The sequence below is a fragment of the Melospiza melodia genome, unplaced genomic scaffold (genome assembly GCF_035770615.1).
Source record: "Melospiza melodia melodia isolate bMelMel2 unplaced genomic scaffold, bMelMel2.pri scaffold_51, whole genome shotgun sequence".
NCBI lineage: Eukaryota > Metazoa > Chordata > Aves > Passeriformes > Passerellidae > Melospiza > Melospiza melodia.
Genome location: NW_026948797.1, coordinates 2,867,044 through 2,938,316, shown reverse-complemented (window position 1 = coordinate 2,938,316; position 71,273 = coordinate 2,867,044). Strand labels below are relative to the sequence as shown.

Genomic DNA, 71,273 nt, shown 5'->3' with positions numbered 1-71,273 from the left:
AATCAACCATCTAATTGGAGTAGGACAACACAGCCAACTAGATGATCAAGCAGCAGGTATGTCCAGAGAAGTCTTGGATGATAGCAAAGAGATGGCTTTGAAAGCTTTAATCCAGGTATCAGATGTTAGCACCCCCAATTTGGACTACCTTGGGTGGCTGCAGCTAAAGCTTTAGGACAATTAGACCATATTGGGTGCCTGTTAAGTAAGCAAACCAATGCTACCTCCCTCGCATTGAGTGGCCTGCTCTCAGACATAGAGACCATCAGACAGGCCACCTTGCAAAACAGCAATAGAGTTTTTACTCTGAGTATATGGGCATGGCTGTGTAGACTCTGAGAGCATGTGTTGCATGAACCTCTCCAGCCACAGTGAGTCAATCCACAAGAGCATTTAGGTACTGAAGGAAGGGTTCAAGAAGCTTCAAGTCAAAAACAAAGACTGGGTTGAAAAACTCTTCCAGTCCAAGGGACTAAAGGGTTGGATGATGTATAGCTAAAACAGGACTATTCATTCTCATAGTGGTTATTGTTGTATTGTTAATTGTCCCATGTTTGTTTAGATGCTTTTAGAAAATCTTAGAAAATTCTTTCAGTTCCATCTTTCTTGTAAAATAGAAAGGGGGAAGATACCCAACACAGGCTCCTCATGGACTCCTTGGAGGAGAGAATTGGCAACCAGGATGGCACAAAAACCTCTCAGAGACTCAATGTGGGAAGGAAAATACTTAAAAGTACCTAAAACTATTCTTAAATCCATGAAGTACCTTAAAAACCTTGAGTATCTCAAGGCATTAATGGGCACCACTGAGTGTAAGTACAAAGCTCTCAAGGGACTCCTTAAAGCAGAGAATTGGGGCTGTGATTGTACAAACCTCACACAGAGTCTGTATCAAAACGGAAACACCAAGAACCTTAAAATAACCTAAGTACCTTGAGTAGTAATGAGCTCCACTGAGTGTTGTTACTGACAAAGCGTCTCCAGGGACTAATTACAGCAGAGAGCTGGAAGCCATGATTGCACAAACCTCTCAGAGACTCCAAGGCAAAAGCAGAGCACAAAGTCCTGGGAAAAACCTGCAGTCCCTGCAGGGAGCATTAAGGAGTCCCCAGTGCCATTCCTGAGCAAGGCTCCCCAAGGATTCCTTCCAGCAATCCTTGAGGTCACTGGGATGTGGGCTAGGGGGGATGCTGAGGGCAGGACAAGGGGCTGACAATGCCCAGCCTGGCTGGGGCTGTGCCAGGAGGCCCCAGGGCCTCAGGATAAGGTGTCTCATCAAGCCCTTTGTGGCACAGACCCTGCTGTGCCCCAGGGAACCAAGACTTGTCTTCTCTTTGTCCTCACTTGTCATCACTGCCTCCAGTTCTCTGCTCTGCCTGGGGCCTGGGGACACTTTCTCAGTGGTGTCCCTCAGTGGGACCCATTAAAGGTCCAAGAAACTTGGAGTGTGATTCTGCCTTGGAGTTCTTGAGAGGTTTCTTCAGCTCCCTCTCAGGGACTGATGTTCAGGGCCTGAGCACAAAGCCCCAGAGGCTCATTAAATTCCTGGTGCTGTGTCTGTGCTGTTGAGCTGGGCTGGGCTCCTGACACAAAGGCAGCTCCTGGTAACCAAGAAGAGTTTCAAAAGCACATTTCTCTTGATGAGCACCTCTTCTGCCAGCCCAGCAGGGCTGGGGCACTGCCTGCAGCCACCCTGGGCACAGCACAGAAGCACAGAGATCTTCAATCAGTCAGGGCTGGGAAGGTACTGAGAAGTGCCTGGAGCAGAATCACTGCCAGCCCTTGGCACAGGAACCTCTGGCTGCAGGACAATGCAGCTGCGGCTCCTGGACCCATCTCCTAAAGCTGGAACATCCCAATGCCTACAGACACTGTGAGTACATTCTCTAATTGTCTCTTGAGCAGAGCAGCCAGGGGTGCCCAGGGCTGTCCTGCAGAGCAGGGTCCTGCAGCCCAGGGCGCTGTGCTGGGCAGGGACTCTGCTGCCTGCCAGGGACAGCTCTCAGCCAGCCCTGGCAGCTGCTCCCAGCGCTGGAGAGAAGCTGTGGGGGGGAGGAGCCACCTTGAGCAGGGCAGGGGCTGCTGATGAGAGGGGCTGGGTGGGGCAGGGCTGCTCCCAGCTCCAGACCAGCCTGGGCACAGCTCCAGAGGACACTTCCCAAAGAGGGTAAGCCTGGGATTGCTGTAAAGATCAGGAGCTTTCCTGAGAGTGTTTTCAATTTCAAGATCAGGAGCTTTCCTGAGAGTGTTTTCAATTTCCTGCTTGGAGAAGGATGGGAACGTTGGGGTGATGAAAAATAGATTTTTTCATTTTATACATTTTTCATATAATTGTAGCACTATAAATTACTATTACATAGTTATAAATCTATAATCCTTATTTCAGTCTGGTAAACTTTTAATGAACTCTATTACTATTATATACTTGTATAACTATAATCCTGTATTAACTCTATTTTTTTCCCTAAGCTTTTTCTTTGATTTTAGAAAAATAAGCTGATGTCTAAATGCATTCCGGAAATACATATAGTATACAATACATATAGTATCCTGTACAGTCTTATTATCAGGAAGAGGACCTAGAAGAGCATTTTGTTTTTTGACCAGAATGTGAGCAGTCATAACAAAAACTTGAAAGCAAAGAAGCCCTTGGACTTACTCCAATGGATTGAGCCAGGGGTGTGTAACTGGGGTAAGTGAATCTCCTATTGGATGTTCCTGTTAAATTTTCTTAATTAATCAACTTTAATAAATTGTGTAAATCAGTCCCCAGGTGTGCCCCATCCCCACTGGGACACCTGGAAGCTTCCAATAAGTGTCTGGTTTTTACTTTACTGTTTTAACACTGTTGCAAGGGTTGTTGTTTTTTTTTTCTCTCTCTTTTGATTATAGACAACAGGGGGATGAGAGAAGAAGAACAGGAATTGTAATCCCAGAATCCCAGGACATGCTGAGTTGAAAGGGACACACAGGATCATACAACTAATGTTTGAACTTTTACAGGAACTGCAGAACTGTAAATTAAGCTGGTCAGTCTCTCTGCTGGGAGCCTCCCAAGGGGCCCTCAGTCACTCCTCAGGCCTGGACAGCAGCAGGGCCCAGCAGGGCTCTCCTGAGCTGCCCTTGCCCAGCTGCACACAAAGCCCTCCCCAGCCAGGGCCCTGCACACAGGCAGGTTTCTGTAGGGCCCCGGCCAGGGCACACAGGCTGGGATGGGCTCTGTGAGCGCTGGCAGGGACAAGGCTCCTCTCAGGAGGGAATGTCCAGGCCCAGGGAGATGCTCAGGGAAGGAGAGGGGGCTGAAGAGAGCAGTGCTGGGGGCAGGATGAGGGCAGTGCTGGTGTGTGGGAGGTGCTGGGCACAACTGGGCATGGGAACAGTGTCCTCAGTGCCCGGCTGTCTCTGCCCTGCCCTCTCAGGAACAGCACCACAACATCTTCTCTTGGTTCTGCCCTGCCCTGATATTGTCACTGTTATCTGCTGCTCTCAGGGAGGCTCTGGCATTTGCAGCAGCTGAGTCAGGCACTGCCCTTGACATTCCTGCCAGGCAGGGGTGTCCATGGGAATGGGGTATCCAAGCTTCCTTGGCACCTGTGGTGCTGTGGGCAAAGCAGCCCATGGGAAAGGGGAATGAGCTGAGCCCCCTCCCTGAGATCCCATCATGGACACAGTCAGGGATCTCCTTGCTGTGCCCTTCCAAGCACTGAGCTGCCCTCCTGGGTGCAAATCTGTGCCAGAGACTCTGGGATTTGCCTGAATGTCCCACGGGGAAGGGCAGAGCTGCCAGAGCTGAGGAAATGCTGTTGGGTTTGCCCAGGGAGCCGTGAGTGTCCTTGGCACAAGGGGGTGCTGAGACATTGCCCAGAGACCTTTAGAGAGGGAGAGACATTCAGGGATTCCTCTGCTCTGGGCAGGGTCTGGTTTATCCCAGGCTGACCCAGGAGTGTGATTGTGCTCTGATTGCAGCCTAAGGTACAAAGCCAGGGCAGTTGGGCACAACCCCATCCAGCCCCTCACCTTCCCTAAGCCACAGGGAATACTTTGCCTCTCCCATCTCTCAGTGGCAAACTCTGAGTGCAGAAGAAATGCTGGGGATTTCTGCCCTCAGAGAGCCAGGAGTGATGTGTGGATAGGAAAACAATTCCTAAAACCAACTCCTGCCATCATTTGGTCTAGAGAGTGCAGATGCTACCAAGCCTATCTCCATTAGTAGTGATTCCCCTGACAAATCCTGACTATCCAGGCTTGTCCTTCTGCCCCATGGCCACAAACCCAGAGCAGCGGGGTAGGGATGGCTCCTCAAGGGCCTCCATGCACAGGCCTGGCTGCTCCTGGCACACTCAGCCAGCACAACTGGAGCTCAGGCAGGGACCTGGGTGAAGGTTTTCCCAGAGCAGGAACAAGGGTGGGTGAGTCACAGTGCGACAGTCTACAGGGAATGGCCCAGGTTTGGCTCCAAGCAGCCTCTTCTGACTTGTCACTGTCCTTTCTCCATGAACAGGTCCCCATGTGCAGCCCCAGCAAATGTCCAACAGCAGCTCCATCAGCCACTTCCTCCTGCTGGCATTGGCAGACACGCGGCAGCTGCAGCTCCTGCACTTCTGCCTCTTGCTGGGCATCTCCCTGGCTGCCCTCCTGGGCAACGGCCTCATCATCAGCGCCGTAGCCTGTGGCCACCACCTGCACACGCCCATGTTCTTCTTCCTGCTCAACCTGGCCCTCAGCGACCTGGGCTCCATCTGCACCACTGTCCCCAAAGCCATGCACAATTCCCTCTGGGACACCAGGGACATCTCCTACACTGGATGTGCTGTACAGCTGTTTTTCTTTGTGTTCTTTATCTCAGCAGAGTATTTCCTCCTGACCATCATGTGCTATGACCGCTACGTGTCCATCTGTAAACCCCTGCACCACGGGACCCTCCTGGGCAGCAGAGCTTGTGCCCACATGCCAGCAGCTGCCTGGGCCAGTGCCTTTCTCCATGCTCTGCTACTCATAGCCAATACATTTTCCCTGCCCCTGTGCCAGGGCAATGCCCTGGGCCAGTTCTTCTGTGAGGTGCCCCAGATCCTCAAGCTCTCCTGCTCACACTCAAACCTCAGGAAACTTGGGCTCATTGCTGTTAGTGCCTGTTTAGGACTCGAATGCTTTGTATTCATTGTTTTCTCCTATGTGCAGATCTTCAGGGCTGTGCTGACAATCTGCTCTGAGCAGAGACAGCACAAAGCCTTTTCCACCTGCCTCCCTCACCTGGCTGTGGTCTCCCTGTTCACCAGCACTGTCACAATTTTGTACTTGAAGCCCCCCTCCATGGCCTCCCCATCTCTGGATCTGGCTCTGTCAGTTCTGTACTCAGTGGTGCCTCCAGCCCTGAACCCCCTCATCTACAGCCTGAGGAACCAGGAGCTCAAGGCTGCAGTGTGGAGACTGATGATTGGATGCTTTCAGGAATATTAAACTGCTGGCCGGTTTCTGCAAATCACTTGTAATAAAAGTCATGTTTGATACTTGTGAGTTCCATTTTGGAGGTTCTTTTTCTTTGTTTTAACTTTTAAATATTGTCCACAAAGAAATGTCATTGTTTGTGCCATTTCTCCTTTTAGTTCTCTGCACCTTCCCCACGGCCACAGACTGTGTCAATAAGGGCTGCGCTCTCACGGCTTTAAAGGAACTAAAGGAACTCCCAGCAGAGTTTTCTGCAGAGATGCCCTTTTGTTGCCTTCTCTGGAGCTGCAGCAGCAATGTCTGTGTGCAGAGCTGGGGCAGATCAGGGCTGGCCCAGCAGCTGTGCCCAGCAGCAGTAGCACTTGGTGGTGCCAGTGCTGCTGCCATGGCCCTGCCCCGCTGCCCTGGTGGCCCTGGTGTTACTGCAGGGCCTGAGTGCTCTCAGGGCTGGGCACAGCCCTGGTGGTGGCAGTGCCAGGGCTGCAGCAGGGACAGGCCATGGGCACTGCTGGGGCAGTGCTGACGCCTCAGGCCAGGCCCTGGGGGCTCCAGGCTTCTTGCCCAGGCTCTCTCAAGAACATGCCCAGGCCAATGCTCAGCACAGAAAAGTCCCGTGAGCAGCCCCAGGCTGGCCGTGGGCAGACTGGGGGCAAACAGCATGGCTGGGGCTCTGCAAGGGCCCTGGGGGAGATGGGAAGGAGCAGCAGAGAAGGGGTTGATCTATCCACAGTGCGTTGGACAGCCCAGGGCAGTGTCCCAGAGTGTCCTCATGGAGCTGCCAACAACATCCCCCCTCTGCAGCCCTGGCCTCTCCCCCAGCTCACACAGGTGCCCCATCCTTGCAGGCACAGACACGGCAGCACTGGCTCAGGAGCCCCTGTTTGCATTGCACACAGCAGGCGGGAGCACCCCCATGCTGTTGGTGTGGGGACATGAACCTGAGGGAGCACAAATGCCATCAGCCCCTGGGGCCAGCAAGGGCTTGGGGACACCAGGGAAACCACTCAGCTTTGTCCTGGCCTCTGCACTCAGCCAGAAAGTTTGATCTCATCAGCTGGGAGTTTCCTGTCCCACTGCAGACGCTGTTGCTCAGAGCCAGGGCTGCCTGGCAGCCACCCCTAAACTGCCCTGAGCATTTCATCTGCTTCACCTTTGCTTTCTTCACTCTTCCTGAAACAAATGTCTTCCAGTTACTCATCCCTTTTCCCTCCCCTGAAAACAGCCCCTCCCTTTTTGCCCTTTCCTCTCTGGCCCCACTCCCCATTGCAGTTCCTGACTTGGCATCATGGGAACATCCCTTGGGCAGCAAGACCATCCTACAAGTGGTGCAGGAATTGTCTGCAGGCTCCTGCAGTGCCTGGTGCTGCTCCCTTGCCAGAGGCACCCCAGGCCAGGGGGGCACATCTGGGCTGCTGTGTCTGGCTCTGGGGCTCCCTGTTCTGGGCAGTGAGGAGGAGCTGCAGAGGCTCTGCAGGACTGACAGGATGGGCTCTGGGGCTGGCAGGAGAAGCTGAGGGACCTGGGCTGCTGGAGCTTCTGCAGAGGAGGCCCAGGGCTCATCCTGCAAGTGCTCCAAGGGTGCTTTCACAGAATCCCAGAATCAGGAAGGTTGGAAAAGACCTTGGAGATCATCAAGTCCAACCTGTGAAAGCACCCAATTCTGTGAAAGCACCCTTGGAGCTTCTGCAGAGGAGGCCCAGGGCTCATCCTGCAAGTGCTCCAAGGGTGCTTTCACAGAATCCCAGAATCAGGAAGGTTGGAAAAGACCTTGGAGATCATCAAGTCCAACCTGTGCCCTCACACCGCCTTGTCTCCCCTGGACCTCCTCTTCTCCAGGATAAACAACCCCAGCTCCCTCAGCCACTCCTCACAGGACTTGTGCTCCTGTAGGAGAGTCTGTAGGAGTGACGAGGGTCACACACGGTTGGGACGGACTGAGACGAGTTCTCTTTGAAGCCAAGTCGTATAACTTGCTGTTTATTGCAAAGGGCGTGGGTGCAGGGCCTTGCTGAGAGCTCCCAGCCGCAGCTCGGAGCACGCCCGAGAGAAGAGAGGGGTAGAGAGGATGAGCAGTAAGAACGTAAAAGCATAAGAGGGTAAATGGAAAGTAAGTAGGTGAGTGAGTGAGAAAGTAAGAAGAAGAAGAAGTAGAAGTAAGATAAGAGATTGCGAAAAGAGAACGAAGTTCCTGTTACAATACAATAAATCATTTTCAGTGTTGAATATTCAGATTCTCATCAACCAATCTACTACAGCATGCATATCCTATAACATTTCCATACAACCTATAAGAATCACATTACCATACTGTTTTACATTTTAAACCCTAAATCTTACTCTTTGGGCACTATCTGCCAAGCTGCAGGGTCTGCTCTTACCCTTGGACCTGCCTGCCTGCAGAGGGTATTGTTTCATCAAGAGGGGATTACCTTCAGCTCGCCACACCATTGTTTTCCAGTTGTTCAGTAACTAAGGGATCTCAAAACTTGCTTTCATTTCAATCTCACTTATAGTTTCTATATTCTCAAAATCTTTTGCCAGGCAATCATATTTATAAGGCTTTCCTGTTCCATCCTCCCCAACATGCTCCAGACCCCTCACCAGCCTTGTTGCCCTTCTCTGGACACTCTCCAGCCCCTCCATTTCCTTCCTTAATTTGTGGCCCAGAACTGGACGCAGCTTTCGAGGGGCTGCCCTACCAGTGCTGAGCACAGGGGAAGAATCACTGCCCTGCTCCTGCTGGCTGCACCATTCCTGATCCAGGCCAGGAGCCATTGGCTTTCTTGGCCACCTGGGCACACTGCTGCCTCATGTCCAGCCTGCTGTCCATCTTTCCTTGCAGGTCCCTTTCTGCCTGGCTGCTGTCCAGCCCCTCTGTCCCCAGCCTGTAGAGCTGCAGGGGTTGTTGTGGCCAAAGTGCAGGACCCAGTACTTGGACTTGTTAAACCTCACTTGCTTGATTTGGGCCCTGAATCCAGCCTGTCCAGGGCCCTGTGCAGAGCTCTCCTACCCTCCAGCAGATCCACACTCCCAGCCAACTTGATGTCACCACAGTTCCATGAGGCCCCAGAGTGTCCTAATGGTCTCCATGATTCCATGAGGCCTCTCAGTGTCACAATGTCCCTTTGGTTCCATGGGACCTCTTCGTGTCACAATATCCTTTGGATTCTTGGGCCCTGCAGTGTCACAATGTCACCATGGTCCCCCAAGGCCCTGCAGTGTCACAATGGATCCTTGGTTCCATGAGGTCGGGCAGTGCAGCAATGCTCTCCTTAGTTCCACAGGGTCACAATGGCCTCTTATTCCCAAGGGCCACCATGCTGTCAAGCATGTTTCCTTCATTCCAGGAGTCCCTGAGGAGCACCACTGGCCCCTTGGTTCCATGGGGCCCTGCAGTGTCACAATGGCCCCATCATGACACCAGGTCCTGCTCTGTCACAATGATCTGCGTGGTCCCTCAAGGCCCTGCAGTGTCACAATCATCAGAGAATCAGCCAGGCTGCAAAAGACCTTGGAGAGCATCAAATCCAACCTGGGACCCAACACCACCTTGTCATCCAGACCATGGCATTCAGTCCCATGTCCAGGCTTTCCTTAAACACTTCCAGGGACGGTGACTCACCCACCGCCCTAGGCAGCCCATTCGAGTGCCCAATCACCCTTACTGTGAGGAATATTTCTTAATGTCCAGCATAAATATCCCATGGTGCAGCTGAAGGCTGTACCCTCTTTTCCTGTCACTATTGCCTGGGAAAAGAGCCTGACCCCCACCTGGCTGCACCCTCCTGTCAGGGAGTTGTAGAGAGTGATGAGGTCTCCCCTGAACCTCCTCTTCTCCAGGATAAACAATCCCAGCTCCCTCAGACACTCCTCACAGGACTTGTGTTCTAAACCCCTCCCCAGCTTTGTTGTGCTTCTCTGGATACGCTCCAGCCCCTCCATGTCCCTCCAAAACTGGGGGGCCCAGTACTGGACACAGCACTCGAGGTGCTGCCCAATCAGTGGTCAGCACAGGGGAAGAATCACTGCCCTGGTCCTGTGTCATTGTGTTCATAGGGGTCCCAGGACAATGGAACAGATGAGAATCTTGACTCCATGTTTAAGAAGACTGATTTTTTATTTTATGATATATAAGAAATTAAAAGAAAATTATATATTAAAACCATACTAAAATAATAGAAGAAAGGATATAATCCGAAGGCTAGAAAGTAAAGGAATGGAATGATAATAAAATCTTGTGTCTGACCAAAGTCCCAACAGGGCTGGACCTGTGATAGGTCATCATGTAGGAACAATTTCACCTGCTGGGTAAACAACTCTCTAAATGACATTTCAAAGCAGCAAAACATCGAAAAGCTGAAGCTTCCCAGCTTCTCAGGAGAAAAGATCCTAGCGTGACGGTCCTGCTGGCCACACCATTCCTGATGCAGAGAAGTGCCAGGGGTGGGATGAGGAAAAAGGTGGGGAAGGGGTGAGGAAAAAATCTGAATGATTGTCAGCCATGAAGGGTCTTGATCTTCATATTTATTCAGACTACATTAGAAGTTGCTGGGGGTCAATATCAATTGAACATTGCTGAAACCAAACTATAATAGGGGAAAAAAAAACAGGAGAAAAAAGTCTGGAGAAATAAAATTCATCATCAACCTCCAAGTGGCTGAGGATCCACCCCCATCAGAGTAGCAATAAACAGAAATGGGCACAGCTTTGTGGCTGCCCCAGCTTCAGCATGGGCCCTGGGCCTGGAGCAGGAGCAGCTCTGGAGGGCCCCAAGGCCACGGCTCTTGTGCTGTCCTGGGCAGATGGGATGGCAGCAGGGGCTGCAGAGCTCTCAGCACCTCAGCCCCAGGGGAGCAGGGCAGCCAGGGAGTCTCCTTTGGCCTTGGCCCAGCACCTTCCCCCATGGCTGGGGCTGAGTCCTGTGGCAGCTGCAGCTGCTGCTGTGCCCTTGCCAGGGGCTGAGGCCGTGGGGCAGTGCCCAGAGCAGCCTGGCCTGAGCAGAGCTGTGGGGCCAGAGCCGGCTGGGCTGGGCTGGGGAGAGGCCCTTGGTGCTGCCCAGAGCTCAGAGCAGCTGGCAGAGCTTGCAGAGAGCTGGGCTGGGCTCTGAAAGCCTGGCCCAGAAACCATCAGTGTCCATCTCAGCCTGGCTGAGCGTGCTGGGGCAGGACTCAGGCCAGGCCTTGTGGGGCAGGGCCAGCGCCTGTGCAAGGCATTGCAAACAGGCAAGTGGCCCAGAGAGGAGGCTGCTTTGTGCCCTGTGTGGCATGGACAGAGCAGGGAGGGGGCCCAGGACATTTGTCAGCACCAGCCTCTGTGCCCAGCCCTTGGCAGCCGTGGCTGCTGAGCCCAGCTTTGGCCTGGGCTGAGTTTGGCTGTGGCCCAGCTCCATCCTCCTGCACGGCTCAGGGCTTGTTCCTGGTCATGGCCAGCCCTGGCTGCCTCTCTGCTGGCCCAGAGGCTGGCAGAGCCCAGGGCAGGGCTGTCTGTGCAGGCCCACAGGTGCCACGGGCTCTGCAGGAGCTGGCAGAGGCTGCCCAGCAGGGAGGCCATGGGGCACAGAGCCCCAAGGCTGCTGTGGGCACCATGGCACAGGGGCCATTCCCAGCCGCAATGCTCCTGGCCTGGCCTGGGCCTGCACAGGGGCTGGGCCACCATGGCTGGGCCAGCACAGGGCCACAAAGGGGCCTCGCAGCCGCTGCCGGGGCTGACAGCAAGGCCAGGCACACACAAGCAATTGCTGAGCATGGCCTGCGCTGGCCAGGCCTGACTGTCGCAGACATTTCTTCACAGAAATCCTTTCTTTGGGATTTCTGCATCTTCTGGAGGGTAGAAGCCTCAGAAGACAAGGTAAACAATTATTATCAGCTGCTGTGGAATGTAACAGGGGTTTCTTGATTGGCTCATTTTCTATGTTTATAATTAAGGGCCAATTACCAGTGCAAGCTAGGGGACTGAGTCCCTGGAGATAACTTTGTTGTGGATTCTTTCTATCTATTCTTAGCCTAGCCTAGCAGCTCTGCAAACTTCTCTCTATATTCTATTTAGTATAGTAGTAATGTATTATATCTAATATATCAATAAATAAGCCTTCTGATCAAGAAACAAGATCCACCGTCTCTCTCTCACCAGCAGCGACCCACTCAGGCGCTGTGCCAAAGGCAGAGCTCAGCGGCCCTTGGGGACTGCAGGAACGGTCCAGAGCCCAAAGAGCCTCCATGGCTGGGCTGGAGACCAAGGCTGCAGGAGGGAAATGCAGGGCTGCTGTGGGATGGGGACGGCATTGAATTCCGGCACACACCTCAGCTCTCTGATGATCCTGGTACCATGCTGGGCCCTGTTTCAGACTGGAGCAGAGCAGATGTTGATGGGACAGGAGCTCTGCGGGGCTGTCAGGGACCTGCAATTGGCAAGGTGCTCTGCTCTCCCTCAGGTGCTCTCAGAGAGATCCAATCCCAGCTGGGAACCTCAGGGCACATGTGGCACCGCCTGTTCATTGGCACACAACTGATGTTTGCCTGGAAAGGGGCACAGGTTTTAATACATGTTAGTTTCATTATATACAAGCAAATCTTTATTATCTGCGTCATTTGAGTACTCTTAAGGAATGGCAACGTTTTCCCACCAGAAACGGGGATTTCCTGGAAGCATACTGATGGCAGGAGAAGAAATACTGATCTTCCTATCTACTTGTGTCACCAATAATCAGTGTATTATTTAATCTCTCTTTTTTCCATCAAGTGCTTCCATCTCTCCTGGTTAAATGGCATGTCCAAGGACATCTCTTCACTAGACCAGCTGGATATTTGTTCTTCCCATTGGTCCCAGATTTCCTCCACCAGATGCTCTCTGGTCATTCAAGTGCCTCTCAACTGACTGGCTTCATGCTTTGAGCTTCAGGGAGTTGCCCAAAGTACACAAACCTGATGAGTTGTGGTTCCCACTGCAGGGGCACTTGGACCTTGGCTCTGCACTAGAGAGCTCTTCATCTCCTTTCTGTCTTTTCCTCCCTCTGGCCATGGAGGGAGCTCCTGACTTCAGTGTGTGACTCGTGTGCAAAGAGCTAATCTGGGCAGAATTGGGGCAGGGAGGGTTTGGGGGGACCTTGGGATCGGTGCTGGGCACAGTAGGTGATTTCCATTGCTCTGAGACTGCTGTGGAAAATGGATTTAATATCCAGCAGAGGAATGACTTTTGCATTTGATAGAGCCGTGCCTTCCCCTGGGTTTGTTGGCTGAAAAGAAATGAACATCCCTCTGTGTCTTGGGCAGCTCCTTCTCCAAGGAAAGCAGGTGGGAGTTGGAGCCAAGGAGCTGAAAGCTGCAGGTGCAGCCTGGGCTGGAGGGAGCTCAGATTTGCACAAGGCTGCTCTGAGTGCCAGGGCTTGGATGGGGGAAATGGTGGGATGGGGGTAGGGACAGAGTCTGATTGATTGTCAGCCATGGAGGGTCTTGATTTTCATATCTATTCAAACTGAATGAGGAGCTACTTGGATTCAATGTCAGTTCGAGACTACACATATTGATTTATGAACAGGAAAAAAACCTAAGCAGGACCTAAAAACCTTTTCTCATTATCTTTTTATATAGAATATATTCCGTTTGAACACAGTACTAAATGTGTCAAATTAACCACAGATGATTTGAAAACTGAAATCACATTATTCCCAGAGGCTTGGCTTGTTAAGGTGTTCTGAATGTTAATGAGCCCTGGGCCATTGAATTCCTGAACTGAAGAGCTGAAGGCTGAACAAGCCTCTGGAGCAGGAAAATTCAGCAGCAGCCTCCAAGGTGCTGAGGATGTCAGCAGCCCCCACTGAGGCCATCCCTGCCCAGAGACCGTGGGGAAATGGGCAGACAAGGAGAGCGTCCCTGGGGCTGGGGCAGCACAACTCAGAGGCACCAGGGGCTGCAGCTGGGAAATGGAGTGTGGAATGTGGCTGGGAAAGCCTTGCCTGGGCTGGGCCAAGCAGGACAGACAAGCCCTGACTGCCATCCCCCAAACGACTCTCCCAAGGAGACATTTAAAAGGAATTGCAATTCTTTCCATGCTCTGAGTTGGACTCACTGGAGAAATACCAACAAAAGATTCTCAGGAGCTTAAAACAACAAAACAGCTTTTACTGGTAACTTTAGAAAATCAGAGAAACTTTGGCAAAAGGTTTAATATGACATTCAATCAACACAAAACACTTCTCAAAGCATTAACTTGTCCCCTTCACCTTCACAAACTCTAAGCCTGTTCAATTTGAAGTTACTCCAAATTGGCAAGAAGGAGGAATTAGAAGAAGAAAAAGAAAACACAGAAGGAGAGAAAGAAATAAAAGAAAATACAGAGGAGCACACAAACAGCTACCAAGTTCTGTTGATTCCAGAACTGTTCAGATGGAAATTCCAAGAGGAGGTATGGTCAAGATGTGTGCTTGCCTTGTGGTCAGCCCTCAGTTCCATTTGGTCTTCCTGGGCCCTTCCCCCAGGTGGGCCTTGGGCTCATTTGGTCCCTCAGGAGCTGGGCTGGGGGCTGCAGAAGTGGCTGTGGAGCATTGGCTGTGCTGTGCCAGGGACTGGCAGACACTGCTGGGCTGGGATGGAGGCTCTGGGGGTGTTAGCGTTCAAAAACACATAATCACGGGGTATTGTATGCGATGCTTTTTATTAAGAGCTCTGGGAATCAGGGTATATTCAACCCAAATCTCACTCCAACCATACATCCGAAATGATCATGTTTTATACTTTATCGTTACATAACTTTCATGTTAATTATTAAACTTATATTGTTCTATTGTATACATAAATTTAGCCCCTCTCTGAATTTCCAACATAGTTTCTCGTTATTCTTCTTATGGTTATATAATAATTTTATTTAATTACTAAACAATCATTCCATCTGACAATTATATAATTTATCATTCTGCTTATGCAGGTGCAGTTGATCTGGGAAATCACAAAGTCTAACATTTTAGATTCTATCTTTAACTTTTTCCAGGTCTCCACTATCAGGGGGATTGGGGTTCCAGGGCAGGGCAAGGCTGGACCTGCCCCTTCCTCCCCCACACATGAAATGTTTTGAGCCAACAATCTCCTCCAGTCTGTCACAACAAACAGTTTTGGAGGTGGAACACAATTGTGTCCATGGGCACCTGGATGAGAAGGACAGTTGTTTTCCATAGCAAGGAAAGGACAGATCCACAGTGTTTGGAAGGCAGGTGAGAGCCTCACTGGGCCAAGGCCAGCCAGACTTGTCAGGAATGGCAGATTTTGTCTGGGAATAGTCTTTGGATATAGGGCATTTTGGAGGTGTAAACCCAGTCTTGGCCAGGGGCACCTGGACCAATTGGGAGTGACTGAGTCTACACTGGGGGCAACTGGGATTGACTGGGACCATGCTGGGGGAGACTGGGATCAGAGTGGATTCATACTGGGATAATACTTGGAGTGACTGGGTCTGTGCTAGAGGCCACTGAGAGGAACTGGGATCAGATTGGCAGCAACTGGCACCATGCTGGGAGCAACTGGGATCATCATGGCATCAGAGTAGGATCATACTGGGAGTGACTGGGTGGGTCCTAGAGGCAACTGGGTGTGACTGGGATCACACTGGGAGAAAATGGGACCATGCTGGGGACAAATGGGATCATACTGGGAGCAACTGGAATCACACTGAGGGTGACTGGGATCCTTCTGGAATCATACTGGAAGTGACTGGGAGCAGGCTGAGGGCAACTGGGACCATGTTGGGGCAATTGGGATATACAGGAAGTGACTGGAATTGTGCTGGAGGTGATTGGGAGTGACTATGGGCAACTGGAATCATGCTGGAAGCTACTGGGAGCAACTGGGAGTGAGTGGAAGCACACTGGGGGTAACTGGGATATACTGGGAGAGACCAGGAGTGACTGGGATCCGAGAGGAGCCATAAAGGAAGTTGCTGGAATACTACTGGGAGTATCTGGGAGTGACTGGAATCCTACTGGGAGTGACTGGAATCATATTGGGTGATTTGAAGTGACTGGAACCATATTGGGGGCAAGTGGCACCGTACTGAGAGTGATGGGGTTCATACTGGAATCATAGTGGGAAGGACTGGAGCCATACTGGCAGTGCCTGGAACTATAGTAGAGGTGAATGGGAACACTTGGGATCATACCAGGATCACACTGGGAGTGACCAGGATGATACTGGGATCATACTGAGTGTAACTGGAAGTGACTGGGACCATCCTGGGGGTGACTGGGAGCCACAGGGCCCATGCTGGGAGTGACCTGGGGAGAACTGGGGGAACCGGCTCAGCTGGGGCTCAGGGTTGTTCTCCCCCAGGGCTGCCTTGGGTCCTGCTGCCACCCCTGGCCCCACAGAGCCAAGGGACAGGGGACAGGGACAGGGAGCAGCTGAGGGACAGGGACAGGGGACAGCTGAGGGACAGGGACAGCTGAGGGACACTGAGCTCCAGCACTTTGGGGCTGTTGCCCTTGGGCTCCCAGCACAGGCCCAGGGGCAGAATCCCCTCCAGGAACTGTTGTTTGCTTTGAGCTTTGCTCTGGAACATTCCCCAGGAGCCCCTGCAGTGGCTGCAGCCCGGCCGGGTGCCCGGGGCCACCAAAGCCACTCCAGCAGTGCCCTCCTGCCCCGGGCAGGGCCAGAAAAGCCAAGCAAAGGCTCATGCTGGGCTCAGGGCAGGGACAGGGCACTCCCCTGGCGTTGCCATAGGCACAGCAGAGCCAGTCTGGGCAAAGGATTAGGATTGATGTCCCATGGAATCCCAGCAGGGATTACTTCTCATTGCACTGCTGGCATTGCTTTGGTCATCCATTCAAATCATTTCCCCATGGAATTCCCATGGCAGTGGGTTAGGGGGGGATCCATCCATGGAATTCTCACCTGACTGGAATGAGAGTGAGATCTGGCCATGGAAATTCCATGGCAATTCCTGCATTCCCAAGTCCCCCATTCCTGAATCCCCCATTCCCATAGGAATTTCCCTTCCCCTCCCACACCCACCTTTGTGCTCCTGAGCCACCCAACCCCATCTGACGTATTTCCACCCAGGTGTGTCCCAGGTAATGCTTCCTCTGCTCCACCATGATCCCTTTGGATTACCAGCACCTCTGGCTGATCCAGGTGGCACCATCGGACACTGCAAAGCTCCTGGATCCCAGCTGGAAGGAGATGAAATCCCAGCCCTTGTAGCCATACCGGTGGGATCCATAGATGCTCCATTGGACAGGAGGTCACAGCTGGAAACCACTTGCAGCATGTGGAGACTTGGGAAGGAGGATAGAACAGATCCATGGAGTTGTGTCCCAGCCTCAGGGAGCCCCTTGGATTCCCATCCCAGCCCCACATATCCCCCCCATCCCCAGAGATCCCATACCAGCCCCTCAGAGCCCTCCATTCTCACAGATCCCAGCCCAGACCAGGCTCCCTCCACTCCCCCCACTCTGGTTGTACCCGCCCCGTCTCCAGGGAACTGTCAGCCACGGGCCGGGTCCTGTCCTTGAGCCAGTGCTGGATATCCCAATATCCCAGCCCTGGCTATCCCAACATCCTGGCCCTGCCTATCACAATATCCCAGCTCTGGCTATCCCCAAATCCCAGCCCTGGCTATCCCAATATCCCAGCTCTGGCCATCCCAGTATCCCAGCTCTGGCCATCCCAGTATCCCAGCCCTGGCTATCCCAGTATCCCAGCCCTGGCTATCCCAACATCCCGGCCCTGGCCATCCCAATATCCCAGCCCTGGCCATCCCAATCTCCCAGCCCTGGCCACCCCAATATCCCGGCTCTGGCTATCCCAATATCCCAGCCCTGGCTACCCCAATATCCCAGCCCTGGCCATCCCAATATCCCAGCCCTGGCCATCCCAATATCCCAGCCCTGGCCATCCCAATCTCCCAGCCCTGGCCACCCCAATATCCCGGCTCTGGCTATCCCAATATCCCAGCCCTGGCTACCCCAATATCCCAGCCCTGGCCATCCTAATATCCCAGCTCTGGCCATCCCAGTATCCCAGCCCTGGCTATCCCAGTATCCCAGCCCTGGCTATCCCAACATCCCAGCCCTGCCTATCCCAATATCCCGGCTCAGGCTATCCCAGTCTTCCAGCCCTGGCTATCCCAATATCCCAGCTCTGGCCATCCCAATATCCCAGCCCTGGCCATCCCAATCTCCCAGCCCTGGCCACCCCAATATCCCGGCTCTGACTATCCCAATATCCCAGCCCTGGCTACCCCAATATCCCAGCCCTGGCCATCCCAACATCCCAGCTCTGGCCATCCCAATATCCCAGCTCTGTCTGTGCCAATATCCCAGCCCTGGCCATCCCAATATCCCAGCTCTGGGTATTCCAACAGCTCAGCTCAACTCCTCCCACCATCCCTGCTTTCTGTGGCTCCATCCAGCCCTGCTCGCTGCCCCAGTGCTCCCAGGGGGTCCCTCCCATCCACATCCCCCACAATCAAGGACAGGGGACCCCCGGGCCAGGCTCCGACAGCACCACTTCCTGGTACTGCAGGGAGGGGAGAACGGGGGGACATGGAGATTTGGGAGAGCTGGGGGGCTGAAAGTGAGAGTTTGGGATCCAGGGCGTTCCACAGGCCAAGAAAAAGGGGGACATGATAGGGGCCTGAGTAAATATATGTATTGCAGTAAAAGATCTCTATTGTATAAGTGACCCTGCCCTGATTCGAGTTATTGTAAATGGGCTGCAGCTGTGATGCCCTTAATTGGGCAGCAGCTGTAGCCCGCGGAGGTAGCTGGGATAAAAGGGGGTGGGGCAGTCAGGGAGAGCTGGAGAGGAGCCCTAATGAAGAAGCTGGAGCAACACTGCTGTGAACAGCTGTATGTGAGAAAACCCCAAGAGAATGTGTGAGACTCTAGAAATATGAAATACAACAATATGAATACAACAGGACATGAAGAGCTGGCAGAGCTGGGAAGGAGGTTCAGGGGCTCAGAGTCAAGGAAAGGGGTGAAGGGACTGGGAGAGCTGGGACTGGGAAAACAAAAGAGGCTACAAAACCCCAACCAGAAAAAACCTAGTCACAGATATTAAAATCTTACCACCATGTCCCCTCCCCCCTAACACAACTAAAACCAAAAACTCCTACATCCTACAACTCATACAAATTAACCCTACAACTAAACACAAAAAAACTCAAAAACCAACCATAAAACCAATCCTTACACAACCCAACCACAACTTCCACCACAAGTTACTGGCGGGTCAGATGTTAACCCTTTCAATACTTCAATCATCCCTCAAGTAAAAGAAAAAAAACAAAATAGAAACATTAAAAAAAACCCATAAAACCGTCAAAGTCAGAAAGGAAGAAATAAATATCCCATAAAAAAGAAGAAAAAACACCTTAATCTTGAAACTAAATCCTCTTATAATCTATAAAGAAAAAACTCTTTTTCTTTATAACACATAAAACTATAAAAAAATTTAAATATTCAAAACAATATCAAAAAACCCCTCCATATTAAAATAAATTATAAAATAACTGCAATTTCATATAAAGTTCAGGCAGAAAAAAAAGTAATCTAGTACCCACAAGAGAAGATCTCTATTTCCAGAGATAAAAATATTTTAAAAAGTAGATAATAAAAACATTTACCTTTAAAAAACTCACCTTTAAAACAATACCTCATAAGTTGACATGACCCATCAATAAGCTGTAAAAAAGCTTATAGCAATAAAAGAACTTCACAATAACTAAGTTCCTCATACAACTGTTATCCATGACAAAATTAAGAATCAAAAAAAAAAAATTTTCCTCCTGTAAAAAAAACTCCATAAACTTAACAAGAAAAACTTCTCTCCCTAAAACTATAAAAACACAATTCTAGAAATAGTAAACTACTAGAAATTTTTAGTTTAGTTTCTTTACATTGTCAGGTTAAAAAAAAATTGTAAGAAAAAAAAAGTGTTCTAAAGAATTTAATTCTTACTACTTTTTTTTTTCATTTGCTTTTAATAAAATTTTCTTATACTCTTTTAAAATTTTAAGCCTTCTTTACCTTTCTCATAATCCTATCTCACAACAAAATAAATACATAAATAATTAACCGACACTAAAACCAACCACACTCAAAAATACATTAATTAAGAGATCTCAAGATTGGAAAAAATCTTAAATTAACAAACCAAAACCACTACAATGTCATGATAAACCATTTGCCAAAGTTTCTCTGATTTTCTAAAGTTGACAGTAAAGGTTGTTTGGTTGTTTGGAGCTCCTGTGAATCTCTTGCTGGTATTTCTCCAGTGAGTTCAACCAGAGGATGCAAACAATTGTAATACCTTTTAAATGTCTCATTGAGAGAGTTGTTTGGGGGATGGGATTCAGGGCTTGTCTGTCCTGCTTGGCCCAGCCCAGGCAGGGCTTTCCCAGCCACATTCCACACTCCATTTCCCAGCTGGAGCCGCTGGTGCCTCTGAGTTGTGCTGCCCCAGCCCCAGGGATGCTCTCCTTGTCTGCCCATTCCCCCACGGTCTCTGGGCAGGGATGGCCTCAGTGGGGGCTGCTGACATCCTCAGCAACTTGGAGGCTGCTGCTGAATTTTCCTGCTCCAGAGGCTTGTTCAGCCTTCATCTCTTCAGTGCAGGAATTCAGTGTCCCAGGGCTCATTGACATTCAGAACACCTGAACAAGCGAAGCCTCTGGAAATAATTTGATTTAATTTCCAAATCTTTTGTGGTTAAGTAGATCTCAGTAGTGTATTCAAAGTGAATACAAGATATTTAAAAAGACAGTGAGAATAGATTTTTAGGTCTTGTTTAGTTTTGTTTTCCTGTTCATAAATTGATATGTGCAATCTCCAGTTGATACTGAATCCAAGTACCTCCTCTTGCAGTTTGCATGGATATGAAAATCAAGGCCCTTCATGGCTGACAATCAATCAGACTCTGTCCCTACCCCCATCCCACCATTTCCCCCATCCAAGCCCTGGCACTCAGAGCAGCCTTGTGCAAATCTGAGCTCCCTCCAGCCCAGGCTGCACCTGCAGCTTTCAGCTCCTTGGCTCCAACTCCCACCTGCTTTCCTTGGAGAAGGAGCTGCCCGAGACACAGAGGGATGTTCATTTATTGTCAGCCAGCAAAGCCAAGGGAAGGCACGGCTCCATCAAATGCAAAAGTCATTCCTCTGCTGGGTATTAAATCCACTTTGCACAGCAGACAGTCTCAGATCAATGGAAAACACCTTCTGTGCCCAGCACAGAACCCAAGGTCCACCCAAACCCTCCCTGCCCCAATTCTGCCCAGATTTGCTCTTTGCACACATGAATCACAGGTTGAAGTCAGGAGCTCCCTCCATGCCAGAGGGAGGAAAAGACAGAAAGAGGATGAAGAGCTCTCCTGTGCACAGTCAAGGTCCAAGTGCAGCCCCTGCAGTGGGAACCACAACTCATCAGGTTTGTGTCCTTTGGGGTCAGGAACTGGTGAGACTCAGAGGCACGGAAAGGTTTCTTGCCAACAAACACAAGTTGAACATTGGAACAGTTAAATAATCACAGCTTTCCCTCAGCTCTCTGTGATGTCTCAGCAGCTTCTGACATGCCCACCGTCCCCCAGGGATTTCTGTACAGGAAGAGTTTTAGACAAAACATAGGAAAAGGTAATTCTAGGATAGTTATAAATGTAATTAGGATCTTAAGTAATGTGATATTTATTTCAATTTCGGAAAAATTGAGGAATGTCCTGAAGTTCAAAGCATGAGCCCAGTCAGTTGAGAGGCACTCAAATGTCCAGAAAGCATCTGGAGGAGGAAATCTGGGAGAAATGGAAGGGAAATGGATCCAGCTGGTTAAGTGCAGAGATGTCCTTAGACATGGTCATTTATCCAGGAGACCTGGAAACATCTGAAGGAAGGATTGTCATGAAATATTAGACTGAATATTGATGGCAAAGGCAGAGGGGAAGATCAGTATTTCTTCTCCTGCCATCACTAAAAGGATTCAGTAGATCCAGGAAATTCCTGTTCCTGGCGGGAACAATTTGCCATTTCTTAAAAGTATTTAAATGACCTAGATAACAAAAATATGCTTGTATGTTATGAAACCAATGGTGTTAAAACCTGTGCCCCTTTCCAGGCAGACATCAGATTTGTGCCCGTGAACAGGCAGTGCCACTTGTGCCCTGAGGTGTGTTCCATGGCCTCTCTGCTGGGCAGCCTCTGCCAGCTGCTGCAGAGCCCGTGGCACCTGTGGGGCTGCACAGACAGCCCTGCCCCGGGCTCTGCCGACCTCTGGGTTGGCAGAGAGGCAGCCAGGGCTGGCCATGGCTGAGAACTGGCCCTGAGCCCCGCAGGAGGATGGAGCTGGACCACAGCCAAACTCAGCCCAGGCCAAAGCTGGGCTCAGCAGCAGGGCTGCCAACACATGGGCACAGAGGCTGGTGCTGACAAATGTCCTGGGCCCCCTCCCTGCTCTGTCCATGAACCAAATGGCACCGAGCAGCCTCCTCTCTGGGCCACTTGCCTGTTTTCAATCTCTTGCACAGGCGCTGGCCCTGCCCCACAAGGCCTGGCCTGAGTCCTGCCCCAGCACGCTCAGCCAGGCTGAGATGGACACTGATGGTTTCTGGGCCAGGCTCTCTGAGCCCAGCCCAGCTCCCTGCAAGCTCTGCCAGCTGCTCTGAGCTCTGGGCAGCACCAAGGGCCTCTCCCCAGCCCAGCCCAGCTGGCTCTGGCCCCACAGCTCTGCTCAGGCCAGGCTGCTCTGGGCACTGCCCCACGGCCTCAGCCCCTGGCAAGGGCACAGCAGCAGCTGCAGCTGCCACAGGACTCAGCCCCAGCCATGGGGGAAGGTGCTTGGCCAAGGCCAAAGGAGGCTCCCTGTCTGCCCTGCTCCCCTCGGGCTGAGGTGCTGAGAGCTCTGCAGCCCCTGCTGCCATCCCATCTGCCCAGGTCAGCACAAGAGCCCCGGCCTTGGGGCCCTCAAGAGCTGCTCCTGCTCCAGGCCCAGGGCCCATGCCAAAGCTGGGGCAGCCACAAAGCTGTGCCCATTTCTGTTCATTGCTGCTCTGATTGGGATGGATTCTAAGCCACTTGGAGGTTGCTGATGAATGTTATTACTCCAGAGGCCTCTTCTTTCTTTAGCTCTTCAGTTCAGGAATTCGGTGAAAAAGGTTCATGAACATTTGTTCAAAACAACTGAACAAGAAAAGCTCATGGGAATAATTGAAATTTTCAATTATTCTGTAGTTATTTAGACAACATTCAGAAGTGTCATCAAAGTGAATGTACTTTACAGAAAACAATGCAGAGAGAATAGTTTTGTCCTATTTTGTTTTCGTTTTGTAGTTTGTTTTCACCAATGTCCAGTTGATATTGACGTCCAGCACCTTCTAATGCAGTCTGATTAGATACGAAAATCTAGACCATCCATGGCTGACAATAAAACACTTTGTCCCCACTCCCTCCCCACCATTTCCCTCATCCAACCCCTGGCAATCCTATGGATCAGGGATGGCGTGTCCAGCAGGAGCAGGGCAGGGATTCCTCCCCTGTGCTCAGCACTGCTTGGGCAGCACCTTGAGTGCTGTTTCCAGTTCTGGGCCCCCCAGTTTAGGAAGGACATGGAGGGGCTGTAGAATGTTCAGAGAAGGGCAACAAGGCTGGGGAGGGGTCTGGAACACAAGTCCTGTGAGGAGCAGCTGAGGGAACTGGGGTTGTTTATCCTGGAGAAGAGGAGGCTCAGAGAAGACCCTATCACTCTCTACAACTCCCTGACAGGAGGGTGCAGTCAGGTTGGGGCTTGGGCTCTTTTCCCAGGGAACACTGACAGAACAAGAGGACACAGCCTTCAGGTCCATCAGGGAACATTTAGGCTGGTCATTAGGAAATATGCTCCACAGGAAGGGTGATTGGGCATTGGAATGGGCTGCCCAGGGAGATGGGTGAGTCACCATCCCTGGAAATGTTTAAGGAAAGACTGAGTGTGGCACTCACTGCCATGGCCTGTGTGACAAGGTGGTGTTGGGTCCCAGGTTGGACTTGATGCTCTCCAAGGTCTTTTCCAGCCTGGTGGATTCTCTGATGATTGTGATACTGCAGTGCCCTGGGGAAGCAAAGGGCCATTGTGACACTGCAGGGCCTGGTGGCATTAAGAGGACCATGGTGACACTGTGTATGACATGGCAGCACAGAGCCAAGGGGCCATTGTGACACTGTGGGGCTGAATGGAAGCAAGGAGTTCATTGTGACAGTCTGGGTCCTGGAGGAGCCACAGAGGCCACTGTGACACTGCAGGGCCTTGTGGAACCAAGGGTCCATTGTGCCACTACAGAACCAAGGAGACCTTGGGAGAGCCTGGGGACCATGGAATCAAGGGGGCATTGCTCCATTGCAAGGACTCTGGCAACTAAAGGAAAAATTTTGACATTGTGGTGCCCCATGGAAACAAGGGTCGCTGGTAACAGTGCAGGAACTTGGGCTCCACTGTGACAGTGCAGCACCCTTGGAGTATTTGAAGGATGAGCACTGGGCCTCATCTTCAGAACTTCCAGAAGCCCAGGTCCCTCAGCTTCTCCTGCCAGCCCCAAAGCCCATCCTGTCAGTCCTGCAGAGCCTCTGCAGCTCCTCCTCACTGCCCAGAACAGGGAGCCCCAGAGCCAGACACAGCAGCCCAGATGTGCCCCCCTGGCCTGGGGTGCCTCTGGCAAGGGAGCAGCACCAGGCACTGCAGGAGCCTGCAGACAATTCCTGCAGCACTTGTAGGATGATCCTGCTGCCCAAGGGACGTTCCCATGATGCCAAGCCAGGACCTTCAATGGGGTGTGGGGCCAGAGAGGAAAGGGCAACCAGGGGATGGGCTGTTTGCAGGGCAGGGAACAGAGGTGGGCAAAAGGAAGAAATCTGAACAGGGAAGAGTAAAGAAAGAAAAGGTAAAGGAAAGGAAATGCTTAGGGCAGTTTGGGGATGGTTGCCAGGCAGCCCTGGCTCTGAACAACGGCGTCTGCAGTGGGACAGGAAACTCCCAGCTGATGGGAACAAACTTTCTGGCTGACTGCAGAGGCCGGGACAAAGGTGAGTGGATTCCCTGGTGTCCCCCAGCCCTTGCTGGCCCCAGGGGCTGATGGCATTTGTGCTCCCTCATGTTCATGTCCTCACAGCAACAGCATGGGGGTGCTCCCCCTGCTCTGTGCAATACAAACAGGGGCTGCTGAGGCAGTGCTGCCGTGTCTGTGCCTGCAAGGATGGGGCACCTGTGTGAGCTGGGGGAGAGGCCAGGGCTGCAGAGGGGGGATGTTGTTGGCAGCTCCATGAGGACGCTCTGGGACGCTGCCCTGGGCTGTCCAGCGCACTGGGGATGGATCATCCCTCTGCTGCCCCTTCCCATCTCCCCCAGGGCCCTTGCAGAGCCCCAGCCATGCTGTTTGCCCCCAGCCTGCCCACAGCCAGCCTGGGTCTGCTCACGGGACTTTTCTGTACTGAGCATTGGCCTGGCCGTGTTCTTGAGAGAGCCTGGGCAAGGAGCCTGGAGCCCCCTGGCCCTGGCCTGAGGCGTCAGCGCTGCCCCAGCCGTGCCCATGGCCTGTCCCTGCTGCAGCCCTGGCACTGCCACCCCCAGGGCTGTGCCCGGCCCCGAGAGCACTCAGGCCCTACAGCAACACCAGGGCCACCAGGGCAGCGGGGCAGGGCCATGGCAGCTGTGGGAACTCAGCACATCAGTCCTGATGTGCAGAGTCACCGAGATAACCCTTGGGGGGCTCGGAGGTCCTGGAATGTTGCCAGAAGTGTCTGGTGGCTGGACTTTGATCCTGCACAGGAGACGACACCTCTATGAGGATGGGAGGATCTCACGGGGATAAATGGTGAAGGGATAGGTTAATTATAGTGTGAAACACAGGTTTTAGAATTTCGGTACAGGGGGGTCTAGAGAAGTAAGATGGAGGAATTGGGGTGTGTCCTGTCCTTCTTCTCCTTCTTCTTGTCCTCCATCTTCTGTGGTGGTGGTGGCACTTTGGGATTGGTTCTTACTAAAAGTTCACTTATCAATAAGGATAAAAGGCATTGGGGAAAAGAGGTAAATATCTTATATGTAGTTTTGGGTATAAAGATAAGTGACCGCCCCGAGGGCTCTCAGTGTGCTCATGGCGGGCGTGCTGTGCGGACCTCTGTCGGGCCGAGAGAAAATCTTGTAGATAAAAACTAATAAACACTGAAGACCGAGAAAAAACCTGAAGACTCTTTTCGTCCTTTGGAGCGCGGGCTGTCCCAAGGCCATCCCGAGCCTTTCCAGGCCATCAAAAACAGCCAAGAACGGGATAGGCAGCAGCACTGGCAACACCAACTGCTGCTGCTGCTGGGCACAGCTGCTGGGCCAACACTGTTCGTCCCAGCTCTGCACACAGACATTGCTGCTGCAGCTCCAGAGAAGGCAACAAAAGGGGGATCCCTGCAGAGAACTTTGCTGGGAGTCCCTTTAGTTCCTTTAAAGCCACCAAGGTTGCAGCCACTCATTGACACAATCTGTGGCCAAACAGAAGATGGTGAGAAACAAAATGAAACATGGCACAAATAATGACATTTCTTTTTGGACAACAAGAAAAAGCTAAAGCAAATTAAAAGAACTTCCAAAATGAAACCAATGAGAAGTGTCAAAGTTTACTTTTATTACAAATGATTGATTTTAACTGGCCAACAGTTTAACGTTTCTGATACCATCCAATCATCAGTCTCCTCACTGCAGCCTTGAGCTCCTGGTTTCTCAGGCTGTAGATGAGGGGGTTCAGGGCTGGAGGCACCACTGAGTACAGAACTGACAGGACCAGATCCAGGGATGGGGACGAGATGGAGGGGGGGCTTCAGGTAGGCGAAAAAAGCGGCGCTTACAAAGAGGGAGACCACAGCCAGGTGAGGGAGGCAGGTGGAAAAGGCTTTGTGCCGTCCCTGCTCAGAAGGGATCCTCAGCACTGCCCTGAAGATCTGCACATAGGAGAAAACAATGAACACAGAACAACCAAACACCAAAAAGGCACTAACACTGAGAAGCCCCAGTTCCCTGAGGTGGGATGTGGAGCAGGATAGCTTGAGGATCTGTGGGATTTCACAGAAGAACTGGCCCAGGGCATTGCCATGGCACAGGGACAGGGAAAATGTATTGACTGTGTGCAGCGCTGAATAGAGAAGACCACTGGCCCAGGCAGCTGCTGCCATGTGGACAGAAGCTCTGCTGCCCAGGAGGGTCCCATAGTGCAGGGGTTTGCAGATGGACACGTAGCGGTCGTAGCACATGATGGTCAGGAGAGAAAGTTCTGCTACCATGAAGAAGATAAGCAGAAATACTTGGGTAGCACATCCAGTACAGGAGATTCTCCTGGTGTCCCAGAGGGAATTGTGCATGGCTTTGGGGACAGTGGTGCAGATAAAGCCCAGGTCAGTGAGGGCCAGGTTGAGCAGGAAGAAGAACATGGGCATGTGCAGGTTGTGGCCGCAGGCTACGGCGCTGATGATGAGGCCGTTGCCCAGGATGGCAGCCAGGGAGATGCCCAGCAAGAGGCAGAAGTGCAGGAGCTGCAGCTGCCGCGTGTCTGCCAATGCCAGCAGGAGGAAGTGCCTGATGGAGCTGCTGTTGGACATTTGCTGGTGCCTTGGCATGGGGATCTGTGAAAAAACTAATCATGGAATAGTTGGGCTTGGATAGTACTTTAAATATCCCAGCACAGCCTGGAGGCACTTTCCCCCCACTGCCTGCCCAGGGCTCTGCTGCCTGGAGATGTCCCTGCCAGCACAGGGTGCCCATGGCTGGGCCCTGCCAGTGCTGCCAGAGCCCAGCCCAGCCCTAGGGGCTCAGCTCTGCCCTGCAGACCCCTGCCAGCTCTGCCCTGCAGACCCCTCCCATCTCAAGCACTGCTCAGGGGCAGCTCTGGCTCTGCAGGCTCTGATAGCAACATCAGAGCAACCCTAAGGAGGTTGGCAAAGCGACACTGATGCTGCCTCTAAGGGCCCTGTGCTGATATCTGTAATTTCCTGATTTAGTAAGATCTGAGAAAAATTTCTTTTTTCTCATCCTGGAGAGATGATTATCTATGTGCAATTTCCCATCCAGGAAACCCAGAGCAGTAGAGTAATAAAACAAGAATTCCCCTTTTATGCAGCCTCTGCCTTGCTCTATTCCCTGTATAATCTACTTGGAAACATTCTGCAGTTAAATGCCATGCTGGGAGCAGTCCTGAACAATGCAGCATCATCCCCAGACAAGGAGAACACTTCCAAGCCTTACCAGCTGTCTCCTCCCACCCAGACCTTGTCCCACAGTGCTGGGAGCAGCTGCCAGGGCTGGCTGAGAGCTGTCCCTGGCAGGCAGCAGAGTCTCTGCCCCAGCACAGCACCCTGGGCTGCAGGACCCTGCTCTGCAGGACAGCCCTGGGCACCCCTGGCTGCTCTGCACAAGAGACAATCAGAGAATGTACTCACAGGGTCTGTAGACATTGGGATGTTCCATCTTTAGGAGATGGCTCCAGGAGCTGCAGCTGCATTGTCCTGCAGCCAGAGGTTCCTGTGCCAAGGGCTGGCATTGATTCTGCCCCAGGCACTTCTCAGCACCTTCCCAGCCCTGACTGATTGAAGCTCTCTGTGCCTCTGTGCTGTGCCCAGGGTGGCTGCAGGCAATGCCCCAGCCCTGCTGGGCTGGCAGAAGAGGTGCTCATCAAGAGAAATATGCTTTTGAAGCTCTTCTTGTTTACCAGGAGCTGCCTCTGTGCAAGGAGCCCAGCCCAGCTCAGCAGCAAGGACATTAATGAGCCTCTGGGGCTTTGTGCTCAGGCCGTGAACATCAGTCCCTGAGAGGGAGCTGAAGAAACCTCTCCAGAACTCCAAATCAGAATCCAGCTCCAAAGTTTCTTGGACTTTTAATGGGTCCCACTGAGGGACACCACTGAGAAAGTATCCCCAGGCCCCAGGCAGAGCAGAGAACTGAAGGCAGTGATGACAGGTGGGGACAAAGAGAAGCCAAGTCTTGGTGCCCTGGGGCACAGCAGAGTCTGTGCCACCAAGGGCTGTGAGGAGACACCTTGTCCTGAGGCATTGGGGCCTCCTGTCACAGGCCCAGCCAGGCTGGGCACTGTCACCCCCTTGTCCTGCCCTCAGCATCCCCCCCCTAGCCCACATCCCAGTGGCCTCAAGGATCTGCTCGAAGGAGTCCCTGGGGAGCCTTGCTCAGGAATGGCCCTGGGGACTCCTTAATGCTCACAGAGTTTTTCAAAGGACTTTGGGTTTTGCTTTTGCCTTGAAGTCTCTGAGATGTTTGTGCAATCATGTCCTCCAATTATCTGCTGTAATCAATCCCTGGAGAGGCTTTGTCAGTAGCAACACTCAGTGGGGCTCATTAATACTTCAAGGTACTTCAGTTTTTTTAAGGTACTTGGTGTTTCCATTTTGATACAGACTCTGTGAGAGCTTTGTGCAATCACGGCACCAATTATCTGCTTTAACAAGTCCATTGAGAGCTTTGTACAGACACTACTTGGGGCTCATTAATACTTTGTGGTACTCAAAGTTTTTAAGGTACTTTGAAATTTCTGTTCTACACTGAGTCTCTGAGAGGTTTTTGTGCCATCCTGACCTCAAAATCTCTCCTGCAAGGAATCTATGTGGGGTCTGTGGTGCAGATGGACCACAGTCGAACCCATTCCTGCTTCGAGACACTTCGGGTGTTTCCTCTGACTTTGACTCCTGGAAAGGTTTGTGCAATCTCCTCTCAGGCCCTGAGGTTCCAGGGCTGTGCTCTAAATGCACCACAGGGCTCATCAGGATCAAGCAAGTCCTGACAAACCATGGCTCTGCCTTGATTTTCCTCTGGTCTGGAGCAGTTCATCAGGAAGATTTCCTTTTACAGTTATGGAAAAATATTTCAAAGAGCTTCTTAGCAATATGTATTCCTATCTTAAAGGGTGCCTTTATTGCTGTTCCTATTGTACAAGAGGTGATTGCAGCATTCTGTGGTTGATATTGGTCCAGGGTCTCTCCTAAGGAAGTCTGGCCAGGTCAGTGAAGTTTTACCCCAAGCACTGACCCAGTGTGGACAACCTTGCCCCACATTCCCTAACCCCATGTGAGAAATGATTTTTACTTTCAAAAATGTAAATGGTTTATTAAGACCTTATCAAAATACAACAGAAGACTGAATAAAGAAAAGAACACAGCACCAGGAGCAAAGGATTCCGTCACTATGTGCTCATCTACAAAACGGATGCTCTGTCTTTTATACCTCTAGCCCCTCCCAAAGTCTTGTCAATCGACTCCTTCTTCACTGTCCAGTGGTGGAGATCACTGTCTAACACCTCGATTGGAGGTCAAGTGCTGCCACAGTAAAACGCTGACCCTCTCAAATGCCCCGACTACTGAGGCCATCCTGTGATAACAATGCAAAAGGGAGGGGAAGGATGACTATACATCTACAAAACTTGTCTTAACTTATATTTAATGTTCACCCCTTAATTGTGATAGTCCGCCATAGGATTACTCATCTATAACAAGCTGCCCTTTTCTTTTTCTAGAAGTAATTTTACTTGAACAATTAAGTAAAAAATTTTATCCATTTCTTGAATGAGTCATTCCAGCATCTGTTGATGTGGGCAAGGGAACAGTGGAAACAGGAGAAAAAATCTCAGGTTTTCCTTAGACACACTTATTTGGAATGGACAAAAGGGCATCACAGAGGTCCAGTATGGTTTTTGTTCCCACCTACTGTGCCTATGTGGCTGCTACCCATAGTCAGTGTATCTTAGGGGTGAATACAGAGGCCAACTTGGTCCTGCCCTCAAGTCCCTGTTGAATTAAAAGACAGTTGAGGAACTATAGAGGTCAGGTATGGCCTTTTGTCCCTACCTTACCATGGCTATGGGGTTGCTACCCACAACAGGGCTATGGATCCTTCTTGGTAGCAAACAAAGGGGCCAACACACTCTTGCCCTCCTTCCTTTGTCTTATTTTCTTAGAGAATCTGTCCCATTACCTTTTAGAGTCCCTTGTGTTCTTCTCATCAACAGAGGCTGGTAATTCTAACCCATTAAAACAGGAAGACAGTTCTCGAGCTGGTTGGTGGAAGCTTGATCCACTTTTTGGCTGTCTTGGTGTTTTTCTGGTTGTCTTTCAGTCTTTGGCTAGTACTCCATGCGCTACCCCTTTTTCTATATCCACAAACACATAGAACGGTTTGTCTAAGGCAAGAAGACTCAGTGCTGGTGCACTGACTAATTTTTGTTTTAAAAGCTTCAAACATTTTTCATTGTCTTTTTCCCACCTAATCTCTTCTTCAACTAACTTTTCATACAAGAACTTGATGGCCTTCATGTATCCTTCAATCCATAGCCTACAATACCCCAACAGACCTAAAACCTTCTGACTTCTCTCTTAGTTTTTGGCTATGGGAGTGAGACTATTCCCGTAATTCTCTCAGGGTTCAGCCACCGGCTCCCTTGACAAATCACATGTTCTAGGTAATTTACTTCTCTCTCTACAAATTTGAGTATCCCTTTTGATACCAAAAGTCCTTGGTCCCCCAGAAAATTTAACAACACTATGGTGGATTTCCAAACTTCTTTTTCTTCTTGCTATGAAGAAGCAAATAATTTACATATTTGATGAACTTTATCTCAGGTTTAATGGAGAAGAGCTGTATTACTTCTGCTAGGGTTTGACCAAACAGGTTTGGGGATTCAGAAAACCCTTGGGGTAACCTAGTCCACCAAGTTCCTTCCTCCCAGAATCAGGGTCCTCCCATTCAAATGCAAATACATCCCACTTTCCCCTGGCAGTGGGCACACCCAAAAAGCATCTTTTAGGTCTGTCATGCTAAACCACTGGTGTGCTGGGGGGATATTACTCAGTAGTGTTTAGGGGTTAGGCACTACTGAGTATCAATTCACTGTTCTTTTGTTCACTTCTCTTAATCTTGGACAAGCCTGTAAGTCCCATCTGACTTCTTTACTGGAAATATGGGTGTATTATGGGGGGACATACATGGTCCTAAGGTCCTGTCCTCAAGTAGGTCCTAGATCAGCAGCAGTAGTCCTTGTCTCCCCCTCCAGGGAGAGTGGGTATTGTATATACCCAGACAGGATGGTTCTCATCAACTATTTTTATTACTATAGGTTACATGTTCTGTTTACCTCGGTTTTTTGGTTTTGCCCACACCATCTCATGAATTTTGCCCTCATCCTCTGCCCTTTATTAGAGCAGTTTAACTACCATTTTCCCTTCCTCTGGGAGCACTCATATGTCAAACTGTGTCAAACTGCATCTGTAAATCCCATCATAACAAATTTCACCCTGCTTCTGGAACTAATAGAACATCCCTAATTCCTATTTATTTGTTTCTTCAAACTTTATTTGCTTTATAACTGAGGCTTTTAACCCTTCCCCTTTAGCACCTACTATTTGCACAGTATCTTGACCCTTTTTGCACGCCTTTGGGATTCTACCAACACAAGTTCTTTTAGACCCCCTGTCTACTAAGAACTCAAATTCTTCCTTCTGGGGATCTATTTTTAAAGATATCAAGGGCTCCTGATGGTATTCTGTCCCCAGGAGGTAGAGCCCCTGACGCCCCTAGTCTTCCACTTCTCCTTTTGGCTCAGTCTCACAGACCCTCAGCTCCTTTTCCCTCTGGGAGAAATGCTTTCTGACATGCTCACTCTCTTCACAGTAAAAGCAAACTGGTCATAGGTCCCCCTGTTTCCCAAACTCTCCTTTTTGTGCCCAGTCCCAAGGACCTGCATCCCCCCTCCATCTATCTTCCTGCACTCGGAATCCTCCTGCCTTACCAGGGTTGTTCTTTGCATGCTGGTTTCCTTCCCTAATGGCAGTTACCATTACCTTGGGTTTTTTCTTGGTCTTCTCTTAGTCCATTTTTACATACACCTTCTGTGGTTCTCTTAAAAGATCCTCTAATCTCCTTTCTTGACAACCATCTAACTTTTCTAACTTTCTTCGTATATCTGGCCAGGTATGAGTGATGAAATTTATCTTTAGTAAGATCTGTCCAGCCACTGTATCAGGGTCAACTCCTGAATATTGCCTCATATTCCTTCTCAGTCTTTCTAGCCACTCTGTCACGGTTTCTTCCTTACTTTGCTGCACATTGTAAGCTTTATGAGCATTTTAATTACATGGAGCTGCCTCTTTGCTACCTCTTATAATCAATGTTCCATATTCCTCCATGTCTTGCCTACCCCCGGTGCTGTTGTGGTCCCAGGTGGAGTGAATTATGGGCATTTTCAGATTCCCAGGAGGTATTTGCATATGCTCCCTTTCCCATATCCATATCTCAGCCACTCAGATCATCTGTCTTTCTTCTGTTGTGAATAGCATGGTCATTATTGATTGCATCTCTTCCCATGTGTAAATATTGGGCCCCAGAAACTGGTCTAACTGTTCCACTAATCCAGTGAGGTGCTCTAGTAATCTTTTCAATTATTTCTTGAACATTCTCATGTCAGAAGAACCAAGAGGCACAGTTACAAATCTAATTTCTCCCTGCACCCCACACAGGGGTACACATTCCCTCAGGGGATATAATCCGGCTGCTTGGTTCCCATCCCCTGATCTGCTTTCCTCTCATTGTGCCACCCTGTTTCTGGTGTTTTGACTAGGCCCATCAGGGGGGAGGGGAGGTGCATCTGGGGCTATTGGAGGTGGGGGGACTAAGTGTTCTAACGGCTCCCATTCTTTATTTTCTGATACCTTAAACATGCTCACCTTTGCGGGTGAGGTGTCCCCCTCCCAGGAGGCAGGGTAGTCACTCTCTTCCTGATTGAATGGTTTCCTAGGTCTTACATTGATATTTAATGCCTGACACATCCATCCTTTGTCTGACCCATATCTCGGCCAGTATACATTTCCCTCTGGTCCATTCTACCATGCAATACCAGAGATAAGGATGAGCTCAAAGTGAGCTCATTTTTAGCTCATCCTTATCTGTGGTATTTGGGTCATATTTCCACCGGGATAGTTTCCTTCCCAGTGGGCCATCTGGGAGTAAACCTATTGTTACCTCTTCAATTTCTACTCCTTCCCTCGGGGATTCCCTATTTGCCCATAGTCTCATCCTGACCTGCCCATCAAAGGCCCTCCTCTGTCAGAGCCCACCTTTCCAACCACAGGCCCTCTGGACAGAGCCTGCCTCTCCCAGAAGGGAAAAGGAAAGGGGGAGTGGGAAGAAAAGAAACAAGGAAAAGAGGAAAGAGAAGGAAAAGGAAGAGAGAGAAAAAACCCAAAAAACTGTACTTCTCTTTTTACAAGTAAAAAAAACCAATTCTTACGATCCAGGGGCTTCCGTATTACCAGATTGTTTCCTGCCCTTCCTCTCCTTCTTGGTTCAATGCTCTGGTCCCACGGTCGTACTCTGCTCCCTGTTCTGCCTGGCTCAGCTCAGCTATGGCCTGCCCCTGGCCCAATTCACCTCGGTAGCTGCAGTTCCACCCCTGGCTCAGCTTTGGTGGCTCTGCCTGCCTTGATTTGACTCAGCAGCTTCCATCCTGCTTCTCACCAGCTTGGTTTGGCTTTGGTTGCTCTGCCCACCCTAATTCAACTTGGAGGCTCAGCTCGTCCCAGTTTGGCTCAATGACTGCGGTCCTGCCTGTGGCCTGACTTGGCTCAGCCTCAGCCGCTCTGCCTGCCCCAGTTTGGCTCAGCTCAGCAGCCGGACCAGCCTGACCCCCTCAGGTTGGCAGCTCCGCCCTGAGGTGACTTGCCTTGGCTCTGCTGGACTGTCCCGACTCCCTTGGCTTGGCAGCACATGAACTGCTGCACCAGCTCCTGGGCGACCCCCTGCAGCAAACCCCTTGGCGGTCACCCCGCTTCCAGCCCGGCTTCGGCTGGCCCTGGAAATTACAGCACTGGCTGCACCCCAGAGGCTGCTCCCGTTCTGAGCACTGCACAAGCTGCCGCGCCATTTGGAGCTCACTGGCTCCCATGCTGTGTGCTGGATGGGAATCCCGCTGTGGGTCCCCACCCCGGCACAAACAACGTTTCCCCGATGGGTGAATCCAGTTCCCAAGTCCCCACAAACCCTTCAATCCTACATGTCCCTCCAGTCATGGGGTCCTTGTCTATGGGATCCTCACTTTCCTCCCTCCCATGCGTCCCACTGTTCCTTTTTCCTTTCTACCGTCCAATATCCTGATGCTTCAAGGGACCAGGATGGTACCAGTATATTACTAGGGTGAAGCTCACTTTCATATACTGGAATTACAGAGTCACAATCTGGCCAGAAATAGTAATGTGGATGGTACTCACCGCTCTTCCCCTCTTTTCTTTATCCAGTCTCCTGGTGTCTCTGGGCTTCCAACCTGCAACCACTGGTGGAACAGGGAGAGTCCGACCAACTCTGCCCAATCTATGGCAGGGGGCACCCCTTTTGAAAACTCCTAAGGTCACCAGGTGTATTGGTCTCCATTTGTGAAAAATGATGCTCACTTCCAAAAATTCAAAAGGATTATTAAAACCTTATCAAAAAAGACAACAGAAGACTGAATAGAGAAAATATTACGGCACCGGGAGCAAAGGATTTTTTCCCACCATGTGCTCGTTCCACACAATGGATGTTTCACCTTTTAACGCTTTAGCCCCTCTAAAAATCTTGTTAATCAACTCTTTATTCGCTGTCCAGTGGTGGAGGTCACTTCCTTACATCTTGATTGGAGGTCAGGTGTTGCTATAGTACCAAGCCAACCCTCCCAAAAACCCCAACTACCAGGTAACCCTGTGATAACAACATGAGGGGGCGTAAAACATAACCATAAATCTATAAAACTTCTCTTAACATATCTATTACATCTGCCTTTTAATTGTGAGACTCAAACATGGCTTTACTCATCTATCACACAATTATTTCAAAACTGCTTCCTGTTTCACCCTGACTGTCCCTGCAGAGGAACAGGGCATCTTTCAGGCACTTCCACAAGCTCAGGCTTCTCATTTAATGAGGAACCTGGGAAGGAAATGTCCGTATTCAGAAGGAGAAAAGCAGAGGAAATGGATTAGAAATTCTTAGAAAAAATTACCCCTCTTACAGACAAGGTTCACCAAGTAATTCCCTGCATTTCTCCTTTTCAGATTCTTTCAGTCTTCTGCTCTGGGAGATGCAGCTTCTTCTGCTGCTTATCATGAACTGTTAGCTCTCTTGATTTATACCAGCAGGAAAGATGTAGAATCATCTCAAGTGAAAACAGAAAGAAACTGCCTCTGACAACCTGAATGATTATCACACAACTCTCCATTTCTGACTGCAGGTTCTGGAAATTCTTTCTCTGAATTCAGTCAGGGTTGCCTTCTCCAACAAGTCCTGGTACCACCTCCTGTTTTCCAAGTTTGGAACAGCCACAATGAAAACATCACCAATGGCACAGCTCCCCAGTCCACCAGCAAAAGAAAGGACAAGCTGTCAAGTTCTCCAAACCTTTGTCTGCTTTGCTGCAAGAGTCCTGCTGCATGCACAGTGTGGAAAGCCAAGAGAAGCTGCAGTAGGTGCCACATCTTGTGACAGGAGCTCGACCTCGTTTTCCAGGAAAGGTTTCTGAGAAGAGCAGACAGGACTGTGGAGAAGATTCCTGGAAAACTGAACCAGCTTTCCAGAAGTGAAATGAAAATGGAAAGAAACCATCTGAAATGTTTTCCTCTATTTATTTATATGCTCCCCTTTTCAATCTTGCACTACTTCTCCATGCCATGAGTTCCAAATGCATCTCACCTCTAAGATCAACGATTTAGTGAGTTTTAGACACTCTAAAATACCATGAGCTGAACACAGTTTGCCTTCCCCTCTTTTTACTGGAAAGCAATGCTGGAGCCATCAGTGCAGTGCTTGGGTCAGGCCCGAATCCTGCAGGCAGGGAATGTGCCCCGGCAGTGTGTGACCCTCAGCAGGGACAATGCTCAGCAATCCTGCAGCCAGGGAATGTGCCCCGGCAGTGTGTGACCCTCAGCAGGGACAATGCTCAGCAATCCTGCAGGCAGGGAATGTGCCCCGGCAGTGTGTGACCCTCAGCAGGGACAGTGCTCAGCAATCCTGCAGGCAGGGAATGTGCCCCGGCAGTGTGTGACCCTCAGCAGGGACAATGCTCAGCAGCGTTGCTGTGCTCGGTCCCCATGGAACCATGCCAGGAGCAGCTGCTGAGCTCAGAAGCCATCGCAGCCCCTGCCCTGCCCAGAGCCCCCTGGCAGGGTGGGCTCCTGCCCTGGCTCTGTGTGCCAGGAGCCGGCAGCGCTGGGTGCAGGGAGCCCAGGGAGGGCACAGAAACGCTGGGTGAGAAATGCTGGGGCACAGCGAGATGGGCGAGTGCAGCCGGCCAGGGCAGAGGAGCAGCACGCACAGGGGGCACAGCCTGCAGGACAGATGGCCAAGGGGGGAAAACAACAAACTGCTCAGGAGTGTGGAGAACAACATTTTAGTTGCAAACTTCAGAGAATGAGGTATTTGGGAAATCTGAAATCACTTGACTGTCCTGGGGTGACCTTATGATGCTTGTATCCCCATTCATCTGTTCTGTACCTTTAAGACTTTCTGTGAGGAGTGAAAGTTTTGTTTGGGTTTCTCTTATCAGGAACACAGAGACGGGCAGTACATAGGACTGCTTTTGCTTTTTGCTTTTTGCTTTTGGCTTTTCTGCTTTGGTTGCTGTCTCTCTGCTCTCGCTTTTGCTTCTGCTCATTAGCTAAACAGTCCACATTCCTTCCTGGACTGTTTCTCCTCTCCTGTTTCTGTGACCATCTTGAACCTGCTCTGGACTGGGACCTGGGAACACCGAGGGTTTGCACCATTTGGCTGCAGCAGCTGCCCCAGCACCGGAGGGACTGAGAACAGAGCAACCACCACCGAAAGAGACTTTCTGACATTGCCATCTTTCTCAGAGAGGTGTCATCTGGTATTGCACATTTTGTGTGCTGGGGGTGCTGTGTCTGTCAATAAAAAGGTTCTTTCCACTTCTCTCCGAGGAATTCTTCCCGAACCAGTTGTGGGGAGGGGCTGTGTAGGTTTGCTTTCTGGAGGGGCCCTCCTTTGAAGATTCTTTAACAAATTTGCCCTAAACCAGGACAAAATATTGGCGCCCATCATGGTGGCTCGAGAGAGTGGAAAAACCCTGTTTTGACTGCATTTTGGTTGCTATTACTCTGTGTTCCATGTTTTTTGAATTCATAATGTCTATTGGGATGAAGGTTTGCGTGCATTTCTGGTCCCTAGGGTTTTTTGAGATTTTAATACCTCTATGGTCCCTAGGTTTATTTTCTTATCCAGAAATTGCTTTAGTATTGTCCCTAATACGTAGTTTTTACATCAGAGGGGCAGTGACCACAGTAGCTATCCTGCTGGGCTTGGTGGCAATGATGTGCAAGAAGTTTATAAACATGCTAGGGTCTGCTCCGGATATGAATGGTTCATGGCTATGGTTATGTATCCAGTTTGTTGGAGGAGGAGCAGGAGGGAATGAGGTTTTTCAGCCTCTGCTTTCCTTCTTCTGCTATGAATCGGTTGCATCACTAGTGAAGGGTGTTCAGTTTCCCCTCAATGTTAGAGAAACCATCTTTCTGGTATTCAATCTGGTAACCTTCCTCTATACAGCCTGCTGCTTCTCTAGAATGAGGGCTGAGATTTCTAGACAGGCTGATGAGACCCCTGACTCAGGAGTAGTCCCCAGTGTGGAAAATCCTGAGTGGTGTGGAAAATGGGAGGATATGGGGCAGATCCTGAAGGAATTCTCTGACCCTATAGTCTGGGACTTTCCCCATGAACAAATTCAGAACCCAGCTGAGGTGGGGAAATATCTGAAAGAGAAGTACCAGGATGAGCCTAAGGAGAGGAAGGTCATTGCAGTGAGCTGGGCCCTGGCTTATGCTTATCGCACACTGCTAGATACTGTCGGGCAGCAGACAGAGGCAGGGGGCAGGGAGATAAATCAGCAACTGTCCCGGTGACTCAGGCTGCAGCTAACACCCCAGGCTCGAAGCCAGCAGCCAAACCAGATAGCGAGCCTAAGCCAGCAGCTAAATCGATGGCTGTTGCTACCAGCACTAGAAGTGGGAAATGCATGGACAAGACCAATCAACCAGTGGATGATGAAGGAGAAGGAACCTCAATGCCTCCTGACATAAAATCAGGAGTCAAATCAGCAGGTGCAAGATCAGATACAAATATTGAGTCCTTTTCCCTTTGTGGCTTACGGAAGGATTACACCTGATGACCTGATGAATCCATAATTAGTTGGCTGGTCTGTCTCTGGGATGCTGCAGGTGAGGCTACAATTCTGGACGGCACTGAAGCCAGGCATTTGGGATCCCTGTCACAGGATCCTGTTATCGACCCAGGAATGATTAGGGGGGCTAATCCACACAGCCTCTGGGCACAGGTCTTAGACAGTGTTGCACGAAGATACCTGTGTGCAGATGATCTTTATATGCAACAAACTCAGTGGAAGACCATAGAGCAGGGGATCCAACGCCTGAGAGAAATGGCAGTGGCAGAGATTATCTTCTCAGATGATGTAACAACTAGGAACCCAGACTTGGTACCATGCACATCTGTGATGTGGCGAAAACTTGTACGACTTGGGCCACATGAATATGCTTCTGCCTTTAGCCATAATGAAGAGAGATTAGAGGGATGAGACTGTGCTTGACATGGCAAGGAAGCTCTGAGCATATGCAGATGCTGTACATGGCCCAACACATGCCAGAATCGCAGCGGTAGAAACATGTCTGGAGAACTTAGAGGATAAGATAGAGGAGAATCATAAGAAGCTTAGAGAGGAGATTAAAGAAGACCTTCTCCAAATCTCGGCAGTACAGATCAGAGGTTCTGATATCCAAGGAAGATGTTTCCCAGATGGTGAAAGAAGGTACACCCCACGAGCTGAGCTGTGATTCTACCCGTGTGATTGTGGAGAAAACATGAGAAGGTGGGATAGAAAACCTACTGCTGTTCTGGCATGACGGGTGCATGAACTGAAGGAAGCTGCCAGAAGGAAAGCAGCTCCAGTTGCCCGTAGCCAAACGGCCAGGTATGATGATGACATGTCTGATCCCCTTGAAGGACCATCCAAAACATATGCCCAGGGAAAGAAGGATAACCAGGCTTAGAGGGACCCTGCCTCTAGCCAGGTAGAGGCTAGGGAAAATCGTGTCTTCTGGTCTGTGTGGATTTGTTGGCCTGGCACATCAGAACCACAAGAGTACAAAGCTTTTGTTGACACTGGTGCGCAATGCACATTAATCCCATCAAGACATGTGGGGACAGAGTCTGTTTCTATTGCTCTTGTGACAGGGGGATCCCAGGATTTCACTTTGGTGGTAGCTGATGTAAGCCTAACGGGAAATGAGTGGAAGAAGCATCCTATTGTGACAGGCCCAGAGGCCCTATGTATTTTGGGCATAGACTACCTTCGAAGCGCGTATTTCAAAGACCCAAAAGGACTCAAGTGGGCATTTGGGATAGCAGCTGTAGTGACAGAGGGCATCCAGCAATTGAACACCTTGCCTGGACTGTCTGAGAATCCATCTGCAGTAGGATGCCTGACAGGAGAAGAGCAACAGGCGCCAATTGACACTTCCATAGTGCATTGACGACAGTATAGATCCACTCGAGATGCTGTGATCCCCATCCATAAGATGATCCGAGAGCTGGAGAGCCAAGGGGTGGTTAGCAAGACCCACTCACCCTTCAACAGCCCCATTTGGCCTGTGCAAAAATCTGAAGGAGAATGAAGATTGACTGTGGACTACCGTGCATTGAATGAAGTGACTCCACCACTGAGTGCTGCCGTGCCAGACATTTTAGAGCTCCAGTACGAGCTTGAGTCCAAGGCAGCAAGGTGGTACGCCACTATAGACATTGCCAATGCATTTTTCTCTATTCCTCTGGCAGCAGAATGCAGGCCTCAGTTTGCTTTCACAAGGAGGGGAGTGCAGTATACCTGGAACCGACTGCCCCAGGGGTGGAAGCACAGCCCCACCATCTGCTATGGACTGATCCAGACTGCACTAGAAAGGGGTGAGGCTACAGAACATCTGCCGTATATTGATGACATCATTGTGTGGGGGAACACAGCTGCGGAAGTGTTTGAGAAAGGGAAAGAAATCATCCAGATCCTCCTGGGAGCTTGTTTCACCATTAAAAAGAGCAAAATAAAGAGACCAGCTCGTGCGATTCAGTTCCTGGGAGTGAAGTGGCAAGATGGACGGCATCAGATTCCTACAGACGTCATCAACAATATCACAGCAATGTCTCCACCCACCAATAAGGAAGAGACACAAGCTTTCCTAGGCGCCATAGGTTTTTGGAGGATGCATATTCCTGAGTACAGTCAGATCGTGAGCTCTCTTTACCTGGTCACCCGCAAGAAGAACAATTTCCAGTGGGGCCCTGAGCAGCAACAAGCCTTTGTCCAGATTAAGCAAGAGATTGCTCATGCAGGAGCCCTTGGCCCAGTCAGGAGAGGACCAGAGGTAAAGAACATGCTCTACTCTGCAGCCGGGAACCATGGCTTTTCCTGGAGCCTTTGGCAGAAGGTGCCTGAGGAGACTTGGGGTCAACCACTGGGATTTTGGAGTCGAAGCTACAGAGGCTCTGAAGCCAACTACACTCCAACAGAGAAGGAGATCTTGGCTGTCTATGAAGGAGTCCAAGCTGCCTCAGAGGTGATTGGCACTGAAGCACAACTCCTCCTGGAACCCCAACCACCAGTGCTGGGGTGGATGTTGAAAGGCAAGGTTTCTTCCACTCACCATGCCACCAATGCTACATGGAGCAAGTGGATTACTCTTATCACTCAGCGCATCCGTATAGGTAAACTGAATTGCCCTGGGATTTTGGAGGTAATTACAAATTGGCCCGAAGTTGAGAATTTTGATGTCACAGATGAAGAGGAACAAGAATCAGTTACATGGGCTGAAGAGGCTCCTCCCTATAACCAACTGCCACCAGAGGAAACATGCTGCACTCTTTTCCCTGACAGTTCCTGTCGCATCGTAGGGATGAACCGGAAGTGGAAAGCAGCCGTATGGAGCCCCACAAGACAGGTTGCACAGGCTACTGAAGGAGAAGGTGAATCAAGCCAACTTGCTGAACTCAAAGCTGTTCAACTGGCCCTAGACATTGCCAAAAGAGAGAAATGGCCAAAGCTCTACCTCTACACTGATTCATGGATGGTAGCCAGTGCTCTGTGGGGATGGCTGGAGAGGTGGAGAAAGGCCAACTGGCAACGTAGAGGGAAACCAATTTGGGCTGCTGATGAGTGGAAAGACATTGCTACCAGGGTAGGGAGGCTACCTGTGAAAGTCCGCCATGTAGATGCCCATGTACCCAAGAGTAGAGGCAATGAGGAGCACCAAAACAATGAGCAGGTAGACCAAGCTGCAAAGATAGGGGTGTCCAAAATAGACCTAGATTGGGAACATAAGGGAGAGTTATTCCTAGCTCGATGGGCCCACGATGCCTCAGGCCATCAGGGTAGAGATGCCACCTATAAGTGGGCACGAGACTGAGGGGTGGATCTAACCATGGACAGTATTTCTCAGGTCATCCATGACTGCGAGATGTGTGCTGCCATCAAGCAGGCCAAGCGAGTGAAGCCCCTGTGGTATGGTGGGCAGTGGTCCAAGTATAAGTATGGGGAGGCCTGGCAGATTGACTACATCACACTGCCCCAGACACGCCAGGGCAAGCGCTACGTGCTGACCATGGTGGAAGCCACCACTGGATGGCTGGAAACCTACCCTGTGTCTCATGCTACAGCCTGGAACACCATCCTGGGCCTTGAAAAGCAAGTTTGTGGAGACATGGCACTCCTGAGAGGATCGAGTCAGACAACGGGACTCATTTCAAGAACAGCCCTATCAACACCTGGGCTAGGGAACATGGCATTAAGTGGGTGTACCACATCCCCTACCATGCACCAGCTGCAGGAAAAGTAGAGAGGTACAATGGACTACTAAAAACCCAGGTGAAAGCTTTGGGTGGGGGATCTTTCAAAAATTGGGAGCAGCATCTGGCAAAAGCCACCTGGTTAGTTAACACCCGAGGTTCCACCAACCGAGCACGTCCTGCCCAGTCAGAGTCCCTGAATATAATAGAAGGAGACCAAGTCCCAGTGGTACATATCAGAGGTTTGTTAGGGAAGACTGTGTGCATCAATTCTGCCTCGAGTACAGACAAGCCCATTCGTGGGGTTGTCTTTACTCAGGGACCAGGTTGCACGTGGTGGATAATGCAAAGAGATGGAACAACATGATGTGTACCTCAGGGAGATCTGATTGTGGGGTAAGAATGATGTGCAATATCACTGTTCATTGGATGTTACTGCCATTGTCTGTACATTAAACCATACAGACATGAGATAGAAGGAAATGTGTAAGTGTTGAAGGTCTGGGCAAGTGGAAGATGGAGAAGGAAATGTGTAAGTGTCGAAGGTCTTAGCAAGTAATAGATGGAGCTTTAAGTGACTAAAGTGAAAAGGGGGAATCCTGCAGCTCTGTAATATAGGGCCTGGATTCAGTGGTCCAGTGTGGGGATGTGATGAAGGCATGATGGGTATTGCTTGTAATTTTGGGGGAACAGATGGAAATTTTGTATGAATAATGCATGATGTGTTGTAGTATGTGGATGATATGGGGATAAGGGGTGGAACGTCCTGGGGTGACGTTATGATGCTTGTATCCCCATTCATATGTTCTGTGCCTTTAAGACCGGCTCTGAAGAGTGGAATTTTTTTTTGGGTTTGGGTTTCTCTTATCAGGGACACAGAGACGGGCAGTACATAGGGCTGTTTTGGCTTCTTGCTTTCAGCTTGCTTCTTTGCTTGCTCTCTTTTCTGCGCTTGCTTCTGCTCTCCCTTTTGCTTCTGCTCATTAGCTAGTTTAGCTAAACAGTTCAAATTCCTTCCTGGACTGTTTCTCCTCTTCTGTTTCTGTGACCATCTCAAACCTGCTCTGGACTGGGACCTGGGAACACCGAGAGTTTACACCGTTCGGCTGCAGCAGCTGCCCCAGCACCGGAGGGACTGAGAACAGAGCAACCACTCCCGAAAGAGACTTTCTGATTTTGTCATCTTTCTCAGAGCGGTGTCATCTGGTATTGTTCATTTTGTGTGCTGGGGGTACTGTATCTGTCAATAAACAGGTTCTTTCCACCTCTCTCCAAGGAATTCTTCCCGAACCAGTTGGGGGCAGAGGGGCCGTGTGTGTTTGCTTTCTGGAGGGGCCCTCCTTTGAAGATTCTTTAACAAATTTGCCCTAAACCAGGACACATGGGGACGGGGTCCGGGGCCATGGGGGTGGCACAGGGGGACAGGGACCTCCCGGCAGCGTCCCTGTGTCCCCAGGGCCAGAGACTGGGCCAGGGCTCCTTCACCCTGTTATGAACGAGGCCTTGAGAGTGCTGAAAAAATCCCCAGCAAGGGATCAGCCAAAACCAGATTTAATATTAAGGGACAGCAGCACAAATTTCCTTGGCAAGAGTCACTCTGCTCCTGATTGAACACTTCAGGCACACCAAGGAAACAAAGCAACAGCTAAACCAAACCAAATCCAGGCAATCAAACCAGAAATGAACTGAGAACTGTCCCTGTGTGTGTATGTGACACAAGGACAGTGAGGGCAAGGGTAAAAGGAATACAGCCTAAAAGCTTGACAGAGCTCAAACTTTACAGGACTGAACGTATACCTTAACCTTAACAGATACCTTAAAAGAAGAGCACTTAACAGTATTTGGTTAACCTATAACCCATGACTTACTAATTTGACAGAAGAATAACACCTAACAGTATTTACTTACTTAATAGCTTATATTAAAAGTAATAACTCCACAAAAGAACAACTCTTAGAAACATTTAACTTAGACTTTGTGATTTAACTTCACTTACAGGCCTGACTGACTCAGCTATCCAAGGCACTCCAGCCCCTGAGAGAGCAGCATTTCTGCCACATCTCCCCAGCATAGGCACTCCTGTGTGCACACAGACACAAAGAGTCAGTGCAAGGCACCTGTGAGAAATTCCCCTAAGGGCAGGAAATGCTCCCCGTGGATCCTTTGGCATCTCCCCAGCAGGCAAAGGGTTGAGTGTGGGACCTCAGTGGTCCATTTTAACACTGTGGAGTCAAAGGAGACCATTGTGACACCACAAACCCCCAGGGTCCAAAGGTCTATTGTGACATTGCAGGGCTCATGGAACAGAGGAGTCAGGTGACATTGTGGGGCTTGGGGAAGCACGGAGACCGTTGTGACACTGCAGGGCCTCATGGAATCATTAGGACCATTGTGACACTTGGAGCCTTTTAGAACCTGGGGGCCACTTTGACATTGTGCGACTCCACTGAACCAAGGGTCCATTATGACACTGCTGGACCCCATGGAATTAAGGCACCATTGTGACATTATGGGGCCTCTTAAAACCAAGGGGACACAGAGCATGTCTGACTGGTTTGGCCTCCCATGGACTGCTGTTGGAGAGTTTTGTTCAGACATGGCTTATAGAAAAAGGCCATGATCATATACAGCTGGTTAAGCAGTAAAAAGCAACTGTAAGTAGTAAGTTCTCAGCCTTCTTCCTTACGAGAAAAACAATAAACACTGTGTCCTTGGTTAAGTGATGAGAAAAACATGGTGGAAAACATGGAGTCCTTGAGGATGGTCAATAACAAGTCAACAGCAGGATGAGGAAAACAAGTATTAGCCTCAACAAGAAACCACAGGTATTAGCAACAAAGGAGGGGTTGGCATGTAATCTGTAACCAATGATGAGCTCAGTTTTTGCAATATGTATGAGCTTAATTAACACAACTATAAAGTATGTTAGCTGGATCAATAAATCTGAGACTGATGATCATTGATCAGACGTGTAAGTCTCCCTTCACTTTCCTCAGACTGCCTGACTGGTCCAACTGACCTTGGCATGTTGAGGGTTGCTTTTCATCTGCTAATGAAACACTGGGGCTCTGTGCTTTCCTTCCTATGGAAAAGAACTGTCCTCCTCCTCCAGGCACCCATGGCCAGAATTGTGATTTCACCACCAAATTCCCTTGCATCCAGGGATTGTTCCCATAGGAATATTGCCAGGACAAGTCAGGCTGGCAGTGGTTTCACAAGGGTCACGTCTCATCTGTCCCCAGAACCCTGGCAAAGGCTTTGTGGTTTCTTTCCTATGGAAAGGAATTGTCCTTCTCAGCCAGGTGCCCATGGCCAAATTTGGGTTCCACCTCCAACATTGCTTATTGTGAAAAACTGGAGGAGATTGTTGGCTCAAAATATTTTGTGTGGGGGAAGAAGGGGCAGGTCCAGCCTTGCCCTGCCCTGGAACCCCAGCCCTGCCCTGCTCTGTTACCCCAATCCCCCCAGAGCCTCTATCCCAGCCCAGCAGTGGCTGCCAGTCCCTGGCACAGCACAGCCAATGCTCCACAGCCACCTCTGCAGCCCCCAGCCCAGCTCCTGAGGGACCAAATGAGCCCAAGTTCCACCTGGGGGAAGGGGCCAGGAAGACCAAGGGGTATTAAAGGCTGACCACAAGGCAAGCACACATCTCGACGCTACCTCCTCCTGGAATTTCCATCTGAACAGCACTGGAATCCAGGTGTGGGTGCTTCTCTGTATCTTATTTGTCCTTTTCTCTGTCTACTTCTTCTATTTCTGTCTCCTTGCAAATTTTGATTAACTTAAAATAGAATTGGCATAAATTTGTGAAGTTGAATGGGCCAAGTTAATGCTTTGAGAAGTGTGTTTTGTTGATTGACTGTCATTTTAAACCATATGCCAAAGATTCTCTGATTTTCTAAAGTTCCCAGTAAAAGCTGTTTGGTTGTTTTGAGCTCCTGAGAATCTCTTGTCAGTATTTCTCCAGTACATCCAACTCAGAGGACACAAACAATTGTAATTCCTTTCAAACGTCTCACTGAAAGAGTTCTTTGGGGGATGAGAGTCAGGGCTTTTGTGTCCTGCTTGGCACAGCCCAGGCTGGGCTTTCCCAGCCACATTCCACACTCCATTTCCCAGCTGGAGCCGCTGGTGCCTCTGAGTTGTGCTGCCCCAGCCCTAGGGGCGCTCTCCTTGTCTGCCCATTTCCCCACGGTCTCTAGGCAGGGATGGCCTCAGTGGGGGCTGCTGACATCCTCCGCAACTTGGAGGCTGCTGCTGAATTTTCCTGCTCCAGAGGCTTGTTCAGCCTTCAGCTCTTCAGTGCAGGAATTCAGTGTCCCAGGGCTCATTAACATTCAGAACACCTTAACAAGTCAAGCCTCTGGGAATAATTTGATTTCAGTTTTCAAATCATCTGTGATTAATTTGACCCATTTCAGTAGTGTGTTCAAACAGAATATATTCTATTTACAAAGATAATGAGGAAACTTTTTTTAGATCCTGCTTAGGTTTTTTTCCTGTTCATAAAGCAGTATGTGTAGTCTCCAATTGACATTGAATCCAAGTACCTCCTCATGTAATTTGAATAAAGATGAAAATCAAGACCCTTCATGGCTGACAATCAATCACACTCTGTCCCTACCCCCACCCCACCATTTCCCCCATCCAAGCCCTGGCACTCAGAGCAGCCTTGTGCAAATCTGAGCTCCCTCCAACCTGGGCTGCACCTGCAGCTTTCAGCTCCTTGGCTCCAACTCCCACTTGCTTTCCTTGGAGAAGGAGCTGCCCGAGACACAGAGGGATGTTCATTTCTTGTCAGCCAAAAAAGCCAGGGGAAGGCAGAGCTCCATCAAATGCAAAAGTCATTCCTCAGGTGGATATTAAATTTACTTTTCACAGCAGACAGTCTCAGAGCAATGGAAAACACCTTCTGTGCCCAGCACAGATCCCAAGGTCTCCCCCAACCCTCCCTGCCCTGATTCTGCCTAGATTAGCTCTTTGCACACACGAGTCACACGCTGAAGTCAGGAGCTCCCTCCATGGCCAGAGGGAGGAAAAGACAGAAAGGAGATGAAGAGCTCTCTAGTGCATTGCCAAGGTCCAAGTGCCCCTGCAGTGGGAACCACAACTCATCAGGTTTGTGTACTTTGGGCTCAGGGCCTGGTGACAATCAGAGGCACAGAAAGGTTTCTTGCCAACAAACACAAGTTGAACATTTCAACAGTTGAATAACCATCACAGCTCTTCCCTCAGCTCTCCGGAATGTCCCAGCAGCATCTGATATGTCCACCATCCCCAAAGGATTACTATGCAGGAACAGTTTTACACATAGATATAAGAAAAGGTAATTCTGTGATAGATATAAAGACAATTAAGATGTCGCCTTATGTGATATTTATTTAAACTTCAGAAAGTTTGGGCAACTCCCTGAAGCTCAAAGCATGAAGCCAGTCAGTTGAGAGGCACTTGAATGACCAGAGAGCATCTGGTGGAGGAAATCTGGGACCAATGGAAAGAACAAATATCCAGCTGGTCTAGTGAAGAGATGTCCTTAGACATGGCTATTTCATCAGGAGAGATGGAAGCACTTGATGAAAAAGAGAGAGATTAAATAATAGACTGATTATAGGTGACACAAGTAGATAGGAAGATCAGTATTTCTTCTCCTGCCATCAGTATGCTTCCAGGAAATCCCCGTTTCTGGTGGGAAAACGTTGCCATTCCTTAAGAGTACTCAAATGACTCAGAAAATAAATATTTTCTTGTATTGTATGAAACTAACAGGTATTGAAACCTGTGTCCTTTTCCAGGCAGATATCAGCTGTGTGCCCATGAACAGGCAGTGCCACTTGTGCCCTGAGGTTCCCAGCTGGGATTGGATCTCTCCGAGAGCACCTGAGGGAGAGCAGAGCACCTTGCAAGCTGCAGGTCCCTGACAGTCCCACAGGGCTCCTGTCCCATCAACATCGGCCCTGCTCCAGTCTGAAACAGGGCCCATCATGGTGCCGGGATCATCAGAGAGCTGAGGTGTGTGCTGGAATTCAATGTCCTCCACATCCTGCAGCAGCCTTGCATTTCCCTGCTGGAGCCTTGGTCTCCAGCCCAGCCATGGAGGCTCTTTGGTCTCTGGACTGTTCCTGCAGCCCCCAAGGGCAGCTGAGCTGTACCTTTGGCATAGACAGGCCTGGCCAGCGCAGGCCATGCTCAGCAATTGCTTGTGTGTGCCTGGCCTTGCTGTCAGCCCCGGCAGCAGCTGCGTGGCCCCTTTGTGGCCCTGTGCTGGCCCAGCCATGGTGGCCCAGCCCCTGTGCAGGCCCAGCCCAGGCCAGGAGCATTGCGGCTGGGAATGGCCCCTGTGCTGCGGTGCCCACATCAGCCGTGGGGCTCTGTGCCTCATGGCCTCCCTGCTGGGCAGTCTCTGCCAGCTGCTGCAGAGGCCCTGGCACCTGTGGGCCTGCACAGACAGCCCTGCGCCAGGCTCTGCGGCCTCTGGGCCAGCAGAGAGGCCGACCAGGGCTGGCCATGGCTGGGAACAGGCCCTGAGCCGTGCAGGAGGATGGAGCTGGGCCACAGCCAAACTCAGCCCAGGCCAAAGCTGGGCTCAGCAGCCAGGGCTGCCAACACATGGGCACAGAGGCTGGTGCTGACAAATGTCCTGGGCCCCCTCCCTGCTCTGTCCATGCCACACAGGACACAGAGCAGCCTCCTCTCTGGGCCATTTGCCTGTTTGCAATGCCTGGCACAGGCACTGGCCCTGCCCCACAAGACCTGGCCTGAGTCCTGCCCCAGCACGCTCAGCCAGGCTGAGATGGACACTGATGGTTTCTGGGACAGGCTCTCGGAGCCCAGCCCAGCTCCCTGCAAGCTCTGCCAGCTTCCCTGAGCTCTGGGCAGCACCAAGGGCCTCTCCCTAGCCCAGCCCAGCCCAGCCAGCTCTGGCCCCACAGCTCTGCTCAGGCCAGGCTGCTCTGGGCTCTGGCCCCACGGCCTCAGCCCCTGGCAAGGGCACAGCAGCAGCTGCAGCTGCCACAGGACTCAGCCCCAGCCATGGGGGAAGGTGCTTGGCCAAGGCCAAAGGAGGCTCCCTGGCTGCCCTGCTCCCCTTGGGCTGAGGTGCTGAGAGCTCTGCAGCCCCTGCTGCCATCCCATCTGCCCAGGGCAGCACAAGAGCTGTGGCCTTGGGGCCCTCCAGAGCTGCTCCTGCTCCAGGCCCAGGGCCCATGCCAAAGCTGGGGCAGCCACAAAGCTGTACCCATTTCTGTTCATTGCTGCTCTGATTGGGATGGATTCTAAGCCACTTGGAGGTTGCTGATGAATTTACTTACTCCAGAGGTTTCTTCTTTCTGGATCTCTTCATTCAGTTCAGGAATTCAGTGAGAAAAGCTCATAAATATTAGTGCAAAAACACCCAAACAAGAAAAGTCCCTGGGAATAATTCTAAGTTTTATATTCTTCTGTGGTTAATTAGACAGATTTCTGATGTTTAATGAAAGTGAATATACTACATTAAAAAAATGAATAAACAATTGGTTTGTCCTGTTTTCTTTTCTGGTTTATAGATTGATACAAGCAATGTAAAACTGATGTTGATCCTCTGAACCTTCTAATGCAGCCTGAATAAATATGAAAATCAAGACCCTTCATGGCTGAAAATCAATCAGACTTTTTCCCTACCCCCTCCCCACCAGTTCCCTCATCCATCCCCTGGCACTCAGAGCAGCTGATAAATGGAGTCACATCCAGAGGTGTCCCCAGGGCTCAGGACTGGCGCCAGGTCAGTTAAATCTCTTTATTGCTGATCTGGATGAGGCCATTGAGGGCACCCTCAGTCAGTTCCCAGGTGAGCCCAAGCTGGGTGGGAGTGTGGCTGTGCTGGAGGGCAGGAAGCTCAGAGTGATCTGAACAGGCTGGAGCCATGGGCTCAGGACAATTGGATGAGGTTCACCAAGGCCAAGGGCAAGGTCCTACCCTGGGCTCACAACCATCCCAAATCCCTGGCTATGCCCTGCCCCTGATCCCCACAGCCTGTCCTGTTTCCTTCATCCCTGCATTGCCAGGGACTCTCTCGGACACGGGAGCTCTGCTCTGGCTATGGAGGGAGGAGCAACACATCAGTTTTGTATCCTTTGGGGGTCAGGAACTGGTGAGACTCAGAGGCACAGGAAGTTTCTTTTCATGGCCCACAGACCATAGTTGAACAGGACACAATTTAATAACAATCACACTCTTCCCTGAGCCATGTCCAAAGTCCCAGCAGCATCTAATGAGTTGGACATCCACAAGTGATTTCCATACTAAAATTAATTTCCAAGAAACGTGGTTCTGTGATAGATATAAACACAATTAAGTTCTTGTATCATCATGCTTGTCCTGGTGTGGGAGCAAAAGTGCTCAGAACAATTCCTGATTTGCAAATCTGTCAGAGATGGATGGAGAAGGGCCTCAGGCTGCTTTTGGTGGTGAGGAAATGCTGAAACCAGCCTGACTCATTTCATCTCCTCCTGTCCTGGCTGGTCTACCCTCTTTCTCCTTCCACCAATTGGCTTTTCTCTCCCACCAGGCCCCCCGGTGAAGAGCCTGGCTCTGTGTTCTCCATCCCCTCCTCGCTGGCACTGCCAGGCTGGGATGAGGAGCCCCTCAGCTCTCCCTGCTCCAGGCTGGACAAGCCCAGCTCCCTCAGCCTCTGCTCACAGCCCAAGGGCTCCAGCCCCACCTTGGAGGCCCTTCCCAGACCCTGCTCCAGCTGCCAGACATCTTTCCTGCCCTGGGCAACCCAAACCAGGCCACAGTGACCTGGATAATCTCTGTCCTTGATGTCCTGGTCACACAGCCCTGGCCCCTTGTCCCCTGTCAGGCTCTGGGATGGATCCTGTGGAACATCCTTTGGTGGAGGCTGTGGCTCCAGGTGGGCCAGGGGGATCCCGGGGGACAGGGAACCCTGCTGGGCATTAACAGCATTGGACTTGTTGGGAGAAACTGTGAGGGGGAGCTGGGGCAGAGTGACCAACCCAGTGACCTGACACAGCCCTGCTGGGATGTCACACAGCCCCTCTGTGATGTCACAACCAACTCTGTTATGTCAGTCTGCTCTGGAATGTCAGATACCTGCCCTGTGATGTCACAGAGGCAGTCTATAATGGCTTTGTGATGACCTCACATAACCCACTCTGTGATGTCACAGCTCATTCTTTGACCTCATGTTAGCAGATGAGAAATTGTCTCCACTGGGTGAGCTGACACCTGGGGCTTGTTCTCCACAACCCCAGGCCTGTGGAAACCACACAATGCCCATTGTGTGGGAAGGGAACTGGAAGTTCACCATCCTGAGTGTCCTGCCAGCTCAGCCAGGCCCACTGGAACATTGGGGTTAATGAGCACCAGGGACCACCAGAGACCCCCAGGACAGAAGAATACATGGGTAAAGGGGAGAGGATGATTTTGGAGAAATGATTATCGTATGTGTGTTTAGTCCAGGGCAATCAATGAATATGTGTGCAAAATACAGAATATAAACAGAAACTTTCTTGTACTCAGCATGCACGGCTTTGGAAGAAGTTATCCCCATGCATCCAGATGAATAAAGAATGCTGCTTCTTTATGCTACATTGGTGTTAAGGAGTTTTCTGGTTCACTGAATTTTTGGTAACACTCCCACTTCCAAGGAAAGCTCTGTCTGCTGCTGTTCACAAACAGAGAAGGGCTGGTGGCAGATGTGGGGCTCGGAGGCTGCTTGGGGCACAGTGACCATGAAATATTCAAGTTTTCAATGTTCTGTGAAAGAAGGAGGGGCAGCAACAAAACTTCTGCACTGGAATTAGGAAGGGCAGACTTTGGCCTATTTAGGATGCTGATCTGGGGAGTACCAAATAATTTTTCCTGATTTTTTAAGTGATTCAGCCCTTAAAAACAAAGGGATCCAGGAAGGATGGACACATTTCTAGAAAGTAATCTTAAGCAGGAAGGAGCAGCCTGTCCCAGTGTGGCAAAAGATGAGCTAGTGAGGAAAATTACTGGCCTGGCTGCCCATGGAGCTTTTGTGGGAACTCAGGGGCAAAAAGGACTGGCACGGCAGGAAGTTTTAAGGATGTCTTTAGGTTATCAGAAAGAACATTAGAGTGGTGAAAGCTCAATCAAAACTAAACCTGACCCCTACTTTAAAGAAAAAAAAAAAGTTTGTATAAAAATTTTTTAGCAAAAGGAGGGCGAAGGAGAACCTCTACTCTTTATTGGATGCAGTGGAGAAGATAGTAAGTAAAGATAAGGAAATGGCTGAACTGCTTAACACCTTGTTTGTCTCAATTTTCAATATTAGGACAGGCTGTCCTCAGGACAAGTGTTCTCCTGAGCTGGTAGATGGGCACAGGGAGCAGAACAGCCCCCTCTGTAATCCAGGAGGAATCAGTTGGTGACCTGCTTAGCCACTCAGATGGTCACAGGTGTATGGGATCAGATGGGATCCATCCCAGGGGGATGAGGGAGGTGGTGGATGAGCTCCCCAAGCTGCTCTCCATCATTTACCATCAGTGCTGGCTCAGCAGGGAGGTCCCAGAGCACTGGAGGTGCCAGTGTGAGCCCATCCCCAAGAATGGCTGGAAGGAGGATCTGGGGAACTCCAGGCCTGTCAGCCTGACCTGGGTGCCTAGCAAGGTTATGAAACAGATCACCTTGAGTGCCATCACAGGGCACCCACAGGATGGCCGAGGGGTCAGAGCCAGCCAGCGTGGATTTAGGGGTGGCAGGTCCTACCTGACCAACCTGGTCTCCCTTTATGACCAGGTGACCCACCTATGGATGCAGGAAAGGCTGTGGATGTTGTGTACCTGGACTTCAGCAAAGCCTTTGACTCTGTCTCTAACAGCATTGCCTGGAAAAGCTGCAGCCCATGGCTTGGGCAGGTTCCCTCCTTGCTGGGAGATTAAAGGGCTGGCTGGAGGCTGGGCCCAGAGAGTGGTGGGGATGGCGCTGCACCCAGCTGGTGTCCAGGCACTGGTGGTGTCCCCCAGGGATCTGTGTTGGGCCCAGTCCTGTTTAACATCTTCACTGATCATCTGGGTGAGGGGATCAAGTCCACCATTCACAAATTGCAGATGGCACCAAGCTGGGTGTGAGTGTGGATCTGCTGGAGGGCAGGACAAGAAGACACAGCCTTAAGCTGCACCAGGGGAGGTTTAGGCTGGACAATAGGAAGAAGTTCTTCACAGAAAGGATGAGTGGGCATTGGAATGGGGTGGCCAGGGAGGAGATGGCAGAGTCACTGTCCCTCTCCAGTGTCACTTAGTGGCATGGTCTGTGTTACAAGTCAGTATTAGGGCATTGGTTGGACATGATGATCCCAAAGGTCTTTTCCAGCCTATTTGATTCTGTCATTCTGTGATGACTGGGACACTCTGGGGCCATTGGGGCACTGCAGGGCCTCATGAAACTAAGAGGACCATGGTGACACCATGCAGCACCACAGAACCAGGGGTCCATTGTGGTGCTCTGGGGCCAAATGGACCCAGGGAGTGCACCATGACACTCTGGGTCCTTGTGGTCCCACAGAGGCCATTGTGACACTGCAGGGCCTTGTGTAACCAAAGGGTTTCATCATTTTGACACTGCAAAATCAAAGAGACCATTGGGAGACTCGGGGCCCAGTGGATCCAAGGGGCCGTTCTGACACTGCGGGGCCTCATGGAACCAAGGGGACATTGTGACACTGCAGGATCCTGTGTAACCAAAGGACCACTGTGACGTTATGAGGCCTCAAGGGATCGGGAAGAACATTGTGACACTGTGGGGCCTTGTGGAAACAAGGAGTCCATTGTGATACTGAGGGGACTTGTGGAACCACAGACACCACGGTGACAGTGTAGGACCTCATAAGACCATGTGGCCATTGTGACAGTCTGGGGCCCCATGGAACCAAGAGGCCACTGTGAAAAAGCAGCACCAATGAGAACACTGTGACACTGTGAAGCCCCATGGAACCAAGGAGACCATTGTCACATTTGTGGGCCCCATGGAACAAAGGAGACCAGTGTGACAGTACAGGGCCTGGTGTAACCAAGAGGCCATTGTGACACTGAGGGGCTCCATGGAACCAAGGACATCTTGGCAGATGACACCAAGCTGGGTTTGAGTGTGGATCTGCTGGAGGGTAGGGGCGCCCTGCACAGGGCCCTGGACAGGCTGCATCCAGGGCCCAAATCCAACAAGGTGAGGTTTAACAAATCCAAGTGCTGGGTCCTGCACTTTGGCCAGAGCAACCCTTGCAGCATTACAGGCTGGGGACAGAGTGGCTGGACAGCAGTCAGGCAGAGAGGGACATGCAGGGACTGATGGACAGCAGGCTGGACATGAGCCAGCCATGTGCCCAGGTGGGCAAGAAGGCCAATGGCTCCTGGCCTGGATCAGGAATGGTGTGGCCAGCAGGAGCAGAGCTGCTGTGCCACCACTGATCTACCCCCAGCTCTGCACACAGACATTACTGCTGCAGCTCCAGAGAAGGCAACAAAAGGGCATCTCTGCAGAAAATTCTGCTGGGAGATCCTTTAGTTCCTTTAAAGCCGCCAAGTGCGCAGCCCCTCTTTGACACAGTCTGTGGCCACAGGGAAGCGGAGAGAAACAAAATGAGAAATGGCACAAGAAATGACATTTCTTTGTGGACAATATGAAAAAACTAAAACAAAGGAAAATAATCTCCAAAATGAAACCAACAAGAAGTATCAAAAACTAGTTTTCTTACAAGTGTTTTGCAGACATTGCGCAGCATTTTAATGTTCCTGAAAGCATCCAGTCATTAGTCTCCTCACTGCAGCCTTGAGCTCCTGGTTCCTCAGGCTGTAGATGAGGGGGTTCAGGGCTGGAGTAACCACCGAGTACAGAACTGACATTGCCAGATCCAGGGATGGGGAGGACAGGGAAGGGAGCTTCAGGTTTGCAAACACTGCAGTGCTGATGAACAGGGAGACCACAGCCAGGTGAGGGAGGCAGGTGGAAAAGGCTTTGTGCTGTCCCTGCTCAGAGGGGACCCTCAGCACAACACTGAAGATCTGCACATAGGAGAAAACAATGAACACAAAACAACCAAACACCAAATAGACACTAACTGCAATGAGCCCAAGTTCCCTGAGGTAAGATAATGAGCAGGAGAGCTTGAGGATCTGGGGGATTTCACAGAAGAACTGGCCCAGGGCATTGCCCTGGCACAGGGGCAGGGAAAAGGTACTGGCCGTGTGTAGCAGTGAATAGAGAAAGGCACTGGCCCAGGCAGTTGCTGCCATGTGGGCACAAGCTCTCGTGCCCATGAGGGTTCCGTAGTGCAGGGGTTTGCAAATGGACACGTAGCGGTCATAGCACATGATGGTCAGGAGGAAATACTCTGCTGAGATGAAGAAAACAAAAAAAAAGAGCTGTGCAGCACATCCTGAGTAGGAGATGTCTCTGGTGTTCCAGAGGGAATTGTGCATGGCTTTGGGGACAGTGGTGCAAATCATGCCTAGGTCAGTGAGGGCCAGGTTGAGCAGGAAGAAGAACATGGGTGTGTGCAGGTGGTGGCCACAGGCTACGGCGCTGATGACGAGGCCGTTGCCCAGGAGGGCAGCCAGGGAGATGCCCAGCAAGAGGCAGAAGTGCAGGAACTGCAGCTGCCGCGTGTCTGCCAATGCCAGCAGGAGGAAGTGCCTGATGGAGCTGCTGTTGGACATTTGCTGGGGCTGCACATGGGGACCTCTTCTTGGAGAAAAGGAAAGTGAAGTGTTAGAGGATATTTGTATCCAAAATCAAAGCCATTTCCCAATTACCATTCTCTGTAACATTCATGGACATGGTTTTGTGTTTAAGAGTTTTGAAGTTTTCTTTATAAGCTCCCCCCATGTCTCTCCTGGTATTCTTGGATATCTGAAACCGTCAGCATTATTTCTGCCCTCCAGTAGATGAGAGTGAGTTCCATAAGGCAAGATGATGAGTGGAGAGTTAGAGGAGATGGTCTGTCCCTTCATTCTGTTTGGAGTTTCTGTGAACTTTCCGTTTTCTCAAATGTAGGGTGTTCACACTCCCACATTTCTCTTAAAAACCCCCAGGTACTGCTGAGAGCAGATGGATCCACCACAGCCCAGCTCCACATTTGTAGCCAAGGACTCACATTGCTCATTTCACCAACCCAATAGCAGCATTTTCAGTGTCAGAACACCTCTGATTTCCCCATCAATTATACAACTCAGAGATGCTCTGGGACAGGTTTGCACCCTGGATTGGAGCTCCCAGCTTGGACTGAAATCTCAGGGAGACCACCAAGTGTCCTTATGATGGCATTGGACGAAGGGAGATGCAGCTCCTTCCCTGACTGCACTAACAGCATTGCCCAGAGCCGGGCACTGGGGACAGCATCACTCTGAGCCAGCTGTGCCCCCCTGCCAGAGCCCCCAGTGCTGGGCAGCTGCTCCCAGCTCTGTGCTCTACAGAGGGAACTGGGCCTGGGGCTGCAGAGCTGCCCCACGGCTCTGCTGCAGCTCTGCCTGCACAGGAGGGGCTGCATGCCTTGGAGCCCTGGCCCTGAGGGCACAGGCTTGGCTGGGGCACAGGAGGGAGGGGGCTTGTTCAGAGGGAGGGGGCTGCACTGGAGGGGATCCTGTGAAGATATCTAAACTCTCCCTGCCACAGCAATTCTGGGTTTTGTTTTCTCTCCTTGCCTGATCTTCTCTCTGCTTCCTGCAGATTTCCCTCCCGCAGGTGTTTCCCTGTGCCTGATCTCTCCCTGCCATCACTCACAGACCCCAAATCTCTGTGCACTCTCCTTGGCCTGACAGAACCCTGGCTGCTTGCAGGGCACTGGCTGGGGCAGGTTCTGTGTGCAGGTGGGAGAAAGGACAGCTCAGCCTGAGCCTGATGGGTCCAGCAAAGGTGATGTTGGTGCTGTCCATGGGCAGAGTGGCTGAAAGCACTTTAGGGATCTCCTGTGAATCTACTGATAGCTAAAACCAACAGTTCGGATATCTCAGGGACTTGAAGAACATAATGATTAGCAATTCATACTATCTTTAATATTTAACCCTCCCTTCCTGACATTCTCCAATATTAGGAAACTGAATACTTGAACTCTTTGTAAATTTCCTCGCTTTTATTAAAAAGCTTGTCTTGGAAATATTCTATGACTTATTAGAACCCCTCTGCATGTCAGAGCTTCATGAGCATTTCACCTCCCCTGCACAAGAAACACCCAGAGTTGTACTCACAGAGTCTGTAGGCATTGGGATGTTCCAGCTTTAGGAGATCACTCCAGGAGCTGCAGCTGCATTGTCCTGCAGCCAGAGGTTCCTGTGCCAAGGGCTGGCAGTGATTCTGCCCCTGGCACTTCTCAGCACCTTCCCAGCCCTGATTGATTGAAGCTCTCTGTGCCTCTCTGCTGTGCCCGGGGTGGCTGCAGGCAGTGCCCCAGCCCTGCTGGGCTGGCAGGAGAAAAGCTGCTCATCAAGAGAAATGTGCTTTTGAAGCTCTTCTTGGTTACCAGGAGCTGCCTCTGTGCCAGCAGTCCGGCCCAGCTCAACAGCACAGACACAGCACAAGGACATTAATGAGCCTCTGGGGCTTTGTGCTCAGGCCGTGAACATCAGTCCCTGAGAGGGAGCTGAAGAAACCTCTCCAGAACTCCAAGTCAGAATCCAACTCCAAAGTTTCTTGGACTTTTAATGGGTCCCACTGAGGTTCACGACTGAGAAAGTGTCCCCAGGCCCCAGGCAGAGCAGAGAACTGGAGGCAGTGATGACAGGTGAGGACAAAGAGTAGCCAAGTCTTGGTGCCCTGGGGCACAGCAGCAGGGTCTGTGCCACCAAGGGCTGTGAGGAGACACCTTGTCCTGAGGTACTGAGGCCTCCTGTCACAGCCCCAGCCAGGCTGGGCACTGTCAGCCCCTTGTCCTGCCCTCAGCATCCCCCCCTAGCCCACATCCCAGTGGCCTCAAGGATCTGCTGGAAGGAGTCCCTGGGGAGCCTTGCTCAGGAATGCCCCTGGGAGCTCCTTCATGCTCCCTGCAGGGACTGCAGGTTTTTCAAAGGACTTTGGGTTTGGCTTTTGCCTTGGAGTGTCTGAGAGGTTTTTGCAATCTTGGCCTCCAATTATCTGCTGTAATTAGTCCCTGGAGAGGCTTTGTCAGTAGCAACACTCAGTGGGCTCATTAATGCTTCAGGGTACTTCAGGTATTTTAAGGTACTTGGCGTTTCCCTTTTGATACAGACTCTGTGAGAGGTTTGTGCAATCATGGCTCCAATTATCTGCTTTAACGACCCTTGAGAGCTTTGTACTGACACTCAGTGGAGCTCATTAATACCTCGAGATACTCAAGGTTTTTAAGGTACTTTGGATTTTCCTTTCCACACTGAGTCTCTGAGAAGTTTTTGTGCCATCCTGGCCTCCAATTCTCCAAGGAGTCCATGAAGAGCCTCTGTTGGGATGTACCTCAGTGGGACCCATTCATGCTTTGAGACACTTTGAGTTTTTCCTCTGACTTTGACTCCCGGAAAGGTTTGTGCATTCTCCTCTCAGGCCCTGAGGTTCCAGGGTTCAGCTCCAAATGCACCACGAGGCTCATGAGGATCAAGTAAGTCCTGATAAACCATGGCTCTGCCTTGATTTCCTTCTTCTGTTGTACAAATCACTAGGAATTTCTTCTTGTATAGTTATGGAGAAATATTTCAAAGAGCTTCTAATAAATCCACATTCTTCTTTCAAAGATATGTTTTTCTCTTTAGAGCAGAGGTGATCACAGCATTCAGTGACTGATAGTGACTCAGGGACTCTCCTCAAGCAGTCTGGCCTGATCAGAGAAGCTGTGCCTTGAGGTCTGACCCTGTGTGGACCACCTTACTCCACATTTGCCAACCCCATCCCGTCCCTCCTTTGTCACTTGAGGCTGGCTTAGCTTGGAGAACTGGCTGCACTTAGGCAAAGAGGGGTTTTCTTTTTTTATTTTTGTAATCTTAAACTCCTGAGTTCTCCATTGAATACAGACACCCTCCTCATATGTGTGCCAAGCCCACGTGCCACCAAGATCACTCCAGACCTGCCCTGGGCCAGCTGTGAGGGTGTGTGGAGGCCCAGAGGCCTACCATCAGAGTCTCAGTCCCCTATACATGGAGGACTGGTTCCAGATAAGACGACTATGCTTTCAGGTTAGGGTGAGATCCCATTGATCTTTTCAGGCACATGCTGATTTATGTCACGTTATGTTACCCCATTGGCCCACTGGTCTAATTACCCTAGTTCAGCTCCTATTGCCCACGTTTGTTTAGTCCTAGAATGTTCTCTCTCTGTCCCTCCATTGGCCCTAGTTTGCGGCATTCTTTCACCCTTTTTCCCTATTGGCTGATCTGACCTCTGACCCCTCCTCTGCACCATTTTCCCCCATATCCATTGGACCCTGACCCTCAGCTTCACCCTCACTACCCCATATAAGGCCCTGTTCCCTCAGCCTACACCCTGTCTTCATCCCTGGAGCCTGTTCAGCTGTGTAGCCTGTTCCTGTACCAATAAACCCAGTTTTCTGGAGAAAATACAAAGATGCATCCTGCCTATTCTGTCGGCTTTGTAAGGTAGCAGTGAGCTTTGGAGTCATGAGTGCTGGACCTCCAAGGGCCTCAGTAGAGCCATGGTGCTACACATGGCACCCGAATAGGGACCTGATTTGTTGAGTTCCCTGTGAGCGTCTCCAGCGGTGATCCTGCCAGCCAGACGTCACTGGAAGCTGTTCCCCTTCAGGTCAGCCACAACACTGAAGTGAGACTTCAGTTTTATTGAATCTCATTGAAGAAGAAGTTGACAATCCCCTCAACATCTGTGGGACCAACTTCACTGACAGCCCCACAAGCCCAGCTTTGGCTGAAGATTCTGCCTGTGAGACTGAGAGTGAGTGACTGAGGGGCAGAGAGCTCCCAGGGGTTCAGGCTTTTGATTTTCTACTCCTGTGAGTGGGAAATCTCTCTTCCATTGGGGGCAACTATGGGAAATAATCAGTCCCAAGCCGAAAAGGATGTTTTTGTTAAATTTTGGAGAGTTTTAAACTTAGAGGGGAGTTCATTTTCTGAGGAGAGTTTAAAATGTTTTGTTCACTGGTTGTTTAAGGAGTTTCCTGATATCTCTGTTGATCCTATCTTTCAGTTATCATTTTGGAATGTTGTTGGGGAAAAGTTTATATTTTACAAACACAAGCAATGTTAAAAGTTGGGAAATTTTATCTGTTGTTTCATTCAATTTATAGGATCATTTAACAAGTTCATGGTTCAAACCCTTTCTCCTGGTTTATTCAACCCGCCCCCCACATTTCTGAACCCACATTCCCTGAGAACAGGATGGGAGATGAAGCCTGCCCTTTGGCACACAGAAGCCATCTGCCACCTGCCATCTTCCCTCCTTTTCTGTCCTCTCCTCAGGGTGGTAGTGGTCGTGCTGCCCTGAGATACACCCTTGACCACATTCCGTCATCCCCTAGACCTAATCCCCCTTCCTATAAATCACAAGATGGCAATACTCCTGTTAGGGAGATGTCCATTTCAGATTCCCTCCTGCCTTCATCCCCCTTTCCTGCCTTTTCTCTGGGTACCTCCCCTGTGATGGGTCCCACCTTGATGTCAAATTCCTCCCCCGGAACTGGACATGGGGCCAACTGGAAGGAAGCCATTTCGGCTACCAAAGGCCTTCAACACAAGGTGTTGCCAGTTGGCCGAAAGCCCTGCGCCCCTCCCAGCAGATCTGCTTCCTGCAGAATTCTCTGTCTCTGTCCTTTCCCTGGATCTCTGTTGCAGATGGAAGCTGCTGGTGCCATCCTCACCTTTAACCTCTCTCTTGAATGCAAACAGAAGTTCCCACATGTGTTAAGCAGGATTTTCTCAATGTTCCTACAAAACCTTTGTTGTTCGTTATGGAATGAAGGGGCCATTTTGGCACTGAGGGGGTGTCGTGGAAGCAAGGAGTCAGTTGTGACCCTGGGGTCCCATGGAACCAAGGGGCCATGGTGACACAGCAGGGCCACATGGATACTGTGGTCCATTGTGACAGTGTGGATCCAAGGAGACCATGGAGACACCTCCAGAACCTCCTGGAACCAAGGAGTCCATGGTGACCCAGCGGGGCTGCATGGAGGCAATGGTCCATGGTGACACTGCCCCTCCAAGGAGGCCATTGTGACACTGTGGAAGCTCATGGAGTGAGAGAGGCCATTGTGACACTGAAGAACTTCATGGCACCAAATATCCATGGTGACACAGCAGGGCATCATGGGAACCAAGGAACCGCTGTTGGCAGTAGGGAAACTCATGGAACCAGGGGCCCTTGTGGAACTGCAGAACCATCAGAGCTGATGGACCTTGTCCCAGCTCCTTGGGAGGCACGGCAGGAGCAGCACCCTGGGAGACTCGGGAATGCCCCTCTGGGATCCATGGCACACACTGCCAGGGGCTGCAATTACAGTTCCCAGCCAGGAAAAGATGTTCCTGCGCTGGGAGGCAAAGCTTTTAAGAAGGAGCCAAAAGCCAAGTGGAGCAAGATCCTACAGTGACATTTCACTGCCAGCCTTCATAACTTCACCCACGTTTGTTGTAGCTCATGGATGGGGAATTAAATCAGGGCAGGATCTTTGGTGGGAGCTGCCCTGGTAATGGGAAACGCTGAGAGAGAAACAGCACAGGGAAAGAGAGGCAGGAGAGAAAGGAGGACACAAACACAATCAGCTGCGAAGGTGGCACTCTGAAAAACAAACTGGAACTGACAGAAAATGAATGGGACAGAAATCAATATTCTGAAAGTTTTATTTACTATCAAAATACATCCCACCCACCCAGCCCCAGACAATCCCCAATCCCCAAGCCTCAAATTTGGATCCCACTTCTCCCAATCTCCTTCCAATCCCATCTCACCCTGGAGGCTGTGGAACTGAGTAAATTTGGCATTGGACTGAGTTTTTTATAAGGTGGGAACAAGCCAATTTGAGGTGGGATTGAGCCCTTTTGAGGTAAGATTGAGTTGTTTTCAGTGGGATTGAGACATTTGGAGGTGACAGATCAACCCATTAAGACTTTTGGAGTACAAAGAGATGGAGAACACTTCCTGAAATCCTCCAACAACCCACTAATCCCCCAGAATATGTCTTTAAACCATAAATTCCATCTGAAATACATGTTATAAGGTGGGACTTGAAACATCTTTAATAAATAACTTTCCTTTAATCCTATTTCAGGTGTTTTTAAGCAATAAAGACAAATCAGAAGAAAATTACGGCCAAACCAAAAGGATAACCAGCCAGGTGTCCTCCCCACATGGATCACAGGGAATGTGGGTCACCAGGGATCTGACCAACATGGATCCTTCTGTGGGGCATGGAGTTGGAGCAGTGCATAAAGCTCTTCCTGCAGTCGGAACATTTGCAGGGCTTCCCTTACCAGTGCCTCCCTTGGTGTTTGGTCAAGTGAGAGCTCTGGGTGAAGCTCTTCCCAGACTGGGGACACTCGTAGGGCCTCTCCCCAGTGTGGATGCGTTGGTGCCTGATGAGGGCAGATCTGCAGCTGAAGCCCTTCCCACATTCCCCACACTCATAGGCCCATTCCCCAGCGTGGATCATCTGGTGGCTGATCAGGGTGCTGCTCTGCCTGAAGCTCTTCCCACACTCCAACCACTTCTGGGGCTTCTTCCCATGATGAAGCTGCTCATGGACCACCAGCTCTGAGCTCTGTCCCCCTTCCTGGCTATGGGTGGGTCTTTCCTCCTCAGAGCACCCTGGGCTGGGTTTGCAGCCCCTGCTCCTGCAGGATCTCTAGGGATTTTCCTCCCCAGTGGAATTCTGCACAGTGGAGTCATTCAAAAGAGACTCTTCCACGAGGTTCTTCCATGGAGGTTTTTCCTCCCTGGTCTCCATCCTGTTGCCTTCTGATACAAGGCAAGGCGACCTGGTTCTGAGGAAATGGCACGGCGACCCAAACTCTCCAGGGTCACTCGGGCCAAGAACACACACAGACACCAGTATGGTGGATGGTTCCAGACCTTTATTGTCCCGTCTTGTCGGGTTTTATACTGGGAAAGTTTTTCTCTACATCAGGGGGTCTTACCTTACTGTAATTGGTTAGTAAGGAGTCGAAAGTTACTAGTCTTAGGGGGGACTACATTCTTGGGTGATCATTTATCACTAGGCATTAGGGGGAGAGGAATTCTACTGCTTTCCGTGACATCGCGAGATTTTCCGAGCGCCTAACCCTATCTACTACATCTCCCCCCTCTTTTTTACAAATGAACGAAGTAGTCATATACATAGGTACTGAGATGAGGCATGGGGTTGTCGACAGAGAAAGGGGTTTGGTGAACCTGAGTAGAAAATCTTGTGACTGGCAGTGTTCCCTGGTCGAATTCACAGCAGTGAATTGCCGGCCTATGAACAGGATGTTGGTCCATTCTAGGCAGGCCTGAACGAATGAGACTAGCTTGTTCAGCAGGCATGGTCCGAAGGTGACAGCTAAAAGTAGCATTGCCAATGGACCTATTAGGGTAGAAATTAGGGTGGTTAGCCATGGTGATCGATTGAACCAGGGTTCGAACCAACCCTGTTGGGCTTCCCTGTCTTTCTGTCTCTGAGTCAGTCTGGTTTGGAGTTCTGCCATGGAGTCTCTCACGACTCCCATGTGGTCTGCATAGAAGCAGCACTCCTCCTTCAAGGCGGCACACAGGCCTCCTTGCTGCATGAACAGGAGGTCTAGACCTCGCCTGTTCTGCAAGACCACTTCTGAGAGTGAGGAGACTGACTTCTCTAGAAAGGAGATGGATTTCTCGATCCTCTGCAGGTCCTCGTCAATTGTTGCCTGCAGCTGCGACAGTCCTTGGTGCTGGGTCATCAAGGCTGAGACTCCTGTGGCCATTCCGGCTGCTCCTAGGCCCAGCAGCATTGCGATAGTTATACCTGTTACTATTTCTCTTTTGTGGAGCTGGCTGGGTTCTTCAAAAAGGTGGCACACTTCTTCATCTGCGTGGTACAGGACCCTAGGCACAATCAGAACTTGGATACAAAAGTCGTTAGAGTCATCGAATTTGGCAAGGAACACACAGGGACTCACTCCAGATCACTGGCACACCCACATCCCAGATGCGGATGGGGCTACCCACTTATTGTTTTTTCCCGTCGGGTTTGACAACTTCGGTGCAGACGTTGCCTTTCCTCCTAGCTAGGGTTGCATTGCCAAAGCATCCGCCCTGGCCTGTGACTTGACTCAGGGTGATTCCTTTGTGGGGGGTGTCCCATCTACATTGGTTGGGTGCATCTGCTGTGGAGTAACTGAAGGGAGTGTTTAAAGCGACTCCTTCGTAAAAGGGGGGTTCGACATCATAACAAAGCCAGCAGGATTCGGTTAGGTTTGGGTTAGTTTCGTTCAGGGATAGGAAGGTAGCTTCTAACATATGAAGGATCAGATCTAAATCTGACTCGGCTAAACGGTCTATCTGAAAGGCTTCTACATGGCCAGTCGGGATATCAGCGACCCTCGTGGGCAAGGCTATGGGGTGGGTCGCGTTTCTCCCTTTCGGCACGCTTTTAATCACTTTGTTGGGTCCGACCGCTCGGGGCACTCGGGGCGCCGACAGTTGGAGCCTAATAATTCACACGTTCACCTTTTCTTTTGACCCTTGAAGGACTACTGTCCACGTTCTGCCTGTTGCCCAGCTAGAGTGATGTGGCTGCAAAACTATCGTGTTGTAGTCTGCGCATTTCCGAAATTTGGGGATTTTATGGCGGTTTCGATAAAAGATTCCGTGGAGGAAGAGGGGTGTTTTGCAACCGGTGGGTGCCCAGGTGAATTGTAGGAATTTGTCAGGCTCTTGTGGATCCCACCCAGGCCCTGACGGTCTGGCATCTGTAACAATGGTTTCGCAGCCCCAGTGCCCACAATGTCCCCACCCTGGGTGATTGCAGTAGCTTTTCCCAGGGTTTGAAGCTGGGCACCAGTAGGATAGGTACATGTGTGTGGCGTGTGGGGAATGGGGGTCTACCTTTGGTCGTCCTGGAAACAGGTCGGTGATGCGGAGCATGAAGGATGGGGCGTTCGGTGTGGTGATTTCTTTGAGCACCTTGTCACTACTAAGGTGTTGCATAACCCACCTGAATGGCTGATGGGGGTAGTGGTCTGGGCTGGCTTGCCCTCTGGCAACAAGCCCCAACAGCAAAATCACACAGAAACACCGTTGACGCTTGGGTTCCACCCGTGCGGGTCTCTCGGGCGCTGCCTGACGGCTTGGTGGTCTGTCGTTTACCTCTGGAAGGGGGATGTACGCATCACGAGGACATCCCACGAGCATGTCCTGTAAACAGAAACTCACAACTCTCATCAGTCTCATTCTGCTCGCTATGGAGGTCCGGCTTAATTGACTTAAGTGGACACTACCTAATTTGCCATCCTTTTTGACAGCTGCGTACCCTCGCCCTGTGAGCATCAACCTCCAGCCCCGTTCCCATTCGCCTAGCTCGTTTCTAATTACCACCTGTGGGCCCTCCGCTCCTGTTTCTGCTCCCAGGCCTTCTGATCCTCCCTTTTTCGTCTGCTCCAATCGCTCCAGCTGCCTCTGGCCCTCCTGATACAGCTCCTCAGCCCTCAATGCCTGCTCCTCTACATTCTGCTCCATCTGTTTCACAATACCCTGCGGGGCTTTCATCAGCTCCTGCTTCCTCTGGCGCTCCAGCTCCTCCTGGACCTCCATGCCCTTCTCCCACTCCATTTCCATCATCTTGTTCAGGCGCTTCTCTTCCTCCACCAGTTCCTCGAGGATCATCTGCTTCTCCCGGACCTGCTTGTCCCAGATCATGTTGCACTTGGCATTGAGGAACAGCGCGTTCAGTTCCCACACATCTTCCTCCTCCTCCAGCTTCATCCTTGTCGCTCGCTGCAGCAGCTTCTGCTTCCCCTGCTGCAGCTCCTCATCCACGTCTCTCCCGTGGTCCCTCTCATCCTCCAGCTCTGCCTTTCTCTGCTCCTCGATCTGGGCCTTTTTCAGGGCTTCCTGCAACGTCCAGACGACTTTCGCTGCGGCGTCCGCTTTGTCGTTGCCGATCTGGAAGTAACCTTTGACTGGGTCATGGCTGTTCATGTGAATGACTGACACGGTGCCCTGTCGCGAGGAGAGTGCTTCTTCCAGCATTAGGGCTGCTGCTGATGTTGACACTCCTGGTCCCTTTTTTGTGTGAAGTGTTAAAGCCACCAGCTGGGTGCTTTTCCACGCCCGGGACTGCCCTCCCACTCCGTTCACTGGAGGGACTTCTTTGAATTGCCAATGCCCGGGCCAATGTGCTTGGGGAATAATCGTGCAGTCTGATCCCGTGTCCACCCAAAACTGGAGCCCTATGACGTGGGGATCCTGACTGCCGTAAAGGCGGCATGTCCCCCACACCATCAGGGGTTCCTTCCCTATTTTCATGGCCAGGGCCACCCAGGGATCCTGCTCTGGGGTGCCTCCTGCTGGCTCTGTGACACCGGCACGGCTTGTGGCGGTGGGGGGTGCGAGGGTACTGAGGGTGCTGCATAACTCTGCCATTGTGCTGCTGGCGGGGATGCGAAATTGACTGCTCCCTGTGGGAGCATGGGGTATGAGGGTCCCCTGCCCCACTGGGGGTTGGCATAGATGGGCCATCTCGCATTCACAGTGGGAGGAGGCTGAGTGTGGCCTGCGCGCCCCCTCCTTCTCCCGTTTCCCTGGGGCCGGGATCTGCAGTCCCTAGCGAGGTGTCTTCCCGCAGCTCCTACAGGTCCCTCTCGGGCGTGCTTGGAGTGAGGGTGCTGCCAGGGAAGGCTGTGCCGGCTGGGGACAGCTCGCTGAGTTGCTGCCCTTCCCCAGAAGCCTGGGCTAACGTGGTCGTCCTAGCACTCCTGCTTAAATACAATCCGCCCCGCCCCATCAAAAAGCATGCGGCTTATTTGCGTAATATCAAAAGTGAGCAGATCGTTATTGCTAGAAAGGTCGTCCACAAGAGTGGGTACTACAGCTGAGTTGATCCCTATTTCTGAAATTGCTTTGGCTTTTTTTGGGTTAACTGGGGTATATGCCCTTTGTTGGTTCCCCCGCGCTCCGGCAACCCCCACCGGGAAAGAGTGCATGGAGGCTGCCGGTGCCCAGTCCCCACAGGCTGCTTTTATTTTTTCCCAATCCATGAGTTTGTGTTGCGATTGTTTCCCGATATTGTTTAAAGCTTTATTCGGTTTTGCTCGAAACCGCATTAATTCTGCTCTCTCGGTTTCTGAGTCCCAGCCGGACTTGGTCGGCTCTTCTGAGCTGTCTGAGCAGCTGTTACTTGACTCTGAGCCGGAAGCTGACTGCCGGTACACTTCCGGTGCTCCGTGCCATTTTGTTCGGCTTCGACCCCGCTCCTCCCTTCGGGGGTTGTGCCGCTCTCTCCCCCCGGGCTCCCCCCGCCTCCGGCTGGGGGAGGTCCTTGCCCTATAAGGACCTAATTTGGATAGAGCGCTCTGGTTGGTTTTGCACTCTACTGCGGGGACCACCCCCCTTCCCCGCTCGACCGCGCATGCGATGTTAAGCAGGCTGACTGTATTTCCGCCCTTTTCCCCCTCTTCTCTTCCGCCCTCGCCATGTGGTTCGGTGCCATTAAACGCACATGGCGGGGGCGAGTTTTTACCGATCCCGGCGGGGTCCAACAATCCGGTCGTGTTCCGTGCCTTCTCCGCGAGTCCCTGCCAGAAGCATCACGCGCGCTGCTCTGCCTCCTGCGCCGGATCGGCGACCGGCGGGGAAGGGACGGATAGAGAAACCGCGGATTTTTCGGATGGTTCCGTGGGAGGGCGGGGACCCGGCAGGCTCCGTGGGAGGGTCGGGGGGTCCCCTGGGTGTTCCGGGGGGTCCCCTGGGGGCTCCAGGGGGTCTGGGCTAGGGCTCGGGAAGGGGTGGAACGCGCCCGGCCCCCGCACGTTCCCGCCTTCAATCCGATCGCTCTCAGAGGCGGTCTGTGTTGCGGCCCCCACCCCCAGCTTTGGTGTAGCTAATAAACGTGTACACGCGGCTTTCCGCGTCTCCTGTTCTTCTAACATCTTGCGTAGGGCCTCTTCTACTTTCCCCCACGCTTTGAGGTTTTTACCACTGCCTGCGGACTTAGAGTCCTCTGCTGAGGTGGCAGTGCACTTCTCCCACGCTTCCGAATATAATATATTTACCGGACGTCCGATCATCCCGAGCTCTAGGAGCCTTGCAATAGCAAGATCAGAATTCCTGAGCTCACCTTTAATTCCCCATTGCTCATGAGCCTGACTTATGACCTTTGCTATAGTTTCCATGATTCGAGGGCGTCCCCTCCGCTGTAGTCGGACCCACCGCTACAGCCGCCGTCCTCTGTCCAGGCGATTCCCTTTCCCCAGGCGCTAATCGGCTTCCCGGGTTTTGACACCAGTTGTTGCCTTCTGATGCAAGGCAAGGCGACCTGGTTCTGAGGAAATGGCACGGCGACCCAAACTCTCCAGGGTCACTCGGGCCAAGAACACACACAGACACCAGTATGGTGGATGGTTCCAGACCTTTATTGTCCCATCTCGTTGGGTTTTATACTGGGAAAGTTTTTTCTACATCAGGGGGTCTTACCTTACTGTAATTGGTTAGTAAGGAGTCGAAAGATACTAGTCTTAGGGGGGACTACATTCTTGGGTGATCCTTTATCACTAGGCGTTAGGTGGAGAGGAATTCTACTGCTTTCCGTGACATTGCGAGATTTTCCGAGCGCCTGACCCTATCTACTACACCATCCTCAGCTCCTTCCCTGGGGAAGGAAGGACAAGGAGAGGATGGGATTTGGCTCCGTGCCACAGGGAAGGGGAAGGAGATTCCCTCAGAGCATCCCTGGCAGTATGGGGTTGACAGCAGGGCTGTCCTGCAGCCAGGGGCCATGTTGGGCTGGGAGATGGAGCAGGAGAGAGGGGGAAAGGGGCACTGACTTCCTCCTCACCTGCCTGGGTGTCCCAGGGCATGTTCCTTTTCCTCGCAGCCTCCTCTTGCATCTGATCAAGGTTTGGGATTGGGAAATCCTGTTTTGGGAGAAAAACAAGGGATGAGCACACTGAGTTTTATACTGCTTTGAAGGCAAACCTGGGGAAGGGTCTAAACCAGAATTACATTTTAAGAGGAAAATGAAGGTCAAGGCAATAATACAGAAACACTACCTTAAACTGACAGAGTCAGGATATAACCTGACACCCTGTTGGTAATGGTGGTGGCAGCAGTCCCAATAAATGGTGGCTGCAGTCCTGTTGGAGTGATCAACGTGATTCTGTCAAAGCAGTGATCCCGTAGAAGGGTCTGGTCTTCCTCTGGAGGTCCAGTGGCGGTTATGGAGATCTTGTCCTCTGGGAATCCAGTAGGCAAGGTGTTTCTGGTGTAGCAAGGCTCAGCTTATATCCAGGTAGGAATGCTTGGATCCTCCCCCTGGGCGCAGCATCCCACAATGGGATGATGGAATTTTATCAGTCCTGCAGTGACACTCAGTGGCCCATTCACAGAAGATATCTCCCCTGGAGGGCGTTATCAGGGGTGAGTCATGGAAGAGATAAAGAACACTGTCTCGCCTGTTTATAGCAGTTGATGAAGATGGGGATTGAAAACATGCATTTGGTTGCATCTTGCATGGCAACCTGAAACAGTGGGGTAATCCCTGCTCAGGGGGTGAACACCACCCCCCTTACCCAAAGTAGCTCAGGTGTAAAACCCCCACCCTAGGAAGGCCACACACACAGGGGACGTCACACTTGGCCGGCTTCATGGGAGGTCTCTGTCCCTGTCACTCCCTTGCTCTCCCCCTTTTCTCTTCCTTTTCCTCTCTCTCTCTACCTCACATTTACTATTCAATATTCAATATACCTCACATTTACTATTCACTTTGGGTTTGGTCTCGTTAGCACCTTAATTGGGGCATAGGAATCTCTCTTACGATTTTCTTAACCAGATTGCAAAATTATTTTGGCACAGTGAGTTCAGGGCACTGTTGTCTGACCCCAAGTGCCTTTGACAGCAGCACGGTTCCCTCCAAGGAGGAGGCTGTGGTTCTCTCTGGAGGAACACTTTGAAACTTGGATGCAGCTTCCTCTGAGCAAGTTATGGGAGAACAGATGAAGAAAATGGCTGTTGTGGGTAGCCAGTGAAAAAGAAAATATTTTATTGTCCTTCCTTGAAAAGTTTGTAAAATCACTGGAGGAAAGGGAGCAAATGTTACCAGCAAGACTGACAAGGTTCATTCTCCCCACAATGAGGAACACAAGAATGCTCAAAGTCCCACAAGAAGCCCAGCTGAAGTAGCAAAATTCCCATGTAACTTCTAAATTCCCAGGCTTCGGTTCTTTGCCAAATGTGAGAATCATTTTTCTCTTCATCCCTGTCACCTTTGTGACAGCTGCACAGAGCTTCCCCTTCCTTTTAATAATCTGTATTGGGCTAAATTTCCACTTTTCTTTCATCAGAACCTGCCAGCAGCTGAGCTGGAGTTGTGCAGGAACCAATGAAACTTGGAATAGCCACAGAATTGCTTGGATTGTTAGTTTATTCATGTTTGGGATTTGTTTGCGCTTTCATCACAAGTTCCTTGTGGGAAGACCAAATATTCTTAAAAGTGATTTATGCAGAGTTAGGTTTGATTTCAGCCAAGTTTATTTTGCCCAGTGCTCATGGGATACTCAAGGGGTCTCTGTGCCTCTCGCCTTGGGGGGATGCTTGGGAGGAGCTTGGGAGGGTCCCTGTCTCTGTCACCCCAGGCAATTCCCCAGGGGGTGTCCCTGTCCTGCTCACCCCAGGCCATTCCCCAGGGGGTCTCCTTCATTCTCACCCCAGGAAATGCTTGGGGGGGGTCTCCCTCCCTCTCACCCCTGTGCCAGGGGGTGCTCGGGGCAGTCTCTGTCCCTCTCAGCCCAGGGGATGCCCGGGGGTCTCTGTCCCCTCACCCTGGGGGATGCTCGGGGGGTCTCCATCCCTCTGGCCTCAGGGAATGTCTGTGCAGGGCTGGGGACCA

At 50.9% G+C, this 71,273-nt stretch overlaps 1 protein-coding gene and 1 pseudogene across 1 annotated transcript; both read right to left on the bottom strand.

Moving 5' to 3' along the window:
* Positions 1 to 16,534: 16,534 nt before the first annotated feature.
* On the bottom strand, positions 16,535 to 18,505 carry LOC134413766 (saoe class I histocompatibility antigen, C alpha chain-like). Its single transcript, XM_063147800.1, is given in 5 exon segments — positions 16,535 to 16,653; positions 16,656 to 16,702; positions 16,879 to 16,946; positions 17,910 to 17,996; positions 18,500 to 18,505. Coding segments are annotated over 5 exon segments (327 nt in total).
* A 7,585-nt stretch (positions 18,506 to 26,090) lies between these two features.
* LOC134413765 (olfactory receptor 14C36-like) lies at positions 26,091 to 66,088 on the bottom strand (annotated as a pseudogene).
* Positions 66,089 to 71,273: the final 5,185 nt, after the last annotated feature.